Source organism: Manacus candei, unplaced genomic scaffold (genome assembly GCF_025592945.1).
Source record: "Manacus candei isolate 608988 ecotype Guabito, Panama unplaced genomic scaffold, ASM2559294v1 h1tg000036l, whole genome shotgun sequence".
In the NCBI taxonomy this organism is placed as follows: Eukaryota; Metazoa; Chordata; class Aves; order Passeriformes; family Pipridae; genus Manacus; species Manacus candei.
In genome coordinates, this window is record NW_026138084.1 from 4,246,726 (window position 1) to 4,307,673 (window position 60,948).

General features: G+C 38.8%; 1 protein-coding gene and 1 long non-coding RNA gene across 4 annotated transcripts; one reads left to right on the forward strand and one right to left on the reverse strand.

Annotated features, from left to right (window-relative positions):
* Positions 1-4,908: 4,908 nt before the first annotated feature.
* On the reverse strand, positions 4,909-59,559 carry PPARG (peroxisome proliferator activated receptor gamma). 3 transcript variants are annotated; one of them, XM_051793124.1, is made up of 8 exons: positions 59,409-59,425; positions 52,225-52,300; positions 26,672-26,899; positions 24,748-24,917; positions 23,268-23,406; positions 16,857-17,056; positions 12,641-13,091; positions 4,909-5,506 (listed from the first exon to the last, which is right to left on the reverse strand). In XM_051793124.1, the coding sequence occupies exons 3-8, from the start codon at positions 26,889-26,891 to the stop codon at positions 5,259-5,261; spliced, it is 1,428 nt and encodes a 475-aa protein (XP_051649084.1). In that variant the 5' UTR covers positions 26,892-26,899; positions 52,225-52,300; positions 59,409-59,425; the 3' UTR covers positions 4,909-5,258. The 3 variants fall into 3 exon arrangements, with proteins under 3 accessions (XP_051649084.1, XP_051649082.1, XP_051649085.1); XM_051793122.1 differs by lacking the exons at positions 52,225-52,300; positions 59,409-59,425 and adding an exon at positions 59,441-59,559; XM_051793125.1 differs by lacking the exon at positions 52,225-52,300 and having other exon boundaries at positions 59,409-59,502.
* LOC127473480 (uncharacterized) lies at positions 33,766-46,870 on the forward strand. Its single transcript, XR_007905471.1, has 2 exons — positions 33,766-44,921; positions 44,961-46,870. It is a non-coding gene; the product is annotated as an uncharacterized LOC127473480 (long non-coding RNA).
* Positions 59,560-60,948: the final 1,389 nt, after the last annotated feature.

The following is a 60,948-nucleotide window of genomic DNA, read 5'->3' on the forward strand; positions in this document are numbered from 1 at the left end:
TGCCCAGAGTAAGACTTGCCCACAGAATCTCCACTATATGATCTGGCTCAGGCAGCCCAAGTTCTTGCAATGCTTTAGCACAGGATTTTATACATCAAGCAGTGAAGACCTGTGCTGTGAAAGACACTGTGAGCTGGACTAACCATTCCTATTTTGGGAGCACATCAAGGTACAGACATTGTTTCCTGGCTTTGTTATTCAAAAACTTCTTGCAAACAGAGAGTCCATAAGGTAAAAATAAAGGTAAAAACCTGTAAGATCCTGTCTGGGGATCCTGAATAGGGCAGCAAAAAATTCACTTACTGCCTGATCTTGGTGTGTGTGATCCTTGGAACAGTGCTGGTGTCTGTTAGGCCAAGTCCAGCTGGACCCTCTAATCTGGTTTAGGAACTTCAGGTGCCTTGCAGACAAGTAAGTAGGATCAGGATATGTTTCCAAGATGACACACTGTGCATGCTGGGAAGAAGGGTTGATATCTTTGCAAAGTGTGCAGCTTTTATACAGAACAGAGCCTGGGATACCATCAGCAGGGATACTCTGGGGAATCCTTGGAGCTGGGAGGGTGTTTGCAGGGTCTGATGAATGAGCACGGGGAACCTGCACCATCTCCATACCCTGAGCTGCAGTTGCTCCCCCCTGTCTCCAGCTCAGCACTGGGACTCGAGGAGATGTCTGACAGCTCAAATATGGGGGGAAATCCAGCTGAATTGATGTGCTTGAAAGCAGGGGTGTGGCAGAAGAGGATTGATGAGGGAGAGGACCAGAGGGCAATGTAGGTTGGCCAGAAGCAAAAGCACTTATATCTAAACAGTCTTTGTGTACTGGGAAATGAGAGCTTTATGTTTTGAGGCAACTGTCATAATGTATGAGGAAAAGGTGATGAACAGCAGCTTTTAGTGTCTGCAGTTCTTCCACCCGTAGATTACTGGTAATGGTTTCTGGTTGGGAGCTGTGCTATAACTGAATGGTGTGTATGTCCTTGCTCAGGTGCACACACACATATAACACAATACTATATTGCATCTAGAGTTTTGGAATCATTTCCTTCTTTCTTCTGTTGTTGGGTCAGTCACTGACTCCTGATTCTTTTCTTACCAGTGAAGATGTGCTGCCTGGCCACTCTGATTTCACACCCATATCCTGCATATCGAAATGAAAAATTGGAAATTCAGAAATTGTTTTCCCTACAGTCATTTTCAGGCCTAGGTAGTGCTGATAAGAGTGAAAGTATATTGCATATATTCACATATTGGACACATCCCTGTGCAGCTGATTTTTAATCACTGTAGGAAAGGCAGTTGGAATGGGATTTATGATGAGGCACATCATTTTCTCCAATGCTTGGATGAAAACCTGAAGCATTTGCCAAGTGTATGACTGACCCAGGGGGTCTGGGGGGGTTTCCCCAAATTTTTGTTTTCCTCCTTCTATTAATCTCTAGCTGCAGCTTGGTATAGCTTCTGTTTACAAAGTTGATGTTAGGTCCAGTTAAGGGAGAGATTATTACCTCTCATTTAACAGGAAGGAAATCCCTTTAAAACACACTCAACATCAAGAGAGAGTTTACAACTGCAAATCAAATCCGAAATCCCGATCCCCTAGGGCTTGCTGACCTGCATCCCCAGTGACTGACCCCCAGAGTGGGTGTGCTGAAGTGAAGCAGGGCAGGGCAGGCCCGTGGCACCTCTGAGCTCTGTGACACAAGTCATGACAGGAGTCACAAGGAATTCCATTTTCCAGGACTGCCGAGGGCCATGTGTGTCAGGAACAAGTGATGTTGGGAACACACGGCCCAGCCACATCTTTCACATGGGGCTGGAAGGTGATTAATGACCTGCATGGAAACTGCTGTGATTCAAGTGGTCTCAGCTGTCTCTGCTCTAAGGGTGGTGATGCTGGAAATGATTTTATCTCTAAGTGTTCAGTCCAGGCTGTTCACAGCAATATTTACTGTTCAACTGGTCACCAATGAACTTTGTCTGAAGAAGGTCATTTTCCCTGTTTAATGGGGACTTTTGAGCTTCTATAAGAAATGTTTTACTGACTGGTTGAAGCCTGTCCTGGTGAGGGAAATGGGCAGGGAGCTGCTGGATGTGTGGAGGAACACCAAATGACTTTCTCTGGACACGATTTACCTCCAGCATTTTTCTATTGGAAAAGCAGATGAGTGTAAGACACAAGACAGAGTGACAGGTCAGAAGCTGTAAAGCCTGTGGGAATGCTCCAGTACCCCACTCAGCACATCATCCCTGAAGATGTTATGATGTAGTGAACTAAGGAATGACAGTGCAACACAAGCAAACTGAAGTTCTTCAAAGGCAGGCACGTACCAGCCGACTGCTTCTATTTTTGGGTTGTTAAATGTTTTTAGTAGCACTGAAGATCAAAACCCAAATTGTTCATTTATGGCGTAGCCCATTCTAACCAAAACTCCAGAGAGTGTTACAACCTATTTATGAACTCCCATTAGCAAGTTTTTGTTTTTAATAAATAAAGTCCCATAGAAACAGAAAGTATTTACAATTAGATCAAAATTCTGAATAGAATTCACAAGACAAAATGCTATTTTTTGAGAAAATGTTTTCATATCCTCATAACAGTCATTTGTTCTAAATTAGTACACAGCAATTGTCCATTAAATGAACATTTTTCCCTTAAGACCTATTTTTGTAGAAAAGTATTTTAGGCAAAACTTGTTAACCGTGATGTAACCATTTAGAATCAGAACATTTCAGTGATTAGTAATTCCCATAAAAAATTAACACTTTCCATGGCTTGAGGAAAATGTGATGAATTACTATCAATATGTAAGAGAAGACAGAATGTAGGGAGAGCAATATATTTTATTAGAGCAACTAATAAAAAGAAAAGTGTAGGCTTTGGGGCATTCAGTCCCTTCATCCTCACAAAGGATAACACCCGTTCCTGCAAAACTGTCTTCTCTTTCATCTTAGACTGTTGTGACAACGATTACACCACGAGCCTCCAAATGTATGGGTTGTTGGACTGAATGGCTTAGGCACTATCACTGCTAAACTGCCACTTTCAAAAGTATTGCCCCTTGCAATAGTTGAATGAAGCTCTTTGGGTTAATGTGCTTCTGGGTTACACAGACTTGTTTCCTGTAACGAAGTGCTGAACTCAGTGTCACTGTCAGAGCACCTCTTCCACCCTCCTTTTCAAACAATTTCCAATATTACTTACGAAAGACCATGCCCTGGATTCTTTGTTTTTTTCTTTGGAGCTACTTCTGAACTTCCATTTCTACTGAAGCCAGTGGGAAATTGGATTGTATGAGAAATGCAGGCTCAGAGTAACAGTTTTTGCTGTGTGTTACTATTACAGGAATTCAGTGTTGGAGCTGTGGTCCACCTCAGTGCCAGTTCCTCTTTGATAGGTCCTCCTACAGGAGGGGATGACCTCTGTGATTTAATAGAGGTTCTCCCACCAAGTGAGAGATGGCAACTTTTCAAATGTCCAGTGGAAAATAACTTAAAGAAGAGAGAGAATAATTTCTTTTGAATTGTAACAGCCATAAATTAGTGTGCATGGAATTCCTGTCAGGATCTGATGCTCAGCTGGCACAACTTGCCTGTCTTGAACTGTGCAGAGACCCTGCAATCCTGAGCATTAACGTGCAATGCTCCACCTGCTTCAGGGCAATCCTGCCTGAGTTACCTGAAAGGAGCTCATTGCACACTCAGGAAGAACAAAGCTGTTCACTTTGGCCTCCCAGTGACTTCATGCCAGTGCAATGTCACCTGCAGGCTTCAAACCTCGAGGCTGAATGATCCAACTCCCCCATAACACTTACAACTGACCATAGGCCCAGAGGTTACCTGAAATAAAGAGTAGGAAACTTTTCCAGGTGTAGAAGGCATGAGCTGAAGGGTTTATTTTAATATTTATCTCTCTCAGCTTCTTTATGGCATAATTTGCAGTGACTTATATTTTCGAGGTCTACATTGGGAGTAAAGCCAATTTATACTCCCTGAAGATCCTACTCATACAGACCCCTACATTACATCTTTGTCCACTTATGTATCCCCACTCAACTTGTCTCACTAAGTTTAAGGCACACTTTTTGCTACATAAATAAAATATGGACATGGGGAGGAAACCAAGGATATTCAATTGAAGACTGCTCCTTTCTTTGATATGTAAGTCACAATTGGTGGCTTTTTTCCCCAAAATTCCCTCTTCTGGTTCACCACTGGGACCACACCTGCTTGACTTTGGGTGTCACATTCTCAAACTATCAAATGTGGGCAAACAATATGTGAATCTAAGTGTAAGCAAATTTACCTACTGTTAAGTTTATTCACTCTCCTGTGCTTTGCTCCAGTGGAATTCTCAGGTGATATTATAGGGCAACATATATAAGAACACTCACAATGTCAACAGCAGTGAACATCTCCCAGCATTCTTGTTGCCAGTGAAGTCAAACTCACGTTGCAGGGTTTCCGCTACAGCTGTATCTTCTCAAGAATTAATTCAAACCTTGCTTTTGTTCAGGAGGAGTCACGTTATTCCAACTTTCTATTATGTTTTTTACTATGTTGTTCAGTGATAGTTCATCAAATAATTTGGGAAGGTCTCAGGCCAAGAGTTTTGTACCAACCTATTCCCAGTTAGTAGTGCATATTCCTTAATTAATTCTTGAAATAGTATCTAGTTTTTGGGTTTGCCCACAAATGATGGCCCTAAGTCTTACTGTCACCAAGCCCTCTTTACAGCTCTGTTGGTGTCAAATCATGTCACGGAAGGCACAGACATTGTCACACCTGATACTTCTAACTTTTGCCTTTTAAACTCTCACAGGAAGTTGCACTAAGCTGTGACTAAATTTTGTTTTGCTGCTGCCTCGGGAGCACAAAATCGACTGTAATATTAAAATGTTTCCCTAGAAATGTTCAAGGAGAAAGATTTTTATTTAGTTGAAAATTTAACTGCATGCTTAACCAACTTGAGTGAAGCATCAATCATACTGGACAAGCAATTTTAAGAAATAAGATAGTTAAAAAATTAATTCTGAAAATACTGCCAACAATTTCATGATATAGATATTTTTAATATTAAAAGTAAATTGTAAATGTGTCTTTATAAACAATATGCATAAAATAGATCTACTATACTAAGCTCTCTCTTTTTAAATGCTGTTTCACAGTAATTTCTTAGGTATGCAAAGTTTTCCCTCAAAGAAATAGTGCAATCTGAAGAACATACATTATGTCAGCGGATTAGAACTACTCTGGTCGTTAATACAAGTCTTTATAGATTTCCTGTAGGAGTGGATGAAGGCTCATGTCTGTCTCGGTTTTCTTTATGATTTGCAAGAGCTGCACGTGTTCCGTTACAATCTGTCTGAGGTCCGTCATTTTCTGGAGCAATTTTGCAAAGAGCTGTGATGATTCTGGGTGGTTCAGCTTCAGCTGGAGCTCCAAAGCTTGCAACAGGTTGTCTTGGATGTCTTCAATGGGCTTCACATTCAACAACCCTGGGCGATCTGGGAAAAAAATCAGGAGTTTTTAGTTTGTGAAGAATATGGAAACATCGACCTCATGTCTTAATTTCTTAAACATTTCTCAGTATATTAAGCCTTCACATATGGCACTTCCTGAGAACTGTTTGACAATCAATTAATGTGTTCATTTGTCAGATTTTACTGGAATTTGCTCAAAGAAGTTTTAGGACTAGTCTCAGAAAGGGTTCAAGCATTTTGCACAGCGCAGATACAGAGACAGGTTTATACTCCACTACAGTGCATTTTCCACAGTAAACTGGGAGTGTCTGTGGAAAGGAAGAGTGGGACACTGTTGGGGGATAAGCAGTCCCAGGATTCTGATACAGTGTGTGTAATCAACATCCACTCTGATGGATTTGCATGCAGTTGCTCCCATTAAAGGTGCTTCCTGCTGACGTGGGTGTGAACCCATCAACGTTTACAAAGGGCAGAAATTCCACTTCTGCAGTCGCAGGAACCTGGGACGCTCAAACACCACAGGTTCAGTTCTTCTCCACACCCCACTGCAGCTGCTATTAGGGAGTTTGGTTTTTGCATCAGCTCCTCACTTAGGCACAGACTAATAGATGTGGCTTGTGCAGAAAATGCCTTTTCTGGGCTCATGCCAACAGCCAGTCGTGCTCCAGCTGGAGGAGCCTGGGCTGGATGTTTCCAGCCACAGGCAGTACCTTGTGCTGCCACAGCCCAGAGGCCCAGGGCAGCCTTGGCACAGCTGTTCCTTCAGCAAGAGGCAGAGTCTGTCTTTTTTAACCACTATTATCCTCATCATAATTAGCTGTTCTCTTATTTCTGTCTGTCCCCAAATACATTCTTAAGTGGCTGCAATTACTGTTTAACAGAATTTGTAACATTTGTTTTCTAACTTGAGGTAATAAATTATCTGATTCTACAGCAATGAAAGTTAACAAAATGTTTGATGTCTAAGCAATCAAAGTTGCTTCACGTTGTTAAACCCTCACATATGACAATGGCCACCATGAATTTGTTCCTGCTAAAGTACTTTATACTGGTAACACATACTGGTTGCAAGAATACTCCAAGAAAAAGGAATCAATAATTTAAATAACATTTGCTGTGTAGCTATGAAACTAATTTGATGGGTTGATCAATAAAAAGCAGTGCCTATATCTTGCCTTAAATTACCTCCCCAAAGCAATAATTCCATTTCAGAAAGGACAAGAGGTTGATCTCTATTAAAAACTTTAAAAATAGGGAGTTATTTCCTATGATTTTAGTAACCTTTCTGTGCAGACAGTTCTACTAACTCAGCTTGACTCATATTGTACACTAGAAAAAAAGGCCAAGAGAAAACAAAGCTCTTTATAAATACATTGGGGTTTTACTTCATGGGGAAAAAACTGCAGTGTAAACTAAAAGGCAAAGTTGGCAGGAAAACAAATGAGTATACACAGCCATGAAAACAAAGGTCACTGATTAGGAAGGGATCCTCAGTTCTCAAAGAGGTGAACTCTGGTGATAGCTTTTCACAAACAGCAATGATGGTAACTTTGAATCTGGACCCCAATATTTGTTTGCCAATGTGCTTGTCTTGCAGACATCACTTATTTATCCCACTCAACCAATAACACCATAAAATATGGTTCAGAAAGTCTTTAAGTAAGCATCTGCAAGCAGAAAGTTGTCTCCAAACAAATGGTTCCTTTTTATTAATTTCCTTTGGCAATATTTTCAAGAAATCTTTTTTTTTAGATGGGGAATTTTTGGTCAGTGTTAGATATTTATTTTTGATTACCTGAATGCACTGCATGTGCTGCAGAACTTAGTTGCCTTCTTTATGTCTTTCCATAGCTCCCCAAATTTCAGAGCCTCAGAGCTGTTGATAATTTTGGGTTGCGATCGCTTTAAATTTGCCTCATGTGTTGCAGCTGAACTCTAAACCAGCTGGGGCTGACTCGTGTGCAGGGAGAGAAAAATCAGAAACCACAAAGACTGTGGCCTTGATTTCCTCTGAGATTAATCTCCATTTGTCCCCTGCTTCTCTGTGGGAATTTTTAGGGTGTTTTTCAGAAGTGAATCCCCATTCGAACACTTCTCCCCAGTCAACTTTAGAGCCCAGGAGGCAACTCTGCTGAGTCCAGAACTTACCAGCGAACCCCCAAATCTGGGTGCTTGAGGTCAACTGAAGTTCAGTGAGAGTGTACTGGCTAAAATCCTTAAAATCCCTTGGAAAACCCAGTCTGGCAGTTTTATAATGACCCAGTGGAACCAGAGTCAGAAAAGATGACTATGGCAAAAGCCTACGAGATCATCAGATGTTATTTTTAAATAAGCCAATTCAAGAGGAAGGAAAATTCCCATTGAAGGAAAAGGGATTTTTCATGAATGAGAACTTCAGGATATGGACTGTATTTCTGGGGTGTTGACAGTTTGCAATACTTTCTCAGAAAAAATTTCTTGCAGAGGAAAATGCTGTTTCTGTTCCAAGAAACATATCAGGAAAAAAGGAAAGAAGAGGCAAAAGCTTTAACATCCAGCTATTATGGTATATTTCAAGCTGTTATGATGCATTTGGTTATGTACCAAAAGGTGTGTTTTGTGCAGTAGGGAGCTGCAGAAAGATGTGGCTTGTAGAAAAAAAAATACAAAGGAAATGATTAACAGGAAACCTTGGGAAACATTCAGCCAGAGAATAGGAAGAAACAGAAATGGGAATGGGAAATTGAATGTGACACTGTGGTGGAGGCCTTTGAAGAGGCTGAACGAGACCAAAAACTGCTGTTTGAAAGCTCACAGAGAAAACTGCAAAGGGAACTGATGAGGGAAGGGAAAGACAAAACCAAGAAGTTTCTTATGATACAATGAAATTTGGTGACAGAAGCCCAAATAGTTGAAATTATTCAGGTGAGAGATAACTAAAAGTGATTTGACAACACTTTTAATCCTCCCTGATACACAAACTTTAGTGGTTTTTTGAAGTTTAGTGTTTTTTTGTGAGCTGTTTGTGACCTGCCTTTTAACCATGTGCCAGGAGAGTACCATGTTTCCCTTTTTATTATTATTTTTCTTAATCCAGATTTTCTTTATGTTTTAATTCTTTGTCACACAGCTGCTTCATTTGGTTTGAAAATTCTGCAGGAAGCTGTTGTTCTAAGTAAGAAAATGTTCACAGGAACTGGGAAAGGCTGATTGCCCCAGAGTTCTGAGTACCACCGGTACCAGTTTGTGTAAATTAATGTTCTTTTCTATCTCAGGGGAAAATACTTTGTTTATTTACTCACAGGTTTGGATGCTTCTTTCCTGTTTCCTAACAACAATTACAATATTTTTCGTGCTCCTCACATATGAAATTGCCATCTGCATGTCTTGACATTTTAATATCCTTGAACAAGTGCATTTTTCATTTAAATACACGTACTAAAATCTTAATATGGTAAAACAGGCAAAGATATGACTGAGTGAACAACTGTGCTACTGCTTTTGCTGAGGCAGACATGAGTCAGCAGTTTGAGACAGATATGAGTCAGCAGTTTGAGACAGATATGAGTCAGCAGTTTGAGGTTTTTCTTCTGAGACATGTCTTGTAGTCACCAGGATTTGGGTTCAATACCTACAGTGATTATCTGCAGTTCTTGGGCTGATTATGAAGCATTTCATTGCTCTAACAAAGAGCAGGATTTGTGTAGCAGTCAAATATGAACTATTTCTTGCTATTATTCAGTGATAAAACCGCAAATATTGCTGATCTCAGAATGCAGCCAAATTCTGGAATGCAGTGTTTGAACAAGCAGCAGGGATTGAGGCTTAAAATTTCCTGTAAAGAACACACTCAGAAAAGAGAAGTGAATGCAGCAGCATCTCTGAATTCACATCCCAGCTTTATTGCACCTGGGTCTGTACAGGAATATCCTGCCACAAACACTACTGTACCCAAACACTGTGGGATCCTAAACACTGCAGAAGATAATACACCAAAGTTCATCCATGACGTGTAAACATGCTACAACATTCCCTTTGGAGCTTTTTCTGTATTTGACAACAACCTGTTTGAGTGAATTTGCTCTGTTTATAAGGCTGGGTTATCCCAGTAAGGTTTGGAGTATTTTCTTTTCTGCCCAAACAGAGGCATCCAACTTGTTCTCCTTAAGCCTTCTTCTTACGATATTCTTATTATTTTGACTCAGAGATACCTAACATTTTTAAAGATGCCTCAAATTCTTCAATATGTAGAGCACAGCACTCACTGAGGATGTGTCTCAGTGGCGCAGAGGAATCCCATGGGAAGGAAGAAGATGTCCTACAATAAAGCTTTCCAAATCTCATTTAGCTGAAGTGTATTTTGCAAAGTTACCACAACTAAAAGAACGTTGTAATAAGAGTTTGCCATTGCTATTAATGGCAGAAAGCATTTCTGTTGTACAAACAGGGTGATATCCTACTGCTCACAGTGTCTCTGCCTCATCAGCATTAAATTCAGAATACAAGAACTTGTTTGCCATTTTTGTTGTTTTATAGCACCAATAGCAAGAAGAACTCTTCAGCTTTGCAGTAAGGAGTTCAGAGTCACACTTGGAGTCATTGAGACAGTGATGCCGCACTGAGCAGCTCAGAGACAGTAAAATGAGCAACTGTGGAAGTACATTCATTCTGTTGCTATTGCAGTTTATTTGTCAGCCTCTTATTGTTCTTATATGGGCTTTTTGCCTTTTTATGTCACAGGCAAATACAGCTGTTTTGATATCAAAAGGCTGAACTGTTTTATAGGGTGTGTGGCAAATTCCAAACACTTCACAATGAAAAACTTTCTACATGTAATGTTCCAGCTGGAATTATCTTTGTCTTTCCCTTCTCTTCTTCTTTGTAGAGCTGCACAAGGGCCAGCACCCCTGAGCCAGCAGCACTGACAGAATGTCCCCAGGTAACGACAGATTCACTTACAATGACAGCACCTGCCTGGGTGTTTTCTGGTTTCACAAACTGGTTTTTTTTAATAAAGATATTTGTACACAGGATTTCTTGAAGGGACTTAAACATTGCAGTATTCCTGTAGCTCGTAAAGTCCTCAAGGTAATAAGAACTGGCTTTGAAATCCTGGTTTCAGTGAAATCATCCTGGTTCTATATTCATGTAGTTCTTACAGAAATACAGTTTTGCAAGGACAGAGCTCTTACAGAAACACAAGCATGTGAGACAGCTGAGAAACAGGACTTCAGTTTCATACCACATGAGATATTACAGTCCCACAGTTCAGATATATCTCATATCTGGCTGTAAAATTCATGATAAAGGCCATTCTATAATTGGCAACAAAGCTCAATTGTTTTCAAAATATAAGCTCAGTTTTTACAAGTAGCCAGCATGCTTTTTTGGAAAAAAACCCCCCACTTCTAAATAAAGATAGTGAGATCTTTGTTATCCAGAAATTAAAGGATTTTCCTAGAAAGGACTGATTTTATATATTTATACAGATTTGCTTCAGAGACTTAAGAACTAGTGATTAAAAATCAGTAGTTCTTTACAGATCTCTGTTTACAAATGATTCTCAAGAAAAAAAAAAAAAGACTGGTTGATAAATCCAGTTCCACACAGTCAATTACTTTATGTGGATCGTTGTCCTCCTGCATTCTAAATTGGAAGATTAGTCACATTATATCTGTTTCCTCTAATATAAACCAAATACTGCTGAAGACATGGCTTTGCAGATTGCAAGTTCCCTTTTTTCAATTAGGAGTGAATTTTGAGAGGCCTTTTTCTCATCTGTCAAATTTCAACATATTAAAAAAGGCAAATTATTGGCATGTTTTATGTAGCGCCCTAATGTGTTTGTGTAATTTCTCCTGCCCCATCAAAGCCAACAAAAAAATATACCAGTAAGGTGTTTTGCCTTCCTGAGTTAATGCAGAGTCCTCAGGGATCATCGTGTTCAGAGGTTTGCACCAGGAAATGTCTTCTGGGAACTCTCCTTGTTTGAAGTGGAATTAGTCGAATAAACCATATTGTGATACCACATTTTTACTGAATGAAACACGATGCCAGGAGGAATTGTAGGTGATTTTAAATGAAGCTATACATAACAATGTGCTCTCAGCAGCATGTTTGTTTTTAGAACAATAGCATGTGGTTGTGTTTGATTGCTTAAATGTAATTAAATAACAGAATCCTCTACGTTGCTCTGCAGAGGAGCTGAATCCAGAATATTCAGCACATTCCTCCCGTTGATTTCTGCAGTTCCTTGTTAAGCCAAAATACACACAAATCAGTGGGGTAAAATTTTATCTATGCAACATCACTAACTTGATAGTGTTGGCCAAAGTAAGAGAGTTTGAAATGTAGGTCTGATATCTCAAATTCTCAGCAGAACAGTGTCTAAGCGAACTAAAGTCCCAAACCAGAATAGTGACATCAGCTCAGGAACAGAGAGAACACACTGACTGGCTGCAAAAAGCTGAAAATTCAGTGTCTTTTTCAGTGAAGTGTTGGAATGTGTGTAGTCTGATACCTGGGCTTTCAGATTCATAATTTGCTGAAAGCATAATATGTAAAGATAATACAAAAGGGGCAGCTGAGGAAACCTGAAAAGAGCACGCTAGGCAGACACACAATGCCAGTTTTCCTCAGGCATCAGGAGACCATCTTTTTCCTGAAAAATGCATTTTTCCCCCCTCCCTTTTAAAGGAAAACATTATCTTGCATGAATGAAAAAAACAATAAAAAGCACCATAACAATCCTGCAAGCCCAATACCACGCATATTTTGAAATTGTTCTGGAGTCAAAGCCATTTCTGTACAATTAGCCAGCCACACAATCTAATTGCAGGTTTGAAAAAAATCTCATGCAGAATTTTAGCTCTTGCCAGTGAAATTCCACCCTTCCTGTTTTCCCAAAGACAGGCCTGATTTTGTTTTCTACCTAAATGAACTGTTGATTCAGCAGGCACTTCTGGCTCCATCATTAATAGCAAGTCATTTACATTTTTACTTTCTGTCTGAAACTGAAAAAATGGCAAACAACTTTCTTAAAGTTGAAAATTACTAAAAAAACTATGTGTAAATAAACTCACTCCCACCCTGTAGTGCTGAGGACTTTCCTGTTTGGACAGGAATGAAAAGTGTCAATTACATCATATAAAATATCATATTAAATAAGAGAGCACTTACCTCCACTTAGGATAATAACAGCTATAAATATTGCCAGGTCACTGTCATCTAATTCCAGTGCATTGAACTTCACAGCAAATTCAAACTTGGGCTCCATAAAGTCACAAAAAGGTTTTCTCAGGCTCTTCAGAAACTCCCGTGTCATGAATCCTTGTCCTTCAGATATAAGAACTCCATCTTTGTTCATCAGAGAAGCCAGGAGAGTGTATATGATCTCATGGACCCCGTATTTCAGGAGAGTTACTTGATCATTCAGGTCGAGGTTGACAAAACCTGGAATGTTCTTGGCGAACTCGGTGATCTCCTGCACGGCCTCCACCGAGCGGAACTGGCAGCGCTGGAAGATGCGGATGGCGACCTCCTTGTTCTCCTCCTGCAGAGGGGACACGTGCTTGCACTTGATCTGGTCTTCTCCCATCATCAAAGAGTTCATGTCATAAATTACAAATGGCTAAAAACAGAAGAAAAAGGCAATTTACTTCCCATGTCCTTTCTAGGAACACTTGGTTCCTGAGAAACAGGAGTGGCAAACAGGGGTTTAACTCATCAGCACCACTCAGGGATCTACAAGGGAGCTGCCAAAGGAAGTTCCCCCTAAATAGGGAAATTTTCCTAAACCTGTTAAAACACATTCCTCACAGCGTTAAAATGAAAGGCCTAATAATTCCTAAAGATTTCTCACATGGTCTGTGAATCTATGTTAAAAAAACGCTTTGGACTTTGGTTGATATTTTTAAAAATAATTTTAAAAATTTGGGGGGGGTTTGTTAAGAAACACTATTTTAAAATATTCACGATTTTTAGCTTTTTCTTTTTTTTATTTACTTTTTGTTTTACAAAATAATTCCAGAATTGGAAGTTTGGAATGCTTAACAAAACATAAAATGATACTCCTTTTACCTGAATTACAATGGCTTCTATACAACAGAATTTGGTAAGTGCACAGGGACCTGTTTGCACTTCTGAGTATATAACTTCTTTTTTGTAAAAAGACAGATTTTGATTTCTTTTTTTTTTGATTACTTTTTTAAATTATATTTTGATTCCTTCATATACTGCCATGTTGTTTTCAAGTTTTTCTAGAAAATACTACAAGTAATATTAACTTTCTGGTATTGACTATCTGATAAATGTAGTGTTTTGCTGTTAATTCCTTTAAAAACAACTAAGTTAGGATATATTTAAACCCACACAACTTGCCTATGGAAAAGAAAACACAAATAACATGATACAAACTACAGCAGCACAAATCAGAACACAAGCAGGAGTTTGACTGTGAAATAAACTCAACTGGAAAGAAGCGATTTTGAAAGCAGATTAGAAAAAGTAGTGCCAGAATATGTTCATTAGGATCTGGAAACAATCTGTTTTGGAATATGCCAAAGAAGCTCCTGGTTTTAAAGAATTGGTTAACTGAGGATTTCTCAAATTTATTTAAAGAATCATTTCTTTACAGGATGAATGACGGACTAGTTCATCGCTGCACTGAACAAATATTCACTGATATAAGTAGGTTTGTTAACCTACACGATTAGTTAATTAAAATACAAGGAATTAGAGACCAACAATTGGACTAGAGAAATGCTTTTTAAAATTTCTGATTATAGATTCTAATGCATTATTCATACAGGTGTGCCTGTATGAATAAATCATGAATGAAAATCATTCCCATGGTTTTATATTAACTTTATATTGCAGAACAGATTCAAAAATAACCCAGCCCTTCCTATACATAGTCAGTGGTCCTTTCCCACAGAATTAGGTTCTAGAAACTCCTAAAATTCTATCCCTTTTTGACTAAACCAGTTTCGAAGTGCAGTCAGTGCACAGAGCTGTCTGTGAGCTGAAATAATTGTATCCCCAGGGGAGAATTTCAGCCTCCACAACTGCCAGTTAAATCTGTGTTCTGCTGCTCCGAGGCAATGGAAGTGGCACTGCCACTGTCCCAGGGCTGCCACTGTCCCAGGGCTGCCCCTGTCCCAGGGCTGCCACTGTCCCAGGGCTGCCCCTGTCCCAGGGCTGCCCCTGTCCCAGGGCACTCCGACCTCAGCCCACGGCACTCACTTCAACTGGGGGAGCTGTGACATTATTTTTCCACTTGCACTAAGGATTTGAGTGTGAAACTGAGAAAATAAACACACCACACCAAGGAAAGCCAGGAGGACAAGGCATTTTTCAAGAAGTAATGACATTTTGGCAGCAGGAAAGTTTTACACATATACAAATATACATATGTGTATTTGCATGCATATGTGACATAGGGGAATACCAAGACTGCAGAAGAGGCTTTTAAAATGCATGTTTTAGTAATAGTAGGGCATTTCTTTCTGTTGTTTCTAGGAAAGCACCAAGTAAAAGAAATCTAATCTGGCACAGTTTAAAAACTTTTCATAAAAAAGGAGAATGTAATTGATGGCATATTTATATTTTTTTCACACGTATATATTTTCACATATATATAAACTCAAATATATATATAAAAATTCATATATATGTATAAAAACTCATATATAAAAATAATATAGAGGTATAAATTCACATATATATAAGTTTACATACATATAAACTCATATATATATACATTCATATATATATAAAAATTCACATATATATATAAATTCACACACATATATGTAAATTCACATACATATAAAAATTCTCTCACACACACATATCTATATATCTATATCTATCTATCTATATATGTAATTCATGGGCACAGATGTTTGTTAAGTACCTAGCACAGCAGAGCAGCAAAGTACACATTGATTGAGTTCTGTGACAACTTTACAGACCCTTACAGGACACAAGTAGGGTTTGTGGATGTGCTTGGGACCTCAGAAAAAAACTTTCTGGAAACGTCTGGAAAATGGAAGATGAAAACACTGTAGGTGCCCTGCCCAAACTTCTGTCACCTTCCACGGTGGGCAGCTGCAGAAAAAAGGATCAGGCCTGGTGACGTTTTTAGGATGAAGAGGAGGAAACAGGATATATAATTACACACCTCACTTCTATTCCTTTTCCCAATGCAGGTACATAGTTATTAAAAATTAAATTGCTGCATTAATTCTTTCTCAGTAACTGAGTTTCTGGTACAGAGAGGGAACTGCAGAAAGCCAGGGAAAAAGCAACGACCTCCATGTGGGCTTAGCACAGCAGTTTCTGCAGAATAAATAAACCATGTAGTTCAAACCTCATGTATTCCATGTTGAAAGTTACTCAAATTGTGTGTCTGCCATATCTAAAGTTTTTAAGGGAGGGGTGCAACCAATTTACAGACAACATTGAAGTCAGTATTTTAACTGCTTTTAAAGAAAGGAAGAAAGCCTGAAATACCTCCAAATTCTTTCCTGTCTTTGAACTTGTTAAAGAAAATAAAATACAGTCTCTGTTGTAATCCTGACAATAAAATTTCTGACAATGATTCTAGAAAATATATCAAACTAGGAGTTATAAGTTTTGGAAAACTATTTTGCTCTTTCAGTATTAAAATAGCGACAAAATTTAAAACCTACCAAAATGATCAATTCTTATTTATCCTCCTTCTCACTGATACAGAAGAGTTTTATCCATTGCCATTGAAGTTTCCAAGGCAATCCACAAATACACATATCATTATTTCTTACTTTCCCGAGATTTTCTTGTACGTTCTCCTAAAATTCAAATTGCACCCACACAGAACCACAATTTGACCTGAGATAACCCAGTTAAAAGCAGGAAGTCATCAGAGCATCATAAGAATGAGCATCATAGCTCAGGCTGGTGATGGTGTTGGTGCTGGGAATCATTTGACACTTAGGAAAAGGAATATTCCTTTGGGTACAGCTACTGCTGATAATACACTGTGATATGGATGTTTGAGTAGGACAGCAACTAATTCCTGACAGCCCGATGTCCACCTCAAACAGATAGTGTGGGAGATAACCTTTGGGGAAGGAGAAGGAAAACGGGAAGAGAGGATCAGAGAATACAAAAAGGTTAAGATGACCTTCAAATTCTTGTACTGGTTTCAAGTATTTTATTAGGTGAACTTGGAGTTTTTTCAAATAATGTTTACTTATTCTATCTAAAAACATTTCCTGTGTTTCAGACACAGCTTGAAATATGTAACTGCCCACAGCAAAGTTGTTCTTTTTTTTTTTTTTAAAGACATGTGTTGTCAGCGTGGTAAATCATTTACTCAAAAGAAAGGAAGACAAAAAAAGAGGGAACTAACTGATTTGTCTGTCGTCTTTCCTGTCAGGATCGCCCTCGCCTTGGCTTTGGTCAGGGGGAAGGACTTGATGTATGAGTCATACAAGTGCTTGGCCAGCGCTCGCAGATCGGCCGACTCGGGGTTTAACTGCTCGATGTCGCTGGAAATCTCGGCCAGGAGCTTCTCCTTCTCCGCCTGCGGCATCCGCCCGAACCTGATGGCTGAAGAACACGACAAGCGGTTACCGGGGCTGTGCCTGCCCCTCCAAAAGCACACCTGAGGAGCTTTTGCTGGCACCTTTGGTTGTGGTCTCCCGAAGCTTGTACTAAACTAGCGGTAAGGCAAGCGAGAAAGGAGGATCGTCTCCACAAGTACAAGCAGAACAGCTGAAGAGCTTTAAAGAAATGTAAACAAACAAACCTCTAAGAGGAAATAATCTGTGTGCCCAAACCTTGCTTGGAAATGCAAATCTGTTGTCAGCTCACCTGACAGGGTTGGTGAAACGCTGTGATTCTACCTCCAATCTAAATAAAATCTAAAGAATATTTAAGATATTAAAATTCTGTTGGTTTAGGGTAGGAACCACCTTTCAGCTTTGTATTGTTCGGGGCAAATCACCATATGGATCTCAGATTCTTCATTTATTTAGAAACAAAGCCCTCACATGCCTTGCAGAAATAAATTCCTAAATAGTTCAGCAGAACTTAATGTAGCAAGTGCTAAAAAATGTTACCATAAGAATTATGGAATGAGAAAGTGAGTTGTCCAGGGATAAAAAAAAGCCAGAAAAGACTGAGTTCTTCACGGCACTTCTATGTATGTGAAGTGTTCAAAGAACACAAAATGGTTCTACCTCATCATGTGATCTCAAAATTGCTCAATACTAACCCAGGGTAGACTCTAAATCTCCTACATTTACACCCATGTACTCACTATCCAAGCCACTATTTATTCATATGGGGACTGAATTGGGTCATATTTCAGATGAGCCATCAAGACCAAGACTGATTTATCACATGAAATTTCGGTAAACAGAATTGATTTTATATTATGAAAACAAAACAGAACAAAAGAGCATCAAAACAGAAAAACAAACAAACAAAAACACAGAAAGAAGAAATAAAAAGTTTGCATTTTGGCCTTGGGGGAAATAGAAACATTATGAATGTTTTTTCAGTGATTAGTGTCTTCCTTGGATAAAGCAAAAGTGCTGTTAAGATCACACATATAGATGATTATATTAAGGGTGTTTATTCTGGAAAGGACTAGCCACTTTTCTTCTATGAGTTTGCTTGCAATGTGCTCATGGGCAAGAATGACACCTTTGTTCAAGAATAAATAATTATGCCAGAAAACATACCCCCCCTCTCCATTTTTCATACATTATGTTTATTGATCAGTTGTCTTATTTCATGACTGTAGAAACAAGGTTGTTTATTTTTGCAACTGTACTACATTTCCCTTTCAGCAAACTCAGTCTCAGGATGTATGTGCTGCATATTTCAGATTTGCTTGGTTGTTCTTTATTGTTGGGTAATTGAACACCAGTAGTTAGGAGTCCTAAATCTCACTGGCATAGGACTCCTTTTCACCAAGGTTATCCCTACAAACAAGGGATAAAAAAAGGGGACACACATTGTTTGAATATTAACTTAGCTCTAAAATAGCTTGTACATTCCCCAAGGCATTAAAATCATCAAAAATTAATTTTCATCTTTCCACCTTTTTTTTTTTTCTTCTCCCCACTCCCCTTTTTAATCAGGTATCTCCTGGAACATTCTTAGTGATATGGCACAGTGTATATACCAGCTGTGCCCCTGATTATTGACACACAATTGTTCCATGTAGAGACTTTATTGAAAAGATCAGGGATTTCCAAAACAGAGATTGTTTTGTCATTAGAGAATAAATAAGCTCTATAGTTGTATTATTTTAAAGAACAGAAGTCAGACTGGTAACAAGCACTGTGCTAGAAATTCAGACATTCAACTAGTGCCTGTTTTTTCAAGGAAGTTCACTGGAATCGAGGGGGATAGCTTCTTTTTTAAAACTTACAGAAGCTTTCCACATTCATGTATTGATGTACTCTCGCAAGCCAGTGTCAAAGTCTTAGTTCAAAGTGACAGCATAGTATGCATGCCATGTTTTCTAAATATGCCCCTTATCCTATAGCTGGATCCCTGTGCAGTCTCTTGTCTCCTTGGAAATAATAAATAACAACTTACATTGAACCTATTTTTTAAACGCAAAATAGGATTGACTGAGGGTGTTCCAGAATCCCATTTCTGGTGTGCTTATCCCCAGCAAAGGGCATCAAATTACCTGTGCAAAGCAGCCAGGTGTTATAAGCCCCAGTGCTTCTAATATAAAATTATTTCTATTAATTTACAGATTGCATTGGAATTCATCATACTGCAAATACTTCATTTACTGTTAATAGTTTTAGAGTAGATACCTTCTTTCACTTGCCATTTATTTTTATTTCGTGACGGTGATACTTATATTCCTGAAAAGTGCTTTGTGATGTCTGCTTGAAAAATATTATAAAAGCTGAATATTATCCATTACTGTGTTATTTTTCAGTACTCTTCCTTATTGGAGTCATGTCTCATTTTTGTTTCCATGTGCTTGAGACACTGTATAATTTTTATACATACAGTCAAAACCACATGAGAAATTAATGTTAAATCAGAGAATTGTCTTCACTGAGCTAAATTTTATGAATGCAAACACCTTTATCCATAATGTACTAGGGATGTAAAGGCCAAAGAGGCAGAGAAAGACTATTTCAAATGACACGATTAAAGCTGCAGAGACATTTGGTATTTATTTCTGAGGAATACTTGGCATGGGGGCTCATGAGGCAAATTTTTCTACAAAGATAATATTCCTGGTTTATTTTTTAAAAACTATGATTTTCAATTCCTTCTCTGTAAGTGGAAATGGAAAAACCAAGTGCCACAGTGGGGTTATCTCTTACTGCCCCAAACTTGGGGTGAAGTCTGTTATGCATCTTTATTTTTTGATGGATCTTTTGTTTATTAGCAATCTGTCATTCCCACATGTGGTTGTTTCTTTCTAAATGAGTGGTTTTGGGGTGCCTTAGTAGCAGTGGATCTTTCATGACCCACTTTTAAACACTGTCCCTATTTCATGAACATGAGTGTTGGGAAGATTTCTGATCTAATTAATGAATGATGAGAGTAAAGTTTCCTAAAGCAAAGGTGATCAGGACTCAAAAGTATATTTTAAATATAACAATTCATTAACAACATGGAGAGTTGTAAATCAAGCATTCTTATCTTGCAGTTTCATAGACATAGGACTTAATTTTTTTTAATGTTTAGAATATATTTTAAAATACTATATTAGTTGCAGCAGATTGTGTTCAATGTTTTATAGCATTGTGGGCAAAATGTGGGGTAAAATTCAGTTTTGTGAGACCAGCCTATTGGTTTCCTTTTGGAAAAATCATTGTCATTGTCATTTTCGAGGGACTGACACAAAAGTCAGGCACCAGGAGGTTTATGGAAGGAGTTTGGAAAGTGAGATTTTGGATGAGAAGAAAGAAGGAGGGACTGATGACAATGCTTACAAAGGTTAGGTTGGAAAAAGAGTTCAGAGGGTGGATAAGAACTCACAGCACTTCTGGTGGTTAAGGAAAATTTCAAGGATGGGTGACATCCTTTCCTGCTTTGCCCTCCACCTCCCCTGTGCCTCTGGCCTCATCTTCTGTACCCTGGACCACTGATCCTCCTTTCTATTCATCTCCTCTCTCCTCCATCTGCACTCAGCCACTGCCTTATTTCCCAGGAGCCTGGGAAGGGGATCAATCCAAATCTGTAGGGATGGCAAGGGCAGGGACAAGCCCATGAGCTGCTGGAATCAGGGCTTGCTGCTCCTGCTGTGAGGGTGGAAGGGCTTCAGGTGGCAGCTTCTTTCCCAGCAATACAAGATGCTGCAAGTTTGGGCATGTGCCTGTAGCTGGAACATGAGATCTCTGTCTTTCCTTGGGCAGTTATTTCTTTTACTTGCATTTGCAGTTCTCCAAATATCAGTAATATAAAACCAATATGGTAAGACACTGCAAAGTATGCTACATTACATCATCCGGCTTTCTGTGGAAAAACTAGAATATTTATCCTTAATTACAGATTTTACTGCCTGGAGAAGTCACTGTGATTGCTTATAGACTACTCTGTAGGACACTATTCTTCTGATTGTCTAGATTGTTTTTGAGTATAAAGGAGTCCCCACATAGATCATAAATACAGTTTCTTACATTAGAAAACATAAGATAAAACCAAGGTGGGTACCTGTCTGACCTTACTGGAGGCATGTGCCCAGACTGAGCAATTCACTGCTCCCAGAACTGATGATGAAGACATATTGCCATGTCTCCTTTTACCATTACAGTACTTAGGTTTATAAAAGTAAAGTCTTATAGTAGAAGAGAAAAAAAGTGAATGACATTTCTAAAATAAGAGAACCAAGCTTCTGCTTAGTGGTGCTTCAGAATACAATCTGAGCAACTCAGGGTTAAACACAGAGCAGCACTGTGACTAGAGAAGGAAAGGAAAACAATATTCAAAGCATGAGAACACTACTGTCTTTTTTAACCTTTAGCCAAATAGTATGTAGCATTTATACATGAAAAAATGTGGCTGTAGCTGCTCAGTGTTTCCTGGCATTCCCCATTTTTGCAAGTGCCCTGATCATTTTGCAATAATATATCTACACAAAGACAGACATAGATTGGAACCCTCAGGCACAAATAATCCACATTCTGATTCCAAGCCTTTACAATTTCCATGTGATGTGATGAACTTTAATTTGTAGATATAACAGTAAGAAGTCTCTCAGTGTCATTGACAACATGCAGTGTTGCATTTCTTTATGCTCATCCATAAAGGCTTGTGTCTTCAAAGGTGAAATTCCACTCTTTGTTATAAATTTGTATATAAATTATGAAGGAATGAGGGCATTTCATGCAATGTAATGTAACCAGAGTGGGCAAAAAACCCAAACAAGGCAAATGTAGAAGCCAATACTGGAATAGAAACACCAACACCCTGTTAGGTGAACTCCCAGCTGGAGCAAAGAAAAATGTTCCTTTGAGCCCCGGGACAAGTGGCTTTGCCCTTTCCTGCTCCTCTCCATCCCTCCCTCCAGCTCCTGTAACCACGGGCCCCTTCAGTGCCACAGCTTCTGCCTTGGCAGTGGCTGAACAGGAAAGAATGGTAGGTGAAATGTTAATTTTAAAGCTATTCTTAATGTTACTAAGCCAGAGAGAATGGTCTTGGCCCTCCCCTTCTCGATGGAACTGCACATGGTTCCCATTGACACAACTGCTGGGTTATGGGAGAATTTGGCATGCACCTCGAAAATAATAATAATAAAACCTCCTGAATTACTATAAAAATACCCACAGTAGCATTTCAAAATTAGATTTATTTTTGAGTGTTACTGTTGCATCCCAGGAATTTGAAAACCATATTTTCTATTAGGAAAACATTTCCCATACCAATTTACATTCAGTGCATGTATTAACTTTGCAAACCACAGTTAAACTTTCCTCTTGGGGACAGTACACTCATTTTTTATATAGAAAATAATGAAAGTTCTAAAAAAACCACAGAGAAATTATTTTCCCAGTCATGTTTGCAATTCTTTACCCTTAGAATTACATAAGTCTCTATGTTATGACAGTTAATTCCTGTTTTTACTCAGCTTTGCCAAAGCAAGGCAACAAAGAATCTTCATATCTTTCTGTCCAAACATTCGTAAGTATTTCCACATGAATTGCTCTGTTAATTTTAAAGTTCAGAGGGACTTTCTTACAAATTCTATGCAAGAAAGCAGTACCATGATATGCTTCATGTAATCCGCTTACCTATGGTAAAGGCAACCACAGAACCAGAGAGCACTGCAAACACCTTGCCTGTCTAAGACTACAAATTCTACTAGCAAATTCAAGTTGCTATTATTTCCAAAGTTTCAGCACATTCTGTAGTCCATTTTTCATTATTAAGTTTTCAGCTTACAGGAAAGACACATTGAGCTACAGCATGCAAAAAAAACTTGTCAGAAAACAAGACCATGAACTGAAAAATAACAATTACACTGGAAATATGATCAGGGAGAACTACCAGTGGTGTAATGGAGAGTAAAACCAATTGATATGTTACATTATGTATTGCATCAAGAGAGGCAAATCTCCACCTCTCTGATTTTTATGTCTAAAGTCATCTCCAGTCACATGCAGTCTCCTAAACTCAGGGGCAATGTCTCTAACATATATTTCTGATCTGCCTGGTGTAAAGAAACTGAAGACTCCAGGTGTTAAAGCAGCACATTCAATAATCTTATTCATGTGCCATGTTATTTTTCAGATGAAACACTGCTATTTTAAAATATGCTTTGTGCACTTACCATTGTGTGACATTCCAACAGCGAGGCATTTCTGAAATCTGCAGTACTGACATTTATTTCTGCTTTTCTTATGGATACGGCAGTTAAGATCACATCTGTCATAAATTAGCTTTAATCTGATTGTCCTTCGAAAAAAGCCCTGCAGTAAACATAAAAACATGTAAAAGGATGCAAGGAACTGCCAGTGTCACCATCTCCCTTCTCTACACACACAGCGAACTGCCCTTTGGGTCAGCTGGATTTCCAAAGGAAACAAAGCTCCTGTGACCATCCTGTCTGCTCCTGTGCTGATCGCATCCGGCATTTTCAACTGAGAGAGGGCTAAAATTCTCAGAAAGCTGGCAAAGCTTATGGGAATCAGTGGGGTTTAAAGGACACTGGGGATGCCAGTTGGGAGCTGAGCATGAAGAGCACAATGCCAAAGGAAGCAAAGCTCCATTTGCTCCACTGCTCATGGGACAATTTACTATGAAATAAACAGGACATTTTCAAAATTTAAAGTTCACTACCAATGTAGAAAATTTTTTATAAACCACAACAAACCAAAAATTCTGCCAACAGCAGTTTGATCTCTAGCAAATAAAAAAGGTTGTGGGTTATTTCTCTTTTTACAGTCTAAAGGTGCTTTCTCAGATCACTCATAATCAATTAATAAAGTTTATCCAAAGTTATCACCATTTTTATCTTACAGGGAATAATAAAAGCATAATGCCAACTCTTATATAATTCACCGTAATTTAAGTAATCTACCTAATACTTTTTGCTTTATGTGTGTTCCAAATTCAATGTTACAAATTTTATTTAAGCTCTGGACTGGGTCTTTCCTATTAGTTATTTTCCTCAAGATACTGGAAATAGAGAACATGGAAGTTTCACATTAAACTCTAATGTTTTTCTTTGAACTTAATAAATTATCATGATTTCTTTCCCTGACGTTTCTTTTTTCACTCTTGAGGACTGCAATTTTTACACCATCCACTTCTCCTTTATGTGCTATGAACACTAAATATCACTGACATAAAAAAAAATGGAGTTTTAAAGCAGAAAGCCACATTCTCTAATACCATTAGAATTCTCTAAATGTGTGAATTGGGTAAAGAAACTCTAATCAATCAGAATAACGGAGCCTGAATTTTAAATTGCTCAGTGCTTTGGAGTTGGGCACAAGTTTGCTTTTGCTGCGTTCTGTGAATTCAGATTCTGCATGTGACCTCCAGGACAGCAGGAATGAAATATAACTGCATAATTGACAAAAGTGAAAGAAATGCACAAAAAATTGAATAGATAGTAAGGTAGACAAGAAAAAGCAAGTTTCATTTAAAAAAACACTTATGAAGTCATAAAGTACATGCAGAACAATTTCCTTAAAGACCTGAAACTTTGTTTTCTTAAAAGCACAGATCTATGATTTTACTGAGTGATTATTCAGATGAAAAATAGTATCGAGTCTTCAGAAAAAGTGCCTTTGTGCCCCCCTTACCTTACAGCCCTCACAGGCATGGACCCCGTAGTGGAACCCCGAGGCCTTGTCCCCGCACACGCGGCACTCGATGGCCATGAGTGAGTTGGAAGACTCCTCGTGAGGTTTGTTGTACAGCTGAACCTTCTCTGCAAAATAGGGTGGGGAAGGAGGCTCCATTTTGATTGCACCTGTGCACAGAGAAGATTTACATGATAAACTCTAAGTATAATGAAATATGTGGAAGAAGCAGCGAGGAACAATCACCAGCAATCACAGTAAACACATCCAGATTCCCAGGTCTCTCCATAACAAAAAATGAGCAGCAGACAAAGGCTGCAAAGGGATGGAAGCTGCTTTTTCAGTGGCAGTATATGGGCTGAAAAAGCTGGAAGGGCAGATTCTGATGTAGAAAGTGTATTCCAGATCCAGTTTTCAGCTCTGTAGTGTGGAATGATTTGAAGACAGGGAAATTAAAAATTTATGTATGGAGAATTCATATTTGAAAGGTTTTCCTCCTCTCAGTATCTAATCTGGTTGTATTCCTTTAAGGTGTTGAGAACTACTGCAGGGAGATGGGATGGAGTGTCGAACCTAGGCTAAAAAATATTTAAGTGTCTAATAGACCTATACATTGAATAATATATAATTGGATTATATATATATATATATATATATATGATAATATAATATTGGATATTTAAAGAAATTTAGCTCTCTCCCGGGGAACACTGTTTAATTTTAGAGATACATTTTCTCTTCTGAAAGTTTCTAATTAAGAGAACAATTTATAATATTGAACAGTTTCTAATTAAGAGAACAATTTATAATATTGAACAAGCTCAAAAAATAACTATGATATCTTTAAATCAATCATTACTGGCCACAGGAGAGAGCTGTGACATTTGACACCAGAACATTCCATTGGGCCTTGTCTCAGGAGTGATGTAACAGACACAGTATTACAACAACATAAATGTTTTTCTTTTTCCAGACTGGCTACACTATATAAACTAGAAACTTTTCTTTACTATATAAACTGGGAAGAAAAAGAAAAGTGGAAAATTATCTATGTAAAGATCAGGGAGATTTATCCTACCTAAACTCTACTGTACCTTCTAGCTTGTTATTAAAGTGTTATGAATATTTCTAATTAAACAAAAGGAATACAAATTGTTACCTGAAAAAATGTACTCATAGATACATAGCACCTGCTTTGCTGTGCAATCAAAATGAAATACCACAATTTTCCCAGTAAGAATTCCCTGAAAGAGTTCCTGTACTGATTACTGTCAACAAAAGTAATGCCAGATCTAAGTAGGAGAAGTGCATCTCAGGCACAGCAAACTCACATTCCTACGTTGAGCAGAAATGCAGTAACAACGTACTTAAGAATAGGTCCCTTCCTCTCTTTAAAGGAGAGTTCAATGCAGGTTTTTTACCTTAACTAGGGGAAGAGCAGCGTGTTTCACAGTATGTTAATAATCCAGGAACACTGGTAACAGCTATACCAATGCTGTCACTCAGATGTAGCCAATATTTCTACTCCATCAGTTTCTTAGGTCATTTGGAATTTAAAAGCTGCACACATTAATAATTTATATACTGTGTATGCTGGGGCATTCCTTAACAGACAGGAGATTTATTCTGCATCTTGTGCATAGAGCTTCGAAGGCCAGGTTACGCACAAAGTACAGGAAAAGGACCGTATCAGAAACAAATGCAGGGGTTCATGCTTCTAATAAAATGTGTTTCATGTAATTTTGGATACTTGATGATACCTTGCCTAATCTCCAGGTGCTGCCCTGGAAGGGTGAAGGTCTGCCATAGGTATTCTGTCTTTTCTATCTGCCCTGCAAGAATATCTTGTGGACACCTCTGCTACCTTCCAGACAATGAAGCAGACTGACCATGAAGAAAATATTTTAAAAAAGTAAAAGCTTACTTTGGCAATCCTGGAGCTTGATATCATACTTATAATCAATGCTTGACTGCTCAGCTCTTGCTAGAGGAATATCTTCATAGTGTGGGGAAGAAATGCTTGAGAAGTCAACAGTGGTGAATGGCTTTATGTCAAAGGAATGGGTGTGATCATCCATTGCAGACAGATCCACAGGACTAATTCCAAAATTAATGGGCCAAAACGGCATTTCTGTGTCAACCATTGTAATCCCTGAAAACAAACAAACAAAGACATTTTAAAAGAAGTTCATTATCTCTGTAATGTGTTCAGGCCCAACTGTCTCACATCCAGAGGGTTGAGATGCAAACTCATACTCAGGTGTAGGTTTTAGGGGAGTGTTTAGGCCCCATCTACCCTTTGGCTTGCCATCAGATAACACATTAGATGTATAATGACACTGCATGGCTGGCACTGGGTAGTTAATTCAGCTTTTAGGTTCTTAGGAAGGCTCTGACATCTCATGTCATAACAGCAAATGAGATAATTGGCAGCCAGGGCTCAGCCTTAGAACAGAAAGGCTGTCTTTGGTATAAAGAAATTAAAGCAGTATAAGTGGGGAAAAAATCACTTTTTTTTTTTTTAATAGACAGATAACACTGACTTTAACTGCGTTTCTCAATAGCATGCACATGAATAGAATCCCAAGTCTTTCACAATTAATTTTTCAGTTTTGCAAATTCTAATCATCATTCTTCCCAAGTGCCTGAAAATCCTAAGGGTTTTTATATTAAGAAAAAAAAAGTAGTTGGTGTTAAATAGTGGTGGTTTTCCTCGAAATAACAGAAATACTTGAAATCTTCTCTCATTCAAGTTTGCAAAGGTTTTATCCCAATCTTAAACCCAGGGCTCAAGGAAATTTAATTCATGACTTTTCAAATTCCATATGTATTTATACAAATCTTGAAAGTAGTAAACAAAAAGTTTCAATCTGCAAAAATCTTCTGCAAATGGAGTGAATTTAGATTGAGATATAAAATGTTTTTCCAAGGCCTCTCTTCTGACAGATACCTGGACCGAAATCCTCGATTTAGACTTATTTTAAATATGAAAAAGTCTGTAAGTTACAACAAGTGCAAAAGACTATTTTATAACTCGTGTCTGTGTTTAATTTTCCATGATTTATAAAAAGAACATTCTAATCTAAAAATAGAATAGATGTTACAGAACTAAAATAGCTTGGTCAATTTGGTTGTTTAATTTGGACTTCAGACCCAATCAAGAAAGTAGCCTTTAACCTCCAGATAACAGAAACTTCGATTTGATCTGCTTTGAATCAAAGCTAGTCTGTTGCACGGCCAAAACTGCTGTTGCAAAATGACTGCAGTGGAACAGACCTGCTCCATAATTTGGAGCTCATCCTTTGTTTTGACAGAGCTACTGGTGAGCAAAGGAGTGACTGTGCTCCCCCTTGGCTGTGCTGGAGTGCCAGGGGAGCAATGGCCAGCAGTGGCTACAGTTCCCTTAATATTTCCTTGGGAAAGTCACCATCGTTCTTCCACCTTTTGGGACTCCCAGCACAACACTTTAATTCTTCTACCCTGCACATTGACAAGAAAGGTTGCAAAAGATCTTTCTTATTCTTAAATTTCAGATGAGAAATTCTCACTGCAGTGGGGACAAAACAGATGCTCCTGTATTCCCAGCCACTCCCCCTCTCAAAGGCTTCTGCATGGGATGTTATCTCGTGTTATCCTGTATGTTATCCTGTTCTGTATGTTCTCATGTTATCATGGATGGGATATTATCTCATGTCATCCACAATGAAAGCAATATCTATCTCCAAGTACAGAATAGAATTTCTACCTACCACAAGTGACAATTATCTGGGGAAAGTACATGACAGGTTGTCAGAGTACCTCGGTATGTATTATCTTATTATCTTCCACACAGTCAATTTTTCTGTGAGCAGGAAGTACAAGTCCCTGGCCATCAACTCTGGGAGCTGCCTTCCTTAAACAGATTTCCAAACAGAGCAACAAAATAGAATAGACTCCTTAAGAGCCCATTTTTGTAATTACTAGACAAATCCTTAATAAATATAAAAAGAAATATATAATCTAACATTTAAAGGGCTTATATTCCTTTAAGCAAGTGACATCAAGGGTTATGTCCACTTTCTATCTGCTGCCTCAGGGGTGAAGAAGAAGGATGGCTGCAGGCAAGTCCCTGTTACAGCCTGAGCACCTTGTCTCTTCAAGTTCAAAGGCTCCTTTGCCAAGCACTGTGAGCTGAACAACAAGTCAAGCCAGACTGTGTTTCACCTCACACTCGGGAATGACTGGGATGTTCTGGAGAAGGTGATGATGTTCAATGGGATTAATTCAATGAAAGTCCCGAATCATTCTAATACAGAAATTCCCTATGAGCAGATACACTACAGCTCAGAAAGACTCAGCTAAGCAGGGAAGTCCAGAGGTCTGGCTTGCTGGGCACAGGCCCCAAAAGCTAAGAGGCCACAGGAGTTCCTTAGCAGGAATCCTCTGGCTTCATAGTCAGCACAGCTAAATTATTTCAGCAAAGTCTACCAATAACACCAGAGTGGTTTCTTAGTAAAAGTATTTCTAGCCTGGAATCTGTGATGTTTTAGATTTGTATGAAGTTTTAGAAGCAGCAAACTAAAGATAAAGAATTAAAAAGTAACCTGTCATTAACAATCCCTGAATAGGAGTGATTGTGTTTCATGCATACTGGTTTTTCTCTATTAATTGTTGTTTTCTGCGTGTCTGTCCACGTCAAACATGCATTGTACATACTGAGAGCAGAGGAAATACAAATGCTGAAATTGCCCTGAAGAGAAACCCTGGCAATTGTGGCTGCACTCCTCAGCTTCACCAGGTCACAAAGTAATTCTGCTTTGTGCTCCTCCGACTTCTGCTCTAAGGTAATAAAATCTGGAGTCAACAGCCATTTACAAGTCTTTAGTCAAAAGCCTATAAACTCCATCCCTTCCAGAGGTTAATATCCCATGACTGGTAATATCAGTTCTTCTGAGCTTCAGGCAACTAAGCAGGCCTTGCTAAGTCATTCTACTACAAAAAACATCTACTTTTAGTTTTTAAAAATCCTTATGTTGCCTATATTATAATTTCATCTGAGATGTCCACAAAGGTACCTAGAGATGACACTAGACATACACCCAAGTGTATCTGAAGTCTTCTGTTAAAGTAAAATCAAATAAAGCAAATTAAACAAATAAAATCTAATAAAGCAAATTCTGTGCTTTTCCAGCTGTCGGGATTCTATTTCTAGGACTTACTATGATGTCTGTTCAAGGAGGGGGTAAATGAATATTTTCTTACCATATTTCATGACAACAAATGGACTAAATTTGACTTCCTCATCATGCACATATTTGCTTGGATAAAAAAACCAAAAAGAAATAAAACAACACTGGTGCACAGAAATACCAATTAATAGCAATCTTTTAAAGGTGCCAGTAAATTCAAGGTTGCTAAAGGCATCTTGAAGATGTCAGTGCAGTCGTTTCTGTTCTGTAAGAATATAAAAGTACAAACTAATCACAAGAGAGATGTTTGGTACTTCTTTCTCTATTTCTGGATAACAAGTTGCACATTATAGCATTTCTTTAAACAACAAAGCAGCTCAGCATCAATAATCCCAAATTAATATTGTTCATAAACATTTCTGAATTATGAGAATTTTCAGGTTTGCTCAGGTTTTGGGTACAAAACACCAATCATTTCATTACAGTTTTTATGTTCAAATCTTCACCTACGACTTAATCAAATTATGGATACCTTGCTCAGTTTAATAAAATTTGCTATTACAGTAGAAACAATGAATTTCACTTTCCAGATAGATTCATATTAGCAATACTAGAATAAAGAAAACCTTCTGTGTGCTATTTTTTCATTATTGAAAACCAGAAAGTGAAAAGTGTTCCTATGTTTAATAGTTAGTTTACAAATATTCCTATTTTGCATATAGCTTTACTTGATTTTTACTGTGTATTTTTTCTTTCCACCCAGCCCCCCCTGCCAAAACACCAACATTTCTCTCTGGGAAAAAACCAACAACTAATTGTCTTCTCATGGCTTTAAAAAAAACCCCAAACCAACACCAAAAAACACAGTAAGTTCAATCAACAGATTACAGAATTCTTTCATAAAACTCGCATATGCTCCTGTGACATCCAGGTAAGAGACCAATAAGCTTCTATCTGGTTTAAACGATTTTCATGTGCAAAGCTCATTCTCAGCCAGCAAAGGGCTGTGCAGAACAGCAGCAGGGACGTTACTCACAGGAAGTCAGATGGAGGAGCTTTACCATTTAATCCTCAAAAAAGACCAGAAGCGAAAGAGATAAAGCTGCTGAGATAACACTGAGATAGCAAACCAGTTGTCAGAACTCCCTTCACCTGCATGTAAACTCCTGCAGCCACTGCTGAGTGTTGTGTGCAAGGAAGGGAAAGGAGGCACATGGACTCCTCTGATGCAGGTCTATTCTGGCTGGGATCCACAGTGACAGCTCACAATTGATTATTCTGGTGCTGATTAGAGAAATATCATATCATTAAGTCACTTCATTCCCTAGCAATCTGAACTTGAATTGCTTTCCAGCTTCTAAGACAATTATTTGCTGCATTTTTCATATTAGGAAAACGTAAAATATAACATAAGAGATTACCATGGCATGAAAAACATCTTGGATCACGAGCTCCTCTTTACCATAAACACTACCTGTGCTCAGTTAACCTGAAAGGCCTGTTACACTACATTCTAGACACGCTCTTTCCAGACAAAACTACCAAAATATGACCCTAGAGGTATTTAATGAAGCAATCGGAACACCCTAACATCATAGGAGTTACAGAAAATCAGAAAAAAAAATTGAATAGATAAAGCCTCTCAGTTGGAAACATTATTAAATTCAAGGCAATGATATAATTATATGACACGGACAGGTATAAATACGGACAAATATATATGTGATGTAAATACTGATTTTTTTTCTTTAACTAAAAGATATTTAATGGAATAGTCTGAATTTCTTCTCATGTATAAATGTGTCAGTTTGTCAAGTAAACTCAAGCAAGTACTGCAGAACTTAATGGTATTTTTACTAATTAATTAAGGCCAGCTCAGACTTCTCTGATGCCCTACATAAGTTGGTTAAGATCACACAATCAGTCCTGGCTTTTAACAAAAATTTAGAGACAGTGAAGGAGCAGCTGTATATTCAATTCATCTATTAGGAGGAGCAATAAAATGCTTTATGTGTGCCTTGCAAAAACACATCTACCCTAAGTGATGGCACCACACCCACTGACTTAAAGACCTCCCTTGATATTCTAGATGAGAACGCTGCGGAAAGACTATGAGAATGGACAGTCTTGTGATAACACAATTGCATTCCCCTTCCAAAAACTCGGTTCTTTCCTTGCCTCTGACACAGAAATTCTGTGTGGCAACTGTCAAGTAGTTGAAGCCAACATTTCTGTCACTGCTGTTTTCAGGTCCTAAATGTGAGGCAGAGGGTCTGGTGATCCACTGCATTCACAGAGTGATTCACTGATGCCTCTGGGAGGTGGAGCTGGTCAGCAATTCCAGTAACACTTGGGAAAATGGTATCACCTGGTCCTACTCATTGAACTTGGGACTATTTAGAGAAAATTGCACCGTCTCACTGCATTTACTTTTCCCTGGTGAAAATTAAAAGGGAACTATTTAGACTTTTCTCTCAGTTCTCTACGTGTCCAAAGAAATAATAATATCGTCCCCTCCATCCCTTCCCATTCTCTGTGTTATCATTAAAACATCACTCTTCAGCAGAGGTAGTATTCATCTAAATATTTTTAATATTCCTGATTATGCCCGAGTACAAGGAACCTTTCAGTCTTTAGGAGATACTGTCTTCAATAATGAAATATATCTTTTTCATTCACAGTATTTGTCATTATAATGGACTTTGTCTAATCGATAACATTTGCGTGAAAAAAAGGTAATTTTGTTTTGGATAAATCGAAGTGTGTGAATCTTTCTTTGCATTTCAAACAATAACTCAAAGCTCTTGCCCACAGTCGTTTAATACATTCCTGGTCTGCAGGTTCCTAAATATTGCCCCACTCCCCGTGGCAGGACCTGCACCTTTCTGTGTCCTGTTGCTGCAGAGTCAGCAGAGGGAGCACAGCATAACTAAGAAAACCCCTCTTTCCAAGAACTCCGCTGACACAACCAGTGATGCTCCTAAACAAACAAACAAGCAAAAAAAGTACATAAAAAGAGCCCTGTTGGCTGATACCCACAATTCTGTGTTTGACAAAATCAGAATGTTTCCAACCACAGCAGCAAAAACAAAGTAAGGGCAAAAGACCTATAAAGACTTGCTCCAAAAATCCATTACAGAATTTTTATTGTTATAAAAGAAGCAGAGACATAAAGAATTTTTTTTCTTTCTATCCATGTATATATTTAAAACATTTTTACAATTCAGGGCAGAAATTGTTTCAATTATGTGACGATGAACAAACACACTGAACAGCAGTATATTTGTAGGACTTAAAATAGTTATGCAATCAGTCATTTTCCAAGCAAATTACACAGTAGAAATCAGTATGAAAGTGGGGAAAGGGCCCGGGATTACTTAGACAACTGATAGAGTAAGTATTGACAATTGTTTGTATTGTAAATTCAAATGGGTTTAAACCCTCAGTGTTGCCTCTCAGCGCTCCCAGCCCAGGACTGTGTGTCGTGGCAGGAAGAAGAGCACTTCTCATTCACTCTCCTGTGGGTACCACTGTCTCACTAGACCTTTTGCTTTGCTTTTCAAGCATGAATTTATCAAAAATATTTACAGGAATTAAAACTGAGCTCACCGCAGAACAAAAGAACCAAACTTCTCTGGATTTGTTTCAATTAGAGAACTCTAAACTAAAGATCTCTGCCTATAATTTACCTGTAAAAACAAAGAAAATACTCAGTGTCTCTAGCAAATGTTGAGGGTCAAAATCAGCTCCAAAAGTGACTTAGGAGGTTCACAGATGACTGATAACGTCACCTTTTAGCAGAGATGGTGTTAAAAGCACTGCTGACTCCAAGCACATCAAGATAATAGATGACATTTTCTCCACTGTTCCTCAGGTCCAACCCTCAAATCACCAAAAAGTGGCCCAAAAAATCAACATTTCCGCTAGGAAAGACACCTGAAAATACCAAAAAATGCCACATAGAGAATATACTTTTGGCAGAAAGGGAATAAACATTCCATACAAAACCAGTTCAGTGGTTCTAGCCCAGGAGGGTTGGTCGGCTCCGTAAGCAGAGGAGGAGCAGGGCTGTGCCAGGGTGCAGCCGAGGGCACACCTCAGGGGTTAATCACTGAGTAGGAGGGGGATGAGCTTGAGAAAGTCTCCTTTTCCATCCACTGTACCAACCTGCAGAACCAGCACAGGGCCCAAATTCTGAGAGCAGAAAGAGAAGCAGCAAGTGCAATGTTCAAGGGGTCACAACAAACCAGGTACTCCCAGAAACAGTTTGAAACCCCCCCAGAGGATGCACATTTCTGTTCATCTCCACAGTCCCAGAGGAGCATTGAAGGCTGCATGGCTGAGAATCCAGGCAGTGCACTGTGCAAGGACTGCAGAGACCAGTGACACCCACAGCCTTCAGGAAGCCAAATGAAAAATAAGGGAGGACTCAACCCATTCATCCTGTCAGCAAGGCTGCACAGTAAAACATCAGGAGAAACTATATAAATCCAAACACTCGAAAAGGCAAAAAAACTCCCAACTCATAAATCAGTGGGAAAGGTATTTTATCCCTATAACTGAATTATAACTACAGGCTGTGTTCATTAAAAACACAGGCCATAAAATTTACTACAATGTTTAAGAGGTAGTTGTTAATAGAAACAGGGGGGGAAAGCCCATTCAGGGAATAATAGAACTGTTTAATTTTAAACATATTTTCTATATTATGCCTAAGTAATTCACACAAAATGGTAAGTGGCCTGGGTTCTTATTTGAAATAGCAGCATTTTATACCCTTACAGCAACCTAAACCATTGCAAATATAAATGCAAATGAGAGACAAGCTCAAAAATGCCATGGGCTACTCAAATATACTACAAATTCTACCATCCCATTTCAAGTAGCTAATGTAGGGTTTGTTGCATTCTAATACTGGATAGATATTGGTTAAACTTATTTCAGGACATAAAAGAACTGATTGCAAGGCTGTGCTCAGATAGCTTAAACAGGAATTGAGACTACTGGATAATGGAAAATTTCTGTATAAGAAACTCTGATTTATATAACTGGAAAGTTCATAGAAAGATGGTTCAGATTTAAGAGGAACAGCCCTTCAAAATCATGGTAAGCATAAATACAAAATCCTGGAACTGACACTGTGTTGGGCTTCCTGTGGTAAAAGCCTGACTACTAGGGAATTAAAAGTGTTCTACTACTGGCACAGGACTGGCAGCACGTGGAGCTGAGGAGATCAGTTCTGCTCTGTTAAGTCAGATTCAAAGTTTGTGGGAAAGGATCCTCAAACTGTTCTTAAAAATACGTGAGCAGAAAAGCTGCACTTTCCTAGTTACAGGCAGCTGCAATCAGGCTTTGTGAGGCACTGTGGACTAAAACTGAAATTAATCCTGATGAAAGACCTTCCAATGCTTTTTGCTAAAAAATGTCTTAAAAATACCTCCCACTCTTCAAAACAGAAATGACTGTCATTCCACTTCTTTGAACAAAAAAAAAATTACCTCGAGAAGCATAAAAATCTGAAAAATAAGGTATCATCTGACTGGTAGCTTAAAATCAGAATAAATCTCTCCAGAATTCTAGTGGGCAAAGACTATATATCAGCATTTACAACATGCCTACTTGCCTTAGTAGAACTTAAACCTGGCTCATATTGGGCTTGAGGGATTTGAGGAAAGCAGAACCAAAGAGCACATTTCCAACTGGCGCTGGCAGTATTGTAAAACAAGCTCATTATATAAAATGTAGGCGTTGCTCTCTATGAATCATTGTGATTTAAAATAGGATCCTGATAGATAGGCAATGAATCACGGGGCATTTTGTAATCAGCAGAAGCTGGGTTCTTGGGAGAGCCCTTTGCCCCCTTTGGCAGAGCAGGACAGCTGAGGGGAAGGCTGCTCTTGGCGTGGAGGTGCCTCCGAACACTGAAGGAAGTAATTGATTTTAAAATAGATCAAAAATGCTGTGTGGGACACAAGATAGCAAAGCTTTATCAACTACAACAACACAACACAACACAATTCAATTGTCAAGAGTGCTACCATTGTCAGGACTGTGCTTGACCCACACCTTTAATAACTGGTATTTACTATAGTGGGCAGACTTTGTATTGCTGGGGTCTAGCAAAAGTTGTATCCACTGCAGGAAATTCATATCATTCAAAAGCGTTCAATTTGCCATTAAAAGTATTGTAAGAGTAAATGACCCATTCAGAAGTTTCATATGCAGACCTATGCATAACTTGTGACTGTGCTTTCAGAGGTCAGACTCACTCTGAAGTCAACAGAAAGTTTTACAGCCTCAATAGAAATTCAGTGGTTAGGCCACAGTTAAGCAAAGCACTCATTTATATGCTTTATTTTGAATAGTGCATTAGTGCTAATGGTATTTAAACACTTGCTTGAAGCGAAGCATTTTTAAAAACTCAGTTCCTGGCTAAGGAAGATACGTAAGTGTGATTAAATTACACATCGTACACATGCATACACACAAATAAATCAATGTATGTTGCAATAGAGATCCATAAGAAATTAGATTCTCATAAAATGCCATCTGCCCTGTGTAAAATCCCTGTTTCTCACTAAGCACTGTGCCCAGAGTTGCCCCAGTAGAGCCCCAGCTGGGATGGAGCAGCAGTGGCACTGTGCAGCCAGGCCCTGCTGTGTGCTCCAGCAGGGACCATCACTGGCTGAAGCTGTTCAGGATTCAGGGACAGCAGAAAGGCTGTTCAATAAGTTTATGTTGTGCTCACCCATGATGCATTATACCAACATTTGCCAGTTGTTCTGCGGCTTCATAAACCCTTGTGAGATTATCAAAATTTCAGCAGTAATGTGGCAAAACATACACAAGAGATGTGTAAGCACCGCAACTATTTACCATACAATCTTATGCTCCACTGTTTATCTGGTTTCATTAGGTCATTATCACCATGTCTCTTAAAGTATTTTAATATACTAATAATAGACTCCATTCTTTGAAAATGGTGCTTAGCCAATAATTATCAAGTAAGGTGCCAACTTTAGAACAGTTGTACTCCCTTATGAAATTCAGATCTGAACACCAAGTTCATAATTCTTTTTGAAATGTTAATAACTTTAATAGCAAATGTATGTTATGTGCACAATATCCAGTTAATATTTTTCATCTAAAACATTGTAGGTGCAATAAATCTTACGCTAACACTGAAGAATTTTTATAACATTAATACTTAAATAACCACATTAAGCTTTCTCAATCCACTTTGCAGTAGTAGAGAATTTACGGATGCAGAATACTCTTGGTAAAAAGCCTGGGATTTTTTCCTCTCCTCAGACTCTGTCATGTCAGTGCTTTTTAATGTTCACAAGACAGTAAACTTCAGCATAGTTTCCAAGAGATGAGCTAATAAGACACACAACTGTAATAGGGTAAAATATATTCTTTAATATCCTAAAGGCAGTTCCCTGCCATAGCAGAATACTGAATACTCCCACAGGAAGAGGAGGAGGAGGAAAAAATGCCACATGAGTTAAAACTCATTCCTTGAATTAAATCCCACTTTTAAAGTTTTTCCTGGCAGTCAAACATATTGAAAAAAATTATCCATAAAAATGCTTCTCTCATATCAGGATGAGTCGTTTTCAATCCCAAAGCTGTCATCTTCAAAATACTAAAAATGTAAAATGTGTTTGGATGTGGTAAGACTATATGCAGGACTCACATGATTTGAGTGAGTGCTATTTTTTGGCAAAATATTTTAATCTCTTGGACAATCACCAAGTTGTAAAAGTTAAAAAGCACCATGTTGCAAAACTCATTCATTAACATAAACATGCTTAGCACAATTTCTGCATTAAATACAGAGAATATCTCAGTTTAACAATAAATACATTTCCCTATATAGAACTAGATGTCATTTCTGATACATGCCAAGTACAAGACAATACTCTATCTGTGTGTACAGTCACTAAACTCGGTGATGTCAAGACAATTTGAACACATCAAAGCTCAAGAAAGTAGATAAATAGCGCCAAAGAGGGTTTATCATTGAGAATTTTCCCCTTTTTAATGCCCCCTGAATTAATCAGAACAAAAATATGTTTGGATTTTGTGGGGAATGCAGTTTTTAAAAAATTAAATTTTAATAAATTATTTGAATTTTTATTTATTGAAGGTTATTTTAATTAGCTGCTAAAATTCTTCTACCAGACCTTTCTAAGCTTGGAGGGTACCGCAGTGCTGCCCAATGCAGAGCTGAAAGACACTTCTCTTTACTCCACTGCAATTGTAGCCATTGCTCTGGCAAGATAAACACCAGGCAAGAGAAAAAGGAGTATCCCAATTTGATTCTATGTAACAGCAGCTTTCTGCCTGCCTACAGTAAGAGTACTCAGCTAAATAATTTAATAATAAAGACACATGAACTTTTGTACACCTCTCATGTGTTGCACAAATGTATCTTTCATCTTTTAAACGAGCAAAAAAAAAATTAACCTTCTCAACTGCATGAGCTGCAAAGCACACAACCTGCTCAGCCACTTTGCAGCACCGGAGCAATCTCTTGTCGTCTGACTGCTGCACTTTTGACCCTCCAAAAAATTCCCAGCTAAACCATGTTGACATGTTTTCACATGTGATTCGATAATTGTTGTTCTCAATAGTGCTGGATACTTATCACATGTTTAGATCAGTGTTCTTTGCATCTCATGTACTCCCATCTCTCGAAATATTAATTTTTCCACGTAGCTTTAAAACTCTCCCGTGGAGGTGACTTCAGGCTGCCTCCACAGGGAGTGTGGATTCAGGGCACAAGCAGGGTGAGCTTGCTTTTGTGACTGCAATTGCAACCCTGTGAGAAGTATTTAATGAACACCAGCAAATTTATGTTGAATTGTGCTCTAAATTTAAGTACCTTGAACAGTTTCACTTCTGAATCTTCTACTGGGCTACAAGCATCAGGAGAATCTTCCCTGTTCTTGTTTTTTTGGGATCAGTATAAAACACAATCCAAAGTAACATTGTGCTCAATGCTTCATTCCAGAAGGAAAATGAGTGGAAACTTTCTGATTAAAATCTCTGCAAGAGCTAGGTATAAGATATTAATTTTAAAGCCTGTGTATGACTAAATAATAGCAACCTGAGAAAAAGAATACTAAAACATCAACTGTAAAAACTCAGCATTAAGTCAGCACCAACACACCTCCTTTCGTGTTATTGTATTTCTTACTTTCAACCAAAAATATGGGAATTTCGTCAGGATTTTTCTGGTTCACACACTTCAGAAAAACTTCTTGCAGGCTGGTGCTTAAAACTATAGGAAGTAGTGAACAAAGGGGAAAAAACCCCCAAAACAGCCTCAGATGCAGCACCCAGGATCTGAGTTACTGCGCAATAAGTGATACTAGACAGCCCTAGAACAGAACTGTATTGTCTTGTGTTCTAAACTAAATGAAATGGGTTAAAATAGCAAGTTTTATGGGCTAACAGCTTCCCTAACCAGCTCTAACTAGGCCTGGATGTCAGTTTATACGTCAGACAAATCAAACTATTTTGAATTATGTCATTCCTACCATCTCATACTAATAAGCAAAACTCCCTCTACCACTGAGAAAGAAAATCCCCCAAAACATGCACCCAATAAAGGATTATCAGCACAACATTATCTGATAATTAAGAAGGGCACATGCTCAGCTGTTACACAAGGTTATTGAACCCACCCCTAACAGTTTTCTGAGAAGAGGCCCCCCCTATTTTACTGAGAATCTGACAAAAGTCTTTGGGAGCAGCACAGAATTTGATGGAGATAGTTAATTCTTTTCCAAATGTAATTTTCAAGGGAAAAAAACCCCAAATAAAAGATGCCATTCTCTTAAAAACACAGAAGTAACTAACTAAAAACACAATGGGAAAGTGCTGTCTGAACCTGAATGAAAAGATGAATATGCTCCCTACAGCCTCTTTATGAGCAAAAATACACAAAATATTTGTGGGGAAAAAACCACGATTTCATCTTCCACTTAATTTTGAAATCATTAATGCCTTTCAAAAAGAACTTAAATATAACCTGCACAATGATACAGCAATGTAAATTTCTCCAAAGTCCTGACCTTGTTACTGAGATACAAACCTACTGTGTTTTCTAATAAATGATATGGCAAGGTTTGGATTTTACGATGTGCCTGAAAATTAAAAGGTAGAAATTTGTTTGATCTTACTTTCTAATGGGTTATTCTTCCTCTGTGTTATTAATATCCTATGAATACATCTGCTTTGACTTGGCCCTACTTTTGTCAACCTTTCTCTTTTGAAGTACAAGTTTTTCCAATTCATCAGTTGAAATTGTCTTGCTTTCCCCATGAAGAAATAAACATTTTGAGCTGCCAAGGTGTGGAAAATTATTTCCCACAGGTCCCACAGCAGTCCTGTAAATGTCATTCCTCTCAAAAGCAGGGGATGTTTGTATTTAAGCAAAATTACCTGTCTGGCAATACACAGCACCCCTTTAGCATCCCATGGCTTTTGCTACTGTTCTTTGCCTCTGCAATAAATTAAACATTTCCAAAGTTGTGTTTGATGTTATTCTGCAGTTTGTAGTGTTGGTGACCTTTGGCCCAGAGTGCCCACGCACAGAATGTGTCACCCTTGTCAGACACGTGGGCAGCCCAAGGCAGCAGGGGGTTGATCTCCCAGTGATGTGTAACTGTCCAGAGCATTCTGGCAAAGGAAGATGGGAACTGGCATCGCTATTTTTGACAAGAAATGTTTGAGAGTTAAAATGGCATCATTTTAGGACACAAGCAGAAAGTGGAGCATCCACAGCTAAGAACAATTTACTGTTAGGAAAAAGTTATTTAGGTATAATTTCATAATTCTGCTATTTTTAACAGCTAGTCCTCAGCAGCCATTTTTGTAAATGTGTTTCCAGCTGTAAAGAATCTACCAATGCTTTACTAAATCAGTAAAGACTCTGACTGCACTTTGTATTTAGCACACAAGTACTGTGGAGAGTATGAAGTGTCTATCAGATCTAAGCTAGAAAATCTTGGTGTGCCCCAGTCACCTCTGCTCCACTGGATTTGGGATTTGAGATCCCAGTTCATGTAAACTTGCCTGCTTTCTTTAAAAATCTGAACTACCATTCCATTTCTGTCTTTGACAGAATTTTCTGCTTCTAAGTGAGGAGAAAAGTGCATAATCAAGTTCTAACACTGTTTCAGTCAGATTAATAATTATAGGGTTATGCAACATTAATAATAGTGGGACAAGCAAAGCAGCTATGTTAAATTTTAACAACCTTAAAAAGAAGGGAAGAAAGAGATTGAGAAAATTTCAGTTCCCTTCTCTGTCACGTGTTCTTGTCATCGTCTTGGTTTTTTCTATATTTAAAATACTGTAAGAACTTCTTCTGCAAGTAGTCTAAGAGGACAGCTAACAGCAAACCTTTCAGTTTCCTGTTGTAATAAATAGAGGAATACACCACAATTCAAGACAAAAATGTACAGTTAAATACTTATATTTATAATACATTATTTATAATATATACTATAATAGATAATATATAATATATATACTATATAATATAGTTATATAGATACTATATAATATAATTATGTAACTTCTTGTATTTTTTCCAGAACATTAATGGAATAAGATATTATACTGAAAACCATATTAATCAACTTTCTGAAAAGTGTTATTTTGATTAATTATATGTAACTATGTTTCTTTGATCTAAATACGTGTCCTCTTCACATACAAACCACAAATCATACACTGCAATACTCTGGGATACTTGATAACTTGATTGGTTTCTTTTTAAATCAGCTATTTATCTTCCATTACCAACAGTTAACCTTGCAATAAATTATTGTTGTCATACCTCGTTGTTCTTCTAAGGAGATTCCTTTTCTAGGCAAGCAAGTTTAGTGTGAGGAACTAAAAGTCATTGCTGTGACTTCTTGTAACCCCTCAAGCAGGCGTGTGAACAACTAAACATGTCGCTCTGGTATGTACTGAGGACAAGCTACTGGCCCTTTTTACTGTTCTAATTTTTTTTAACTTCTAAACACGTATCAACAGTTGCAAATTTCTATATGCTGATTTTGAAGCAAGATCACAACACGGTCAACCTCATCAAAGATTCAGTTGTATTTTAAAAGATATTAAAATACTCTTGAGATTATGATAAAAAAAATTCTAAAGGGATATCTGAATTACATCCAGTGTAATGTAGTGCTGAATGTCAGGATAAGACACTATTATGAGAAAACTCCCACTGAAACCTTTTGAATCATCTCTAATCCAAAAGATCAGGAGGGGTCTTCAGCAGCCAATGGTTTCCCACAGCCTGTGGTTCCTGTGCTTTGCAGAACAAAGGTGTGAACATCTGTTTTAAAGCTTATCACTACACTCGGGACAAACTAACAAAGAAGTCTGCAGTAGCTTAGGGGATCCATCACCACCACTGATATACTTGGTGTAGAGGGATATGACAAGGATGAAACCAAGCACAACTATAATATAATTCCATTTCACCCATCTAAACCAGTAGAGATTGTGGATTTAGAGCCTGGTTTAGATCTCTGTCACTTTCTACTATCACTAGAGCTTCACAAAACAGGTAAAACACCAAACTATTTGCAAAAGCAGAATCTGGTATTCATTGGGCTCCGAGAAGACAGTGTTAATCTCGTGCCACACCTTTCCAATGCAAAGGGTGGGCTGGTAAATCCTGTATGGAATGCTGTGTAAAACTAATACAATTAGACAGTGGTCTAATTCTAATTCCTAAACTGTTTCAGATGTAAACTGGTACTGGACTTCGTTTATTTTGGAAGTATGGAGTATTTTTTTAGAGCTCCACGTGTATATGGTCACTGAGTCAGACAAGATAATTTGGGGACAAATACTGTCTCCTTTAAAAATGACTGTAAAATTTGAATCAGTTTATTTAATTTACCTTTTGCAGGACAACAAAGGCAGCATGTATTTTGAACAGGAATGCTGGACCTCTTGGTCAATATGAACATACCAAACTCAAAATCTCTACCAAGACAAACATACAGATCACACTAAGTAGGCACATTCTGAGGAAATCACTGCTTTATAATCCTAGGTTAGGGAAAAAGTACAAACTATCGATACTGAGATCACAACAATACATAAACTGAGCAATAAATAGCTTCCTCCCAAGATTTCCATCTAAATGAAAGCAGAAAAGTTGCCCATTCCATGACGTTTGTCAGATACAAAGCCTGTGGATTATCAAGGGGTGCTGTGAATCACAGCACTCAGTTGTGTCTTGGATCTTGCCAGTTGTATTTTTCTTTTACTATTTGCCCCCGCATGTTAAAACCACTATTGTAAGCAGTTCAAAAATACATTGTTGGAAAATTGTTAATGCCCTAGTCATACAATGTCATTTTGAAGCTCCCTGGGAATTTAGATTTGCACAGCTTATTAGGATATGACCTTTCCCTTGATTTTTTATTTTAAGATCAAGTTAAGATGAAATTTCCCCAGTGGGAGTTGCTGTGTTTCCTTCACAGATAAGGAAAAGAGAAACGGCAACTCTGTTTAGAGACAACTTTCATACATTTCTACAGTACGGACAACTCTGTGGTCTTGACAGACATCCAAGGCATTCCTAGAGGTTGAGAGGAAAGGCACGTGGTATGTTAACTAAAAAAACCCCAGGAACATAACCAAGGTATTTCCCTGAATCTTTCACCTTTTCTTTTTTCAACATCATCTGAGAGTCAGCTTTAGGGAATTTTAAGGTCTGTGGAGTCCCTGCATTCAGAGCATCAGGGTAGCACTGGCTGTGAGACAAGGGCTTCTTTCTGGAATAGAGTCCTATTCCTTTGAGAGAGCAATTCCTACCTCTACAGGACTCTTTTTCTGCTCCACGACACAGATCTGCTCTCTCAAATTCACACACGTCTGCATTTCCATGCTTGTTATATTAGAGTAATTTTTCCTGGGATCTCAGGAAGCTGATTTAAAAGCAGGAGGTTGAAAAATCGGTTCTCAGAATATTCCTGTGTGGCAAGTATTGGAAATGGCTAATGAGGATAGTATCTCGGGTTCCTTGGTGGGCAGCGAGAGAGTCTCCTCCTGAGGCTGATTCAGAGCAGCTAAAGAAGCCTCTTGCTCCAAACTATTCTCCATCTTCTTGATATGGGGTGATTACCACCTACCAATCACAGTGTTTAAATACTTAGGTATAGTAAACACTTAATAGTTTAAGATGGGGATGTTCCAACACTTCTTAGTCTTTATGACTAAGTCTATGTCAATAAAGCCCACAAAGATAATTAGTTAAATAAGTAGAAGCTGAATGATGTTGCTTATATTTTAAAATATTCAAATGGTCAAGATGATAAAAACTAACAGCCGTTAATAAGTTTTTATTTAGGAGAGAATAATTTTCTCACTACAGGTAAAATCAGTAGGTCAATAAAAAGATCATCGAAAGGAATTAAATATTTTGGATATTCGGTGTAAAATTCTTACTCATAAGCCTTTGCAATGACATTTCTGCTCAACTACAGATACCAAAAAAAGGAAAAGAAATTGATGAAAATAAAACTTTTTGTTAAACTTTTCCTATAAGTAGTCTGCTGACTTGGTAGTTTGGGTAGGCATTGTGCATATAACATCTGTACAAGGGTGCCACATGAAGAGTACAGTGTAGTGTAATTCAGCGTGATCATATTGGAAGGTCACAGCGATGACACGTCCAACAAAACTGTACAAAGATTCAAAGGACTCTTAAATCAGCTCCCGCCACCTTAACGAGTTGCGTGGCTCTGCGGTTCCCGGGCTCTGCGGGTCCCGGAGCGATGCACACTGTGTGCTGTGGCTCTGCGGGTCCCGGAGCGATGCACACCCTGTGCTGTGGCTCTGCGGTTCCCGGAGCGATGCACACCCTGTGCTGTGGCTCTGCAGCTCCCGGAGCGATGCACACCCTGTGCTGTGGTTCTGCAGCTCCCGGAGCGATGCACACCCTGTGCTGTGGCTCTGCGGGTCCCGGAGCGATGCACACCCTGTGCTGTGGCTCTGCAGCTCCCGGAGCGATGCACACCCTGTGCTGTGGCTCTGCAGCTCCCAGAGCGATGCACACCCTGTGCTGTAACTCAGCCGTGCAAACAAAAGGGAGTCCTTTCAATTTTCCCCCAACAGCTGTTAACAGGGGGATCTCCCCGTGAGTTACATTTGCAGTTCCAGAAACAGCCCTTCCTCTTTCAGTGGCTGACAAGAGGCGGGGGTTTACTGCTCTACAACAAGTGTTCGAGGCAGACCGCAGGAGTTAATTTGTCGTTGATCCGAGGCTAATCCATCTCTCTGGGGTAAGTACAAAGTCATTATCTACATCACCGGTCCAAGACCTCTATGACACTCATGTATCTACCACAGGAGTAAACAAATCCAAGCTGATACGATTTGCTGCCTATCGCTGCAGAGCACACTGATGTCATATACACTGAATCTTCCTGCAAACAAATATGCCATGATTCTAGAAGAATCTTAATAATACAGAAAGGGAAAAATTACAAGCTGAAACAACTTACAAACTTACAGGAGCACCACAAACTTAGGGGAAGAAATGTCTTGGTTGCCATCATTTCTAATAAAAGTGTATCAGCAGGCGTGTCTGACAAGTGATTCAACAGAAATTGTGTATCTTTTGCTCCGTGTGACACAGACTCTGCAGATGCAGAGTGTGGGCACTAAAAGTTTATTTACAGAGGGCAGGACTGAACATTTCATGTGAACACATTCTGACCATGATAAAGAGCTTTGTCTCCCATTAGTGATTTAAAGAATTGTGATTTGGTACTCCCAACACACCTATAATTGAATTCCTCAGTCATAAAATCACTGGTGCCAAACAAGTTCTGATATCTTTTATCGAGTCTCCTTTTTCTTGTCATTTGTTAACATATTTCTTATGGAGCTTTTCTTCTTTTTATAGATACATTTGCTTTAGTTATAAATTAACCCTGGAATTTACTCTCCCAGAGGCCACAAACTGCTTTTTTATTTTCTTGAAAAAGTTTCAGGCTATATGAACTTATGATTTTAAACCATTTTGAATAGCAGTTCGTGGTTCAGATACAGAGGAAGGAAATTTAAACGATTGACAAAGTAGTTAAAACTAAACTGGAAATGTTTAGATGCTTTTCTGGGCTTTCTGCTCTGGAAGCCATGAATAATTTACCAAAAAGGAACATATTTCCCTGTGGGATTTCTCGTGCTTCTGGTTCCCTGTAATAAAATATTAAGATATAGCCTCATTCTGAAAGGTCTTCCTAAGAAGTTCTATATTTCAGTGGCTCCTAAATTTGGCCAGCACATCCCAAAGGTATGTGGAATACTTGAAATTTGGAAAGATATTATAAAATATCAATATTTATTTAGCAGATTGATTCAAATAATGCCCATTAAAAAACTAATTTTTCAGTTGATAATGTAATTCTAAAGAAACAAGGCTTATAATATTCACTGTTACCTCTTGTGTCTTTGTTGGTATCTTTCTCTTCATCCCAAGAGCTTTTAAAAACATTGGCTTTTTCCAGCCAGAACTGACTACAGTGTAGAGGAGTTTTAACACAATGTGCCAAAATTGTTGTTGGTGTCACCACTGAGAGAGTTTGACCTCACCTTGTAAAAAACATCAGCAAATCCAAATGAAAAATTCCAAAATTCCAAAAGGACATATTGATAGGCAACTAAGTTAATTGGATCTACTGTTCAAGGAACTGTTTGTATAAGGACAGAACAAGACTTTTTAACAGGCAAGATGATTCACACACTACTTCCTTTATTTGTCCTTCTGTGTTACTCCTACTTCGTTACAAACCATTTAAGTTTGTTTAAAAATTGGCATTGATATTAACACACTGGATACCCATTTGTTAGGGTTTAATCCCTGTTTTAGCTGAGATTTTCCAAGGTGGAGCAATTTTGAAAAATATGCCTTCAAGATTCAGCAGACAGGAAATGCTCCTGCAGAACTTTGCGTTTCTGGGTTACTCCTCAGTTGGGCCTGGCTGCGTCGTGTGCTGCCCACACCACATGGAACAACGTGCTGCCTCCACAGGGCCATGGAGCTGTTTGGGTTGGAAGGGACCTCAAAGATTGTCTTGTTCTACCCCCTGCCATGGGTAGGGACACCTTCCACTAGCCCAGGTTGCTCCAAGCCCCATCCAACCTGGTCTTGGACACTTCCAGGGATGGGGCAGCCACAGCTGCTCTGGGCAACCTGTGCCAGGGCCTCCCCACCCTCACAGCCAACAATTTGTCCCTAATATCTAATCTAAACCTACCCACTTTTAGTTTAGCCAGTGTGAGGAAGGTTAAAAATGACACCGCTTTGTTTTAAAAAAATTCCTTTAAAAATTACTCTTTAATTAAGAATAACAAAAGGGATTGAGGAGCCCTGAGATATTTTTCCTATATAAATAAATACATACCATGCAGTGCTTTCCCCCATCTGCAGTTTCCCATATTCAAGACAACGTCCTTCTCTCTATACTATTTCTGAGGTTGCTGGTCAGTTATTTGAAATTAAAATATTAGAATTTTCATCTTCAATGGTGCTTTGGGTCTCTGAATTGTCATACTTTTATTAGGAAGTCTGTGTCTCATTCTCTTGAAATATCTTATAACTTCCTTTACATTTCTTCCTGAATGCTTCACCTGTTTAAATACCTACAAAGGTTCTTGATGTATCTTTTTTAGGTCTCAACAAAACATGGTATTTTCTGCTCCTTTAATTGAATCAATGATCACACGGCTGAAAGGATTTTAACAGTAAAAATATTTATCAACTTTTACAAATAGAAATGGAATTTAAAATAGTGGCTACACTGTCAAATATTTTAGATCTCAAATCTTCAAGTCTTAAAATCAGAGTCACAGAATATTCTGATTTGGAAGGGACCCACAAGGATCATTGAGTTCATCTTTTGGGCTTTCTATTTAATTAAGAGAAAAATTAAAAATCTATGATTTATTTTTTGACACTATTTGGGGCAAATCAGTCAGTCTGACTTGGCCCCGATATTCATTTGTGATCCCACTCAAACCAGTGAGATGGTGAGCACAGGTCAGACTGCACTGACGACCCTGAAGGCTCAGGACCATAAATTATACCCAAGTGTAACCATCTCCTCTCACACCTTGTGTACACATTTCATAACTTTGTTTGCCCTGCGCGCTTTCACTTGAGTCAAAAGGAATTTTCAGAGTAAACAAGTTGTAATGTATACTTTACAGGTGAGTTACAATGTTAGTTGTCTAAAGTTCTTGGAATGGACAGCAGGCCAGTAAAAATTTCAAAGTATTTTTCAGAGCAACAGCTTTATCATATACAAGTATTTTACTAACATCTGCTCAGGACAGATGTATAAATAGAGAAAGAATTTTTCTACCACACTAATGCCTTCTTCCTTCACCAGTGGTTAGAAAAGAAATTGGGAGTATTTCAAAAGATTTTGGGCTTTTTGTTATGTGTCCTTTGATTTATTTACATGACAGCCAAATGACCAGAGAACACAGACTAAAATGACTTATAGAGATTTTTGTTTTCATAAAATTCTAACCTCTACTCTGCCAAATATACAACTTCTACTTCTTTCTTGTATGCCAGAAGTTCTCAAACTTAAAAAGATCTCCAGGTTATACAACATTAATCTTTTAGAGCTAAAAATTTATGAATGGAACATGAAGCACAGATCATCTTGCTCTGTAGGCAGGAAGAAACTTAAAAGAAAATAGTAACAAATCTGAGAGGCATTTAAGGAGTAGCAGGACTCTCACTCTGCCCATACCTGTTCCACTCATGATCAGACTCTCCCAGTTGTCAAAACTGGGTGGCAACAAGTAAACGGCCTGTTGCAAATGGTCCATGGCCCATGCTGACCCCCAAAGTATTTCTGGGAAGTTATTGAATGGCTCTTAATTGGATGAGCTAAAACTGGACCAGGGACAATTCTAAGAACTTAACAATTTCCCTATCCACTTCCTGTGCCCAAGTTACAGCACTTTTTGATTTACTGGTTCAATTAGGCTTCTCTGAGACCAGGGAATATAATTGCTCAGGGGTTTGTTTTGTTTTTCCTCGAATTCACACAGTTATTTAATTGTGAATAACCTTTACTTCCTAAATGTGGCCCCAGTTTTTGCCTGGCAAGACCTGTAGTGGGTACTCAGATTTTAGAAAGGGGAGGCATGGAGCTCTGACAGTGTTCAGCACTCGTGTGCAAAAACCCCTGCAGAGAGGGAAACCTCTAAGATAAAAGTTCCATTCTTGACACTCAGTCAGACAAAGCAAGTAAAATGATCCAATTCCTATAACTGATATCTAGCAGGGGCATTTACCCATCTATCTTCGTGTCTCATGAAAACAGAAGAAATACTTTGTTTCTTTGAGACTCCACAATATAAAGATGTCAATACTACAGTAAGCTGGACACTGCTAATTATTCATCTCATCTTCTGCTCTGAGAAAAATTAACAAGAGACTGGATACAATAAGCACCTCAAAATCACCCCTGGCTTCTAGGAGCTAAGATAATCCACATCCCCTAGGGATGTAGAGGAAAACTCACTGTTCAGCAGATGGACTGCCCAGCACCAAAGGGCACATGGGAACCTGTTCTCAGTGAGGCTCCTGGAAGATGAAGGGAGGGAAATGTCCCCTGGGGGCTGTCAGGAACTCGTCCCAGTGCAACACTCATCTCTGCAGGAGATTTTCCAAATTTTTTTTTCTCTGATTTAATTTCAGAAATTGTTATTTAGAAGGTGTTTTCTTTGAGGAGCTATACAACAGTTTATATAGCCCTGGAATCAGAAAAGGGTGCCATTTAGTATTTAGTCTACACTGTCTTTCTTTAATTTCCATATTCATGGCTGAATGGAGGCTCTATAACTTCTACTGGTTTGAACTCCAGAGAATTCCTTTCCTCCACAGAGTGTCAGGTATAATTACTACATTAATTAGCCCTTCCTGGAGTAATTGTCAGCAAAATGGCAACCATACCTGCATCGATTTCTTCTTCCTTCTTGCTTTTTTTCTGCTTTCCTTCAGGACAATTAGAGTTTCTCTCTGCTTTATCTCTCCTCTTACACTGCGTCTCTCACCTTATTCACCTCAAACCTTTTCCTCCCTTTACTCTTCCCTTCAAAAGGCAAATTTGGGGAGGAAAGGAAGAAACAATCTTACTGTCTCACTGTTTTAATGTCTACTAATTTGTTGTGGTTTTGTTTTTTTAATTTAAGTGCATTTATTCTGACACTCTATGGAGACTCACAGCATTTCATTAGTGCCAACAAAAGAATCACCCTTCTGTCTAAGGGTCAGCCTTCAGCAGAAATTGAAAATTGCCACATGCTGTCTAACATTGTGCTGTGCCTTCCTGTTGGTGGCTGGGGGAGGAGACAGGAATCTGCTGCCCAGCCTGCGTCAGAGAACGTGGTCACACTACAGTATATCAAATTTAGGGGATGCACAAGTTATTGTTATTCTAAACTTACCTCAGCTTCAGCAATATTCACTGCCTGTTCTCCTGTCCTCAGTGACAGGAAAGCTGTCACTTGTTGTTAGCATATTAGACAGTTCCTGTTCTCAAAGGAGTAATAAATAAGGCTAGATTTAAAAAACAGAGCAAACTTGGGCAGAAAAAGAACAATGAGTAGGAATGCCAAAATACAGTGAAAGACCACGTTATGGCATTGTCAGCATATCTTAAACCAAGAAAAGCTGAAAATCTCGTAAGAGACCAGAGAGAAGAATTCAAAATCAAGAAGGTTCCAGCAGTAAACTTTAAACTTTGAAAAAGAAATTCAAACAGTTGTATTTTTAAAAGAATTTTCCTGGGTTTGAATACTTTCTTTGGCAAACATAAAAAGGGCTAAATTAATAAAGAGAAACACCAGTTATAGCCAATCTTCCCACTGCCTTCTCTTGAAACTTCCGTTAATTAATTAATTTAATTAATTCATTTCCTTTCCTAATATTCACTCTGGACAGCTTTTTCCCTTTTTCCCAACTCACTTCTCTGCTGGGCCTCCAAAGTCCCACATCGGCCTTAGATCCCTGCCTTAATCCACCACTGCAATTAATCTAATCACGCTGCACACCAGCAGTCTCTATTAAGATTAAAGATAATCTCACTATTTCACAAGATTAAAAAGCCAGAGCCAATCTTAACATTGCACATTACTCCACCTATTCTGCATAAATTTTTGTTTATTAATATTTTCTTTTGTAAAGAAGCAGAACACTGTTGATAATATTGTCATCTGTGAAAAACAGAATTGATAAAATCTACAGAAAGCAGTTTTCTGGGTTTTTATTTGATCTCTCACCTACTTAGAATTGGCACCCTCATGACCCAGAAAAAGAATGGAAAGAAGTGCACATGACTTCCACATCCTCAGTATTACATCATGAAGGATGAAACAGCATATTATGTCTGGCTCAGAGCTGCTGTACTGCTTGCAACTCTTCCCTTGCATGAAAATGCCCTCCTTAACAAAACTGTGACTCATTAAAAATTTGACAGATATGATCCCCCAGTGACCAGCACAATGAAAACAGTGATAGAGGCAGACTCGTTCCATGAGGAGAACTGCTCCTGTGAACTCTGGCATGAGCATGTGAACGGGTTTGTTACAGAAATTAAAACATGAAGGTACGTTTGTGGGAAAATATATCTTTAACATTCTATTCTTGGATTAAGATTTAAAATTTTCAAGAAGACACGTCTACAAGAAAATATCTTTGTTGTAGGAAAAATGGGTTCTAGATACTGATGGGTTTTCCAGTACTTCAAGCACTGTCAAGAATTCCTGCCTACGCCAACTGTGCTGTAACGACTATTTCTTAATAAATCAGTAATCCTGATCTCAGAAAATAATTCCTCAAATGTCATTACCTGTGTCAGAATGTAGCTTGCATAACCTGATGTTTTATCGCATCTAACCAGGATAAAACCTAAGCCAGTGCAACGATTCCAAGTGTATATTTTATACAAGGGATTGGATTACTGCAAAAATCCCGACCCTAAACAAGATCTTGTGAACATAATAAATATCCGCCGCACCCAGTTTAATTGGTCAAGTTGTCCAGGCTGATCACGTGAGGCAGGCCCAGAGAACAAGGCTTTGGGTAGTGCCCAAAGGAAACTGTGGAAGGAACCCTCTTGGGTCTCCTATTCATGTGCCATAATGTTCTTCTCTGCATCACAAAAACAATTAACCAATTCAGGACAATTGGGAGCTCACAGCACAGTAAACACTCCAAGGGGTTTGCAAAACACACCCGAGATCCATTGGCAAGGTAATCCTGGAGAGCAATGTGGAATTTGTTTCCAATAGCGTTTCTTACACGCAAACACCTAAATAATTAAAAAAAAAAAAAAAAAAAAGAAAAAGACAAGATAGGAACTAATTAAGCTTCCAGGGGATTTTTGGAAATTATTTTGCATTGCCTTAATAATGAAAAATACATTCAAGCCACTGCTAAAAACCTGAACCTTTCCAAGTAATTCTGGAATATTTGCTTTTTTCCTATTTTAAATTCAAGATGTGTCACAATAAACTTTTATAATACTGATTTTGAAACTTATTCTGTAGTTAATTATAACAACTCAGATGAGATCTTTACTAAATACTCTACTCCAGGCCAATTTAGCAATTCTGGCAATAGCTTTAGTGTAAATGTATAAAAAAAAAAGCAGGAAAATAAACCTAAATGGTGCTTATTTCATTCAGAAAACTGCTTTAATGTGAAACCCTTTTGTTCTAAATAAAGCTCAACATTTCATCTTGTTTATCATCTCAAGTCATCTTCAGCAACAGCTGGAAATTCTGAAAGTGAAAGCATATTTGCAGAATTTTTGTTTCCACGTTCTTTAATGATGTTCTAAGCAAAACTCAAAAAGTCTATATTTTATATGGATATCTTGCTATATGCACTCATCTATCAAACTCTATTTATGTAGCCCATTACTACGGGATATTTAAAATAAATAAAACACCAGCCTGCTTCTCTTAATATTTCTAATAATTTTAAAACTCAGATACACCAGCATGCCTTGATGTACAAATCAGGCATCTCAGATATGCAGTTTAAGTGCAAATGATGGCATCTGGGAGTGACAATAGGGAAGAAATCCAGCAAAATGCAGTAAAATCCTGGCAGAACTTTAGGGACTCAATGAAGTAAATCCATCCACTCTCCTGGTTAACTTTAGCAGGGGGGAAGGAACGGCTGCATCGTTAGGGCAGTGCAAGAACCTTGTTTTAGACATGCGACAAGCTAGAAAGCAAAGAGATAACATATATTTCCCCTACTCTGAAGGGAATGAGACCCTCAGAATGAGACCCTCAGCCAGTTGCCTCTTCAAAACTTCTCATGATTCCATTAAATATGGTCCCGAATAAGGTTAGAGAATACAGATAAACTCTGTGCAAATAACTTTTTGCCCTCATGTACTTCTGTAGTACACTAACTATAGATTTCTCTGGGTGTGACTGAAAGTAAAATTTGGTTTCCTTTTTTTTTTTTTAGCATTCATAGGTAGGATTAAAAATCAATTTAGCAATATACCAAATAATAATATGCTTCTATTAAGCTTAAAAACTGAGATTCAGCACAAAATATTGTAGCTTAAATACCACTGTAGGGAACAGTAACTCCAAGGAAAACATATTCAAGATGAAAGGATAAAGTCTCAGTTTTATTTACTTTGTTTACTGTAGACATAAAAAGTCAGTGCCTAAACCTATCATGAGGAAATATGTACATTATGAAAGGCAGTAAATAGACGTGGCTGCATTTTTCCACAAGCCCCCATATTAGATAGCACCACAAAGCACCAGGTTTAGGTAGTAAAACCTGTTTTTCTGACCACCCCTACTAGAAGATCTTGGTATGAGTGTTAAAGCCTGTAATTAACATTTTTCTTTTCATAGTTCCTTTTTTTTGGTGTAACAAAGTGACTCTTTTGGTAGCCTGACATATCTCTCAAGCCACCATGCCTGAGTACTTACTTCACAGCAATATTAAAATAATGCCCTAGCACAGACAGTGCAAATCTACATCAGTTTATTTGTATATAGATAGCAACCTAAGTTCAAAGCCTCTCAAACTTCAGAATTGCTGCTTCGCAGCCACAAATAGTTACAGCAGTTACACAACATCTGTGTTCAATAAATCTAAACAAACACATGAGTACTATGGACTTATAATGCAATATTATAACATAAAATTCCACTTCATGCAATGCAGTGTAATCACATATTGTGTAAAAAGTTTAAGACGAGATCATAATTCTGGGCAGGACTACTTTGTGCAAATATGAAATCCTCTGAAAAGAAAGGCTTTAACCCAGCGGAAAAACACAGGATACAATAAGAAAACCTCCATTGCTCTAACTTATCCTATATGAATGTTCCATGACAGCTAAAAGTGTTTGGATGAAAATAAACATATTTAGAATTTTATACATATGTATGGGTAAGTTAGAGGAATCGCAGATGGAGGTCTATAAAAAAGTACAGGATTCGGACAAAAGGGAATCTCAAACGTGCCTCAATCAGATCTGTGATAAAGAGGAAAGACTGGAGTCCCCATGGAGCTCATGAAATTCCAACAGTCCATAAAGCAGCACAAAGTACACTGTTTTCCTTCCATGACAGCTGCTGTAAGACCAAAACTAGAACTAGTGTCTAATTTGAAGGTCTGGAATAAACTAACACCAACTTCAGTGTCCGTATCAAAACGGTAATATTTCATTTAAAGAAATGGATCACAAACACCAGTACTCCAGATAAATATACTCCCCCTGTTACACTGGCATTTCTTATAAAATTTAAAGAAAAATAGGTAGGACTTTTGCTATAATATATATTCATGGTTATCTAATTTCAGGCCTTTAGTCTCACTGAGCAAACAGCAATTCCTTTCGAGTCAGACCCCGTATTTTCAGCATACTAAACACATACATGGGTAGTAATTCAGTAGCAATTGTGTGGAAGCAAACAGTGTATAGGACAAAATTTCTATCACTGAACGTAGATTGCAAACCTGACCCTACTGAAACAGCAGATCCACCACTGACCTCACAGAAGCTGGGATCTTTTCTCTATACTCTGTGCACCTTCCAATAAACCAACACTTCTTTAACAGTGTGGAGTGTTCTGTATATTTTTCTACTGGGATATTACCCAATATTTATTATACTGTGTTATCAGAAGTTATATATAGCCTTTCAGTCTTGCTGGGATAAGTAGGAAGCCTATCTATAATAGGTTAATACACTCCCTACACACACACACATGCCCTACGAGCACGTCCATAACCACACACATACGTTCGCCTCAGCAGGCATGGAGCCCACTTGGGCCTGAACATACATCGACAAAGCTACGTAGGCTTTGTGTTTTTTAAATTGCTAATTATCAACCAGCAGAGTAGACTTTGGGATTCATAGACTTGAATTCCTAGACTTTGTCCTCAAAGTGCAGACTGCATGGCATGGAGGTGATCTGCTTAGTCATGGGGAAAGGGGGTGGCTGATGCAAGTCCACAAAGCATCACCTGCTAGTCCATTCCAGAAATGCACTGCCCGGCTCCTGAGGTAGTGCCTTATCCTCCCCTTTCCAAGCAGGATATTTTCTCTATTTGCAGTGAAAGCCAGTGAAACTGCTAAGTAAGAACAGCTCTATTTAGAGAATAGGATACTGCCTAGAAGTTGAGGAGTTTTTTGCTGTAAATGTGGGGATTTATTACACATATACATAACTTAGTTGTCATAATTTTGTAAGAATCATTTACTGTTGTAAGCATAAATCACTGGAATTTTAAATTTAATTCTTTGCATCAATTGCACCCCGATATTGTGTGTCCATTGTAAATGTGTAACTATTTGCATTCTCATGTCATAGATCATATAGTATTAAGGATAAGGGCAATTATTACATTTGAGTGAGTAACAAGATGGTCCCAATCTTGACTAGGCTGCTGGGTACTACTGCAACACAGGTAATTAAAAATATCTATATAGTTCACATATCGTGAATTTTAATTGGAGAATGATGTAATTGTTTAGTTCAATTCTATAGACTGGTTTATGAGAGGGCAAACAGGCCAAATAATGTAATGGAAGGTGTGGGTGGAGTGGGAGAAAAATGTGAACCTTATCAAATTGAGTTTAGTTCTGCGAAAGTTTTCAGATATGAAGACTGAAAACCAGGCCTTGCTTTTTTTTTTTCCCACTCTAAATTTAAAGAACAAGAGTCTACGATAGATTTACTTCTACTTTTGCCTTGTGAGAAGAGCTGACAACTTTCAAGTGACAGGCAGAAGAGAATTCCTCATTGCGGTAGAAGACCTGATGCTGAAATAGAAACTCAGTCTTCCCTAGGGTTGCCACATGTATTTTCTCCTTATATATCTCCTTATACCTGCAAGATGTGGAGTATCCCAAGCCCCACTCACCACAGGTTCTAGTACTGGGGTGACAACTTGCTCATCACCAGCATTTTCTACATTGTCACTGGAACCTGAAAGCAGGTACAACTGAGAAAAGATGGACTAGTCTACATTTAAAAAAAAGCACAACTGAAAAAAAGCCCCAGACTTTCCTTTGTATAAAATAAAAAGGGGAGGGGGGAACAGACAAAAGAAACGTAAAAGCTTTACCATTTAATGTAGGAATCAATTTACATTTCATATTCCTGAGAATCAAAATATCTGAAGACAAATCTTATGGCTCTTTCATTTTTCATTCTGCCTTGGAAAAATCTCCATAGGGAAAAAGATGGGGGCAAGGAGGAGATTTTTTCCCCAAGTACTCTGTACTAGTTAAATTAAATCCTTGAGAACAGACCTCTTAATGGGAAACCCCAACTTCTGTTTGTGTCATGGGTGTGTATGACTTGAGTACAACCATGTTCTCTTGCTTTGGACTGGTTCTAACTTTTTCTTTTGTTAGCTCACAAAAAGTTATCTGACACATAAAGAACATTTGGCATAAAGTGCCTGAAAAATAGATCCCTGCTGCTAAAAAAAATACATCATTATGGAAACGATTGGAACGATTAGGACTCATCATCTAATATCCTACATTTAATAAGCCTATCAGTAGCAATAACTAATGGGAAGTATTGTATCCACAACTCCAAAAGAACCCAGCAAGAAGACTCTATAATTGTATTATAATTTCTCTTGAGAAATAAACTGCACTGGAAACTGTTTTACTGCATGACTTTGGTGGCCATGGGAATAATCCTTGTGACAGAAGATTGTAAAAGAAATGCAGATTCTGAATATCAAATACAGGCAACTAGAGATCCACAATTAGGCTACAAAAATGCCCAGTAAATATATCCAGTTCCATTCTGAACAGATTATATGTAAAAAAAAAGGGCCTCAGAAATCAAGGTGAAACAACCAAGTGCCCTTTTCGTTATTTAGTCCGGTTTTGTACAAGATAGAGTTTTTATTCTACTTTTAAACTTTCCCTTGTTTTTACAATACATCTTTTCTCAAAATTCCTTAGCCATTGCTATAAGCAAAAAATTTTACTGACAGTAATTGAAGCTCCACCTAAATTTATTTTATTGACTTAGAAATGGACTTATGGTTATGAAAAGAAGTTCACGATAGAGTCAGATTTAGAAGCAGCGTTGATAGTGGGTGTTTTTATAGGTACCATAAGGAAGGTTAAAAGGCATAGCTTCAGTATTTTTCAATTAAATTCTAATGTTTTGCCAACTTGTTTTGGTGAGAATTTTCTGAGAATTCATTATATGAAATATAAATGAGGAAAACAAGAATTATTTATATATTCTATGTTGTAATGGAAGTTTCATGGAATGTTGATGTTTAATATATTGTATTATCCAGGAATTTGACATTGAAGCATTTCTAAGAAACACACACTATCTTAAGGCTAATTACAAGTGTATAGTCTCTGAGCCACTACCAGCTAGTGGGGTATTTTACAAAACTGATGTCTAAGAACATCAAAATTCAAAACTTGCCTGTGTAAAATACCATTAAATTATATTTCTGATTAGTTATCAAAGTCCATGCCAACTGTTTTTTCAGCTCTCTCTCCCCCTGACAAGTCCATGCTTATATTGTGCCATGTCTTAACGCACTGCTAACAGCAATTCCTTACAATCTCGTAATTAAATCTCTAAGCAATTTCTGCAGTAATTTTTTTTGTGACAGCCAAAGAGAGTAATGATGTCAAACACATGACTTCATGCAACAAATTCTGATTTTAATGAGAGCACAACATTTGCAACTTCTTTTCAAAGGAGAGGGCTGAGTACCGTATGTCATAGTCACTTGGTGTACACTGGGAATTTTTAGTTAACTAGTAACAACTCATAGTAATCTTTTGAAAGGTAAATTACTTATTAAATTATAGACTAATTGGTACCAGAAAAAGAAAATTTTAATAGACATTTTTAAATGGAATCATGTGCCACATCAAAAGCTCATTCAGAGATGGGGCAGTGAGTCACAAATACAAGGCTATGTCAAAACCTAGTTATTTCCAGAAGAATTATAGTTGATCCATCTCATTTAAAGGAACTTAGACTCCACAGCACATGAAGAAATTGATAATTTCCTGAGCTTTCAATCAGAATAAATACCAGCCTTACATCACTAATATTAATAAATGCATCCCTGTTAAGTCAGCATTGTATTCTCGTGGGTACACAGTGCCTCAAAGTTACAACACCACAGGAACTTGCACTCTCTAGCTGCAGAATACCCTGGAGAGAAATGACACCAGGAAGATTACAAAATGCTCCTGTGAACCTGAGGCATGCCATCAAGACACAATACATTTCAACACAGCATCTTAGTTGTTGCAGGCTCAGAAAGGCTCCCCGACTTTCTGCGATTGAGAAATTTAAAATAAATAAATAAGTAAAAGGCTGTTCATTCATTAAGAGTAGGAGCCAAGTGAGCCCAGCACTGCCCTGTGGGTGCCTGTCCCCGAGGCCGCGGAGCCGCATCAGCTCCCCCTGCCCGGGGGAATCCCCGCGCAGCCCCCGAGCATCCTCCCCGGGAGTGCCCGCGCCGGCCCCGGTACAGCACCATGGACACAGCGCCCACGCTCCCGCGGGCAGGAGGCTCCGGCAGAGGCACCTGGAGGCAGCCGGGGGTGCTCCGGGCCCCGCATCGCGCTCCCCTCCCGCACCGCCCCGCGGGCTCCGCAGCGGCCCCGCCAGCCCCGCTCCCCCCGGGCCGGGCCGAGCGCCCCGTTCTCCTCCCGCTCCAGGAACAGCCTCGAACCCCGCCCCGCTCCCACGGAGCCGCCGTCCAGCCCCGGCACTCCGAGCATCCCCGGCGGGCCGGGGCTCCGCGCTCTGCCCGCCCCGAGCCCGGCAGCCCCCCGGCCCCTCGGCCCCTCACAGCGCCCCCGCCCGCGGCTCCCTTAGCCCGGCGCTCTCCTCGCGCCCCCGCCGGCCCCTCACCTCGGGGGACGGTCCCCGCAGCCCGCACTGACCTGGCGCTGTCAAGTCTCAGCGGGAGAAACTGTTCCCTTCTAGTGGGATAAACTCCCCGGCTCGGCCCGTCCTCCCGGGCAGGGCCCGCCTCCCCCGGCCGGCACCGCCTCCCGCCGGCCCCCGGCGGGCGCTGGGGGGAGCGGAGCGGGCCGAGGGGCCGAGGGGGCGGCGGGCGGAGGGGACGGGCCGGGGGCCGGGGAGATGGGAACGGGGGCGGCCGCGGCCACAGGGACGGCGACAAGCGGGGCAGCGGGTCCGTGAGGAGGAGAACGAGGGGGAGGAGGCGCCGCGGCTCCGTCCTCTCCCCTTCAGACCGTCCCTCCAGCCCAGCCAGTTCCCTCCGGGTCCGCGCCCGCCGAGCGGAATCACCTGCCTGTACCTGAGGGCAGAGCGCGGGCCCCGGAGTGGATCTGGAATTTGATCTCTGCTCCCTGTAATCTCCCGTAACTGAAAATTCAGTTTTTCCGCCTACTGACTGCTTTCTCTGTTGCCTTGCCATTCTCCAGCCTCCTCCTCTCTGCGCTGTGTAGTTGGTTTGGTCACCTCACGTCAGGTTGTGCCCTGCTGTGACAGGAGTAAAGGCTTTTCTGAAATGGTTTTTAGCAGTAACAGAGGTAAATAAAATTCTTCTTTTCCCCTCACTTTTTTTTTTTGAAAACTAGAGATTATCTCTCCCCCTTTCTCCCCCCTCCAGGAATGCAGAGACAAGCGGTATAGGCTGTGTTCGGTACCTCTCCAGAAGCGGCAAGTCCCAACAAGCATGTCACCTCCTCTATCTCACTCTCCGATTCTTTTAAAAAGAAGTTAGATGAGGAAAAAAAAAGCGTAAAATCAACAGGTTTTAGAGAGTCATCTCGTAACTCAAGATGCCCCAGGATACAACAGTTTGTCTTTAAAACCTCTTGATCCCTTGGACATCACTGGAAGATTGAAGGATTCTAAATTTGCCTCATTATGGTTCTTAGTCATCAAGCATTTTGAAAGAGAGCCTGCATTTGCTTTATTATTTGTATACTGAAGGCAATTTATAGATTACAGTTGAACACGTCAAAATACCTGGACTACCTACAGATACTACCTTTGCCTACAGCCTTTTGTTTATGAGAACAACCTTTCTGTCTGTAGAGGCTTGAAGCCTTGTGTTAATTTTTGAGAATTATCTGTCTATTTGTATAGGCTTGAGGTGTTACCTCTGCCTTAACAGATCAAGGAATTTTTTTTCAATTCATGCTTTTCCCCCCATCTGATTTTTTAGCCCTAGAAATGTGGAAATATTTTTTTGTAAGTGACTATTTTTTGGTTGGTTGGGTTTTTTTTAAATTGTTATTTTTATTAATACCCTCATGCAGAATTAGAAGCCAGGTACTGAAAACGAGTAAAACAAAACCTCAGAATTAACTCAAAATGTCATGGATGAACAAACAGGCAAATGTGGGTAAAATAATCTGAACATTAACAGATGTTTTTAATACATAAATTATTAATATTTCTAACTACATTACAGCAA

Bases quoted from the DNA above. Each gene is read 5' to 3' on its own strand.
- PPARG (XM_051793122.1), bottom strand. From the start codon at position 26,891: ATGGTTGACACAGAAATGCCGTTTTGGCCCATTAATTTTGGAATTAGT. The intron at 24,918-26,671 runs GTAAGCTTTTAC...CTCTGTGCACAG, and splicing joins CAAGCTCCAGGATTGCCAAA to GTGCAATCAAAATGGAGCCT. The intron at 23,407-24,747 runs GTAAGGGGGGCA...TGTTTACTGCAG, and splicing joins ATGCCTGTGAGGGCTGTAAG to GGCTTTTTTCGAAGGACAAT.